The 55,627-nt window shown below is 49.6% G+C and overlaps 1 protein-coding gene and 1 non-coding gene across 2 annotated transcripts; both read right to left on the bottom strand.

The window, feature by feature from the left end:
* Positions 1-6,645: 6,645 nt before the first annotated feature.
* On the bottom strand, positions 6,646-38,438 carry KIF18B (kinesin family member 18B). The gene is given in 15 exon segments (XM_038754613.1): positions 6,646-6,711; positions 6,853-6,908; positions 6,911-6,979; positions 10,110-10,601; positions 14,394-14,620; positions 20,031-20,137; positions 22,720-22,930; positions 25,461-25,546; positions 25,837-25,911; positions 26,014-26,190; positions 27,526-27,723; positions 27,812-27,922; positions 28,011-28,115; positions 37,794-37,951; positions 38,036-38,438. Coding segments are annotated over 15 exon segments (2,448 nt in total). The 5' UTR covers positions 38,346-38,438.
* Positions 20,744-20,846, bottom strand: LOC119935455. Its single transcript, XR_005453337.1, has one exon. It is a non-coding gene; the product is annotated as a U6 spliceosomal RNA (small nuclear RNA).
* Positions 38,439-55,627: the final 17,189 nt, after the last annotated feature.

Raw genomic sequence — 55,627 nt, 5'->3', positions numbered from 1 at the left:
CTCTGCACACAGTAAGCGCTCAATAAATACGATTGATTGACTGGTTGACTTGTACTTCCCAAGTGCTTAGTACAGTGCTCTGCACACAGTAAGCGCTCAATAAATATGATTGAATGAATGAATGAATAATAATATTTGTTCAACAGTAAATGTTCAGTACGTACCATTGCTTCCAAGCTTCCCCCTCCTTCTTCTCCCCCTCCCCATCCCCCCCACCTTACCTCCTTCCCCTCCCCACAGCACCTGTATAGATGTATATATGTTTATACGGATTTATTACTCTATTTTACTTGTACATATTTATTCTATTTATTTTATTGTGTTAATATGTTTTGTTTTGTTGTCTGTCTCCCCCTTCTAGACTGTGAGCCCGCTGTTGGGTAGGGACCGTCTCTAGATGTTGCCGACTTGGACTTCCCAAGCGCTTAGTACAGTGCTCTGCACACAGTAAGCGCTCCATAAATACGATTGAATGAATGAATGAATAATAATATTTGTTCAACAGTAAACATTCAGTACGTACCACTGCTTCCAAGCTTCCCCCTCCTTATCCCCGCCGCCTTACCTCCTTCCCCCCCCCCGCCACAGCACCTGTATATATGTATATATGTTTGTACGGATTTATTACTCTAATTTGTACATATTTATTCCATTTATTTGATTTTGTTAATATGTTTTGTTCTGTTGTCTGTCTCCCCCTTCTAGACAGTGAGCCTGCTGTTGGGTAGGGACCGTCTCTCTATGTTGCCGACTTGGACTTCCCAAGCGCTTAGTCCAGTGCTCTGCACACAGTAAGCGCTCCATAAATACAATTGAATGAATGAATGAATAATAATATTTGTTCGACAGTAAACGTTCAGTACGTAGCACTGCTTCCAAGCTTCCCCCTCCTTATCCCCCCTGCCTTACCTCCTTCCCCTCCCCACAGCACCTGTATATATGTATATATGTTTGTACGGATTTATTACTCTAATTTGTACATATTTATTCATTTTATTTTGTTAATATGTTTTGTTCTGTTCTCTGTCTCCCCCTTCTAGACCGTGAGCCCGCTGTTGGGTAGGGACCGTCTCTAGATGTTGCCGACTTGGACTTCCCAAGCGCTTAGTCCAGTGCTCTGCACACTGTAAGCGCTCAATAAATACAATTGAATGAATGAACCTGATTTGCTGGTACCCTCCCCAGCTCTTAGTAGAGTGCCTGGCATATAGTAAGTGCTTAACAAATACTAACATTATTATTATTCACCCCCAGCCCACGTCCTCCCCCTGGCCCGGAATTCCCTCCCTCCGCACATCCGCCAAGCTCGCTCTCTTCCTCCCTTCAAGTCCCTACTGAGAGCTCACCTCCTCCGGGAAGCCTTCCCACGCTGAGCCCCCTTTTCCCTCTCCTCCTCCCCCTCCCCACAGCACCTGTATAAATGTATATATGTTTGTACAGATTTATTACTCTATTTGTGCATTTTATTCTAATCATTTTATTTTGTTAATATGTTCTCTTTTGTGAGCCCACTTGAGACAGTTGGGTAGGGACTGTCTCTATATGTTGCCAATTTGTACTTCCCAAGCGCTTAGTACAGTGCTCTGCACATAGTAAGTGCTCAATAAATACAATTGATGATGATGATGATATGTATGTATGTTTGTACATATTTATTACTGTATCTTGTACATATCTATTCTATTTATTTTATTTTGTTAGTATGTTTGGTTTTGTCCTGTCCCCCCCTTCTAGACTGTGAGCCCACTGTTGGGTAGGGACTGTCTCTATATGTTGCCAGCTTGTACTTCCCAAGCGCTTAGTCCAGTGCTCTGCACACAGTAAGTGCTCAATAAATACGATTGATTGATTGATTTTGTTCTCTGTCTCCCCCGTCTAGCCTGTGAGCCCGCTGTTGGGTAGGGACCGTCTCTATACGTTGCCAACTTGGACTTCCCAAGCGCTTCGTCCAGTGCTCTGCACACAGTAAGCGCTCGATAAATACGACTGAATGAATGAATGATTCTCTCTAGGACTTTGGAGATCACTAAGGGATCTCCAAGCACCTGTCCCTATTCATTCAGCCGTATTTATTGAGCGCTTACTGTCTGCAGAGCAGTGTACTCAGCGCTTATCAAGGGGCGATGGCAGCTTTTTGTGGTCCATTCCCTACCGGGCCTCTGATCCCAATCCTTCCTCTTCTGAACTCTGGGAAGCCTGGGGCTACCATCCCTGACTAGCCCAAGGCCAGGGGTTCCCATGCTGGTTCCCAGCATGAGAACCAGGAATGCAGCATGGCTCAATGGAAAGAGCCCGGGCTTTGGAGTCAGTGGTCACGGGTTCAAATCCCGGCTCCGCCAATTTTTTTTTTAAATGGCATTTATTACGCTATTCATTTATTTTACTTGTACATATCTATTCTATTTATTTTATTCTGTTAGTATGTTTGGTTTTGTTCTGTGTCTCCCCCTTTAAGACTGTGAGCCCACTGTTGGGTAGGGACTGTCTCTATATGTTGCCAATTTGTACTTCCCAAGTGCTTAGTCCAGTGCCCTGCACACTGTAAGCGCTCAATAAATACAATTGAATGAATGAACCTGATTTGCTGGTACCCTCCCCAGCGCTTAGTAGAGTGCCTGGCGTATAGTAAGTGCTCAACAAATACTAACATTATTATTATTCACCCCCGGCCCATGGTACATAGTAAGCGCTCAATAAATACGATTGATGATGATTACGCGCTTACTATGTAAGCACTGTTCTAAGCGCTGGGGAAGTTACCAGGCGATCAGGTTGTCCCACAGGGGGCTCACAGTCAATCCCCATTTTCCAGATGAGGGAACTGAGGCCCATAGAAGTGAAGTGACTAGCCCAAAGCCACCCAGCTGACAATTGGCGGAGCCAGGATTTGAACCCATGACCTCTGACTCCAAAGCCCGGGCTCTTTCCACTGAGCCATGCCAATTGTCAGCTGGGCGACTTTGAGGAAGTCACTTCACTTCTCTGGGCCTCAGTTATCTCATCTGTAAAATGGGGATGAAGTCTGTGAGCCCCCCATGGGACCACCTGATCACCTTGTAACCTCCGCGGCGCTTAGAACAGCGCTTTGCACATAGTAAGCGTTTAATAAATGCCATTATTATTATTATTATTATTATTGTTAAGCAGCGTGGCCTAATGAATAGAGTAAGAACCTGGGAATCAGAAGGACATGGGTTCTAATCCCGGCTCCGCCACGTGTCTGCTGTGTGACCTTGGGCATGTCACTTCACTTCTCTGAGCCTCGGTTCCCTCGTCCGTAAAATGGGGATTAAGCGCGTGAGCCCCACGGGGGACAGGGACCGCATCCAACCTGATTAACTTGGATCTACCCCAGAGCTTAGAACGGTGCTTGGTGCATTTATTATCATTATTATTATTATTATATTACAATCTTCTAGACTGTGAGCCCGCTGTTGGGTAGGGACCGTCTCTATATCATCATCATCATCATCATCATCATCAATCGTATTTATTGAGCGCTTACTGTGTGCAGAGCACTGGACTAAGCGCTTGGGAAGTACAATTTGGCAACATATAGAGACAGTCCCTACCCAACAGTGGGCTCACAGTCTAAAAGGGGACTCTATATGTTGCCAACGTGGACTTCCCAAGCGATTAATACAGTGCTCTGCACACAGTAAGCGCTCAATAAATACGATTGAATGATTATTATTGTGAGCAGGGCGGAAGCGGTGAGGGTTGGGGGAGCCGGGAAGGAGGCCGCCGGCAAATACCCCGGGGCGGGGGCATCCCTCAATGGGGCGAAAACCTCCGTCACCCGCTCTTTCATTCATATTTATTGAGCGCTTACCGTGTGCGGAGCACTGTACTAAGCTCTTAACGAGGATGGCCGGAGGCCAGCCTGGAGGCAGAGTGGGGGCAGATAACAATAATAATAACAATGGCATTTGTTAAGCGCTTACTATGTGCAAAGCACTGTTCTATGCGCCGGGGGGATACAAGGTGATCAGGTTGTCCCACGGGGGGCTCACAGTCTTAATCCCCATTTTACAGATGAGGGAACTGAGGCTCTGAGAAGTGAAGTGACTTGCCTCCGGCCCCCACCCCGCGTCCAGCATCATCAATCGTATTTATTGAGCGCCTACTAGGTGCAGGGCACTGGACTAAGCGCTTGGGAAGTACAAATTGGCAACATAGAGAGACGGTCCCTACCCAGCAGGGAGACGGAGCCAGGCCGTTAAACGGGGGGCCTTTTACTCCCGTCCCCGTCTCCCCCACGGCCCCCGCTCACACCATAGCCACCCGACGGGGCCGCGTTTTTCCGTCTCGTCGGCTGCTTTATTCCGGGGATGCAGGGACGAGCGGGAACTGGGCAGCGGGGTTGGTGGAGGAAAAATCCGGAGTTGGTGAGAGGGAGTCGGAGTTAGCAGGGAGGGGGACGGCGGAAAAAGAAGGGAGAGGGGAGAGGGGAGAGGGATTTCAGGTGGGAGAAGAGCAGGGCGGGTCAGGAGAGGACGGGGTGGGCCGGGCTGGATCGGCGGCCGGCGACGGGTTCGAGCCCCTTGCCCGTCTGCGGTGGCCAGCTGGACGCAGCAGCATTTTCTGGGCAAGGAAGAAGAGGGAGACGAAGGTGAGCGAGCCCTCGGCCAGCTCTTGGGGCGAAGGGGAAGCTCTCCCCTCCCCGACACCCCCCTGGTCGCCCACCTTCCCAGGTGGGCACTCAGACAGCGGCTCAGTGGGAAGAGCCAGGGCTTCGGAGTCCGAGGGCATGGGTTCACATCCCAGCTCTGCCAATTCATCAATCATCAGTCGTATTGAGCGCTTACTGTGTGCAGGGCACCGGACTAAGCGCTTGGGAAGTCCAAGTTGGCAACGTAGAGAGACAGTCCCTACCCACCAGTGGGCTCACAGTCTTCTCATTCATTCATTCAATCATATTTATTGAGCGCTTCCTGTGTGCAGAGCACTGGACTAAGCGCTTGGGAAGTCCAAGTTGGCAACGTAGAGAGACGGTCCCTACCCACCAGTGGGCTCACAGTCTTCTCAGTCATTCATTCAATCGTATTTATTGAGCGCTTCCTGTGTGCAGAGCACTGGACTAAGCGCTTGGGAAGTCCAAGTTGGCAACGTAGAGAGACGGTCCCTACCCACCAGCGGGCTCACAGTCTTATCATTCATTCATTCAATCATATTTATTGAGCGCTTCCTGTGTGCAGAGCACTGGACTAAGCGCTTGGGAAGTCCAAGTTGGCAACGTAGAGAGACGGTCCCTACCCACCCGTGGGCTCACAGTCTTATCATTCATTCATTCAATCGTATTTATTGAGCGCTTCCTGTGTGCAGAGCACTGGACTAAGCGCTTGGGAAGTCCAAATTGGCAACGTAGAGAGACGGTCCCTACCCACCAGTGGGCTCACAGTCTTCTCATTCATTCATTCAATCGTATTTATTGAGCGCTTCCTGTGTGCAGAGCACTGGACTAAGCGCTTGGGAAGTCCAAGTTGGCAACGTAGAGAGACGGTCCCTACCCACCCGTGGGCTCACAGTCTTATCGTTCATTCATTCAATCGTATTTATTGAGCGCTTCCTGTGTGCAGAGCACTGGACTAAGCGCTTGGGAAGTCCAAATTGGCAACGTAGAGAGACGGTCCCTACCCACCAGTGGGCTCACAGTCTTCTCATTCATTCATTCAATCGTATTTATTGAGCGCTTCCTGTGTGCAGAGCACTGGACTAAGCGCTTGGGAAGTCCAAGTTGGCAACGTAGAGAGACGGTCCCTACCCACCAGTGGGCTCACAGTCTTATCGTTCATTCATTCAATCACATTTATTGATCGCTTCCTGTGTGTAGAGCACTGGACTAAGCGCTTGGGAAGTCCAAGTTGGCAACGTAGAGAGACGGTCCCTACCCACCAGTGGGCTCACAGTCTTATCATTCATTCATTCAATCGTATTTATTGAGCGCTTCCTGTGTGCAGAGCACTGGACTAAGCGCTTGGGAAGTCCAAGTTGGCAACATAGAGAGACGGTCCCTACCCAACAGTGGGCTCACAGTCTAAGCTGCCAGTTGTCAGCTGGGTGACTTTGGGCAAGTCCCTTCACTTCCCTGGGCCTCAGTTCCCTCATCTGGAAAATGGGGATGAAGACTGTGAGCCCCACGTGGGACAAGTTGATCACCTGGTAACCTCCCCAGCGCTTAGAACAGTGCTTTGTTCTTTTCGACTGTGAGCCCACTGTTGGGTAGGGACTGTATATGTTGCCAATATGTACTTCCCAAGCGCTTAGTACAGTGCTCTGCACATAGTAAGCGCTCAATAAATACGATTGATGATGATGATGCTTTGCACATATATGTTGCCAATTTGTACTTCCCAAGCACTTAGTACAGCGCTCTGCTCATAGTAAGCGCTCAATAAATACGATTGATGATGATGATGCTTTGCACATAGTAAGTGCTTAATAAATGCCATTAAAAATATAAAACACCCACCCCCCAGCCCTGGCCGGCTGGAAGTCCCACCCTACGGCTAGCCACCACTGCCTCATCCTTCTGGCCCCCGGGGGCTGCTCGACTTGGAGAGCGGAAGCGGGGCCCCCCCCGAGGTCCCCGCCGCCCGCTGTCTTCGCCTCAGTTTACCTTGAATGGGCGGGGGTCGGCCTGGCTTAGCGGTGCCGGCGGGCGGGCGGGCGAGTCGGCTCTGGGCGCCGGGGCGGCGAGAGGCGGACACGCTGGAAAGGAGGATGGGGTGGGAGTTGAGTGGGGAGGTGGTCCGGGGGGGAATGGGGATGGTGGGGGGCCGCAGCCCTGGTTTGGGCACCGGCAGGCACGGGTTGATCCGGAGCAAAGACCCCCCCATAAGCCCGCTCAACTCGCACTCTCACCTGACCGAGCGTCTCTTCCTCCGAGCGGCAGCGCTGGCGAGGGCCGGGCCGGGTCTTGGGGGGCGTCCTGGGGGCACCGGGGGGCCCTTGGTGGTGAACACGGCCGCGGGCCCCCCTGGCAGAACAGCAGGAGAACCATCAACCCAGTGGCTCCCAATCAATCTGCGCATCAGGCAGAAACTCCTCCCCCTGGGCTTCCAGGCTGGCCATCCATCCATCCCCTGGCCCCCTCCTACCTCACCTCCCTTCTCTCCTTCTCCATCGCAGCCCGCACCCTCCGCTCCTCCGCCGCTAATCTCCTCCCCGTACCTCGTTCTTGCCCGTCCCACCATCGACCCCCGACCCACGTCCTCCCCCGGGCCTGGAATGCCCCCAATCCCTCTGCCCATCTGCCCAGCTAGCTCTCTTCCTCCCTTCAAGGCCCTGCTGACTCTCACCTCCTCCAGGAGGCCTTCCCACACTCAGCCCCTTCCCTCCTCTCCCCCTCGCCCCCCTCCCCATCCCCCCATCTTACCTCCTTCCCTTCCCCACAGCACCTGTATATATGTTTGTGCATATTTATTACTCTATTTATGTATTTTACTTGTACATATCTATTCTATTTATTTTATTTTGTTAGTATGTTTGGTTTTGTTCTCTGTCTCCCCCTTTTAGACTGTGAGCCCACTGTTGGGTAGGGACTGTCTCTATATGTTGCCAATTTGTACTTCCCAAGCACTTAGTACTGTGCTCTGCACATAGTAAGCGCTCAATAGATATGATTGATTGATTGATTGATCAACCCGCCGGGAACGACACGGGCACACGCAAACTGATCCTTCCTCAAACCCCTCTTCCCCGCCAGCCATTCCGACAGGCCATTCGGCCATTTATTGACCGGCCAGGCTCAATCATCATCATCATCATCAATCGTATTTATTGAGCGCTTACCATGTGCAGAGCACTGGACTAAGCGCTTGGGAAGTACAAATTGGCAACATATAGAGACAGTCCCTACCCAACAGTGGGCTCACAGTCTAAAAGAAATACAGTTGAATGAATGAATGAATGATTATTATTACTATTACAATTCGGCAACAAATATAGTCCCTACCCAAGCAGCGTGGCTCAGTGGAAAGAGCCCGGGCTTTGGAGTCAGAGGTCATGGGTTCAAATCCCAGCTCTGCCATTTGTCAGCTGGGTGACTTTGGGCAAGTCACTTCTCTGGGCCTCAGTTCCCTCGTCTGGAAAATGGGGATTAAGACTGTGAGCCCCACATGGGACAACCTGATCACCTTGTATCCTCCCCAGCGCTTAGAACAGTGCTTTGCACATAGTAAGCGCTTAATAAATGCCATTATTATATTATTTTTATTTTGTTAGTATGTTTGGTTTTGTTCTCTGTCTCCCCCTTTTAGACTGTTAGCCCACTGTTGGGTAGGGACTGTCTCTATATGTTGCCAACGTGTACTTCCCAAGCGCTTAGTACAGTGCTCTGCACACAGTAAGTGCTCAATAAATACGATTGATTGATTGATTATTATTATTGGGCCGCCGGGACCCTGCGGCTCGAGATAATAATGATAAATACTAACCGTGGCTCGAGATAATAATAATAAATACTAACCATGGTATTCGCCAAGCTAGCTCTCTTCCACCCTTCAAGGCCCTACTGAGAGCTCACCTCCTCCAGGAGGCCTTCCCACACTCAGCCCCCTCCTTCCTCTCCCCCTCCTCCCCCTCGCCTTACCTCCTTCCCCTCCCCACAGCACCTGTATATATGTATATATGTATTTATTACTCTATTTTATTTGTATATATTTATTCTATTTATTTTATTTTGTTAATATGTTTGGTTTTGTTCTCTGTCTCCCCCTTCTAGACTGTGAGCCCACAGTTGGGTAGGGACCATCTCTATATGTTGCCAACTTGGACTTCCCAGGCGCTTAGTCCAGTGCTCTGCACACAGTAAGCGCTCAGTAAATACAATTGAGTGAATGAATGATTGTACAGATTTATTACTCTACTTTACTTGTACATATTTACTATTCTATTTTATTTTGTTAATATGTTTTGTTTTGATCTCTGTCTCCCCCTTCTAGACTGTGAGCCCACTGTGGGGTAGGGACCGTCTCTAGATGTTGCCAATTTTGTTAATATGTTTTGTTCTCTGTCTCCCCCTTCTAGACTGTGAGCCCACTGTTGCGTAGGGACCGTCTCTATATGTTGCCAACTTGGACTTCCCAAGCGCTTAGTCCAGTGCTCTGCACACAGTAAGCGCTCAGTAAATACAATTGAGTGAATGAATGATTGTACAGATTTATTACTCTACTTTACTTGTACATATTTACTATTCTATTTTATTTTGTTAATATGTTTTGTTTTGTTCTCTGTCTCCCCCTTCTAGACTGTGAGCCCACTGTGGGGTAGGGACCGTCTCTATATGTTGCCAATTTTGTTAATATGTTTTGTTTTGTTCTCTGTCTCCCCCTTCTAGACTGTGAGCCCACTGTAGGGTAGGGACCATCTCTATATGTTGCCAACTTGGACTTCCCAAGCGCTTAGTCCAGTGCTCTGCACACAGTAAGCGCTCAGTAAATACAATTGAGTGAATGAATGATTGTACAGATTTATTACTCTACTTTACTGGTACATATTTACTATTCTATTTTATTTTGTTAATATGTTTTGTTTTGTTCTCTGTCTCCCCCTTCTAGACTGTGCGCCCGCTGTTGGGTAGGGACCGTCTCTATACGTTGCCAACTTGTACTTCCCAAGCGCTTAGTCCAGTGCTCTGCACACAGTAAGCGCTCAGTAAATACAACTGAGTGAATGAATGATTGTACAGATTTATTACTCTACTTTACTTGTACATATTTACTATTCTATTTTATTTTGTTAATATGTTTTCTTTTGTTCTCTGTCTCCCCCTTCTAGACTGTGAGCCCGCTGTGGGGTAGGGACCGTCTCTATATGTTGCCAATTTTGTTAATATGTTTTGTTTTGTTCTCTGTCTCCTTCTAGACTGTGAGCCCACTGTGGGGTAGGGACCGTCTCTAGATGTTGCCAATTTTGTTAATATGTTTTGTTCTCTGTCTCCCCCTTCTAGACTGTGAGCCCACTGTTGGGTAGGGACCATCTCTATATGTTGCCAACTTGGACTTCCCAAGCGCTTAGTCCAGTGCTCCGCACACAGTAAGCGCTCAATAAATACGATTGATTGATTGATTGACCTGGAGTTTGGGGGCCGCGGGGAGGGGCATACCTGGGGATGAAGGGACCGGCCAGCCGGTCCTGGTTTCGGGGCACGTTCTCCCAGCCGGGGAACTCGCGGGCGCACGGCTGGCAGGTGGAGGCCGGGGCGGGCGCGCGGCCGCCGTCCGGGAGGTCGAAGGTGGCGTTGAGGTCTTGGCAGGGCGGGACCCAGGAGACGGAGCGGTTTTGGGCGGCGGAGGGTCCCAGGGGCTGCCGGGGCTTGGTGACGGTGGCGGGGCTGGCGCCGAAGGGGCAGTGGGGTGGGTCACCCTTGCCCACGGGGGTGCTGGTAGCCAGGCATTGCTCCGCCGCGGGCACCGGGCGCGGCGGCGGCCCCCGCCCCAGGCAGGGCAGGAAGGACTGGCGTTGCCGTTTGGCCTGGCGCGTGGGCACCGGGGCTCTCGTCCGCTCCGGGGGGCTCGGCTCCGACTGCCACCTCCTCTTCTTGCCGGGCGATCCGGAGACGGCGGGCTTCTCCTCCGGGGAAGGGGCCGGCTGCGGGTCTGGGCGAGAAGGGGGGCACAGGTCGGGGCAGCCAAGGGAGGGACATTTCGGGGGCGCACGGCTCGCGGGTAGACCCCTTTTAGACCGTGAGCCCACCGTTGGGTAGGGACCGTCTCTATCTGTTGCCAACTTGGACTTCCCAAGCGCTTAGTCCAGTGCTTTGTAATAATAATGACGGCATTTATTAAGCGCTTACTATGTGCAAAGCACCGTTCTAAGCGCTGGGGGGGGGGATACGAGGTGATCGGGTTGTCCCACGGGGGGCTCACGGTCTTAATCCTCATTTTACAGATGAGGGAACTGAGGCCCAGAGAAGCGAGGTGACTTGCCCGAGGTCACACAGCTGACAATTGGCGGAGTCAATTGTACACAGTACAGCCTTTGTACACGGTAAGTGCTCAATAAATACGATCATCATCAATCGTATTTATTGAGCGCTTACTATGTGCAGAGCACTGTACTAAGCGCTTGGGAAGTACAAATTGGCAACATATAGAGACAGTCCCTACCCAACAGTGGGCTCACAGTCTAAAAGGGGGAGACAGAGAACAAAACCAAACATACTAACAAAATAAAATAAATAGAATAGATATGTATAAATAAAATAGATAAATAAATAAATAGAGTAATAAATATGTACAAACATATATACATATATACGATTGATTGATTGAGCGGGCACACGGCCGTCCTCGGGGAGGTCCGAGGGGCCACTGGGGTCTTGGCAGGGCCCAGGGCGTGGAGCAGTTTTGGGTGGCAGAGGGGGAGGACGGGGACCCAGGGAGACCCCGGGCCACGTGGTGGGCCCAGGGTCCGAGGTGGGACATGGCGGGGGGTCGGGGGCAGGACTGGTAATAATAATTCTAATAATTATGACATTTGTTAAGCACTTACTATGTGCCAAGCACTGTTCTAAGCACCGGGGAAGACTGTGAGCCTGTTGCTGGGTAATAATCATAATAATAGTGGCATTTATTAAGCACTTACTATGTGCCAAGCACTGTTCTAAGCACTGGGGAAGACTGTGAGCCCATTGCTGGGTAATAATAATAATAATTATAATAATGATGGCATTTATTAAGCACTTACTATGTGCCAAGCACCGTTCTAAGCACTGGGGAAGACTGTGAGCCCGTTGCTGGGTAATAATAATAATAATTATAATAATGATGGCATTTATTAAGCACTTACTATGTGCCAAGCACCGTTCTAAGCACTGGGGAAGACTGTGAGCCCGTTGCTGGATAATAATAATAATAATAATAATGATAATGGCATTTATTAAGCGCTTACTATGTGCCAAGCACTGTTCTAAGCACCGGGGAAGACTGTGAGCCCAGTGTTGGGTAATAATCATAATAATAATGGCATTTATTAAGCGCTTACTATGTGCCAAGCACTGTTCTAAGCACTGGGGAAGACTGTGAGCCCGTTGCTGGGTAATAATAATAATAATTATAATAATGATGGCATTTATTAAGCACTTACTATGTGCCAAGCACCGTTCTAAGCACTGGGGAAGACTGTGAGCCCGTTGCTGGATAATAATAATGATAATAATAATAATAATAATAATAATGGCATTTATTAAGCGCTTACTATGTGCCAAGCACTGTTCTAAGCACCGGGGAAGACTGTGAGCCCAGTGTTGGGTAATAATCATAATAATAATGGCATTTATTAAGCACTTACTATGTGCCAAGCACTGTTCTAAGCACTGGGGAAGACTGTGAGCCCGTTGTTGGGTAATAATCATAATAATAATGGCATTTATTAAGCGCTTACTATGTGCCAAGCACCGTTCTAAGCACCGGGGAAGACTGTGAGCCCGTTGTTGGGTAATAATAATAATAATAATGGCATTTATTAAGCGCTTACTATGTGTCAAGCACTGTTCTAAGCACCAGGGAAGACTGTGAGCCCGTTGCTGGGTAATAATAATAGTAATAATGGCATTTATTAAGCGCTTACTATGTGCCAAGCACTGTTCTAAGCACTGGGGAAGACTGTGAGCCCGTTGCTGGGTAATAATAATAGTAATAATGGCATTTATTAAGCGCTTACTATGTGCCAAGCACTGTTCTAAGCGCTGGGGAGGTTACAAGGTGATCAGGCTGTCCCACGGGGGGCTCACAGTCTTCATCCCCATTTTACAGTTGAGGGAACTGAGGCCCAGAGAAGTGAAGTGACTTGCCCGAAGTCACCCAGCTGACAATTGGCAGAGCCGGGATTTGAACCCATGACCTCTGACTCCAAAGCCCGGGCTCTTTTCCACTGAGCCACGCTGCTTGGGTAGGGACTGTCTCTATTTGTTGCCGAATTGTAATAATAATAACTCATTCATTCATTCAATTGTATTTATTGAGCGCTTACTGTGTGCAGAGCACTGACTTTGGGCAAGTCACTTCACTATGTTGCCAACTTGTACTTCCCAAGCGCTTAGTGCACTGCGTGCTTAACGCACACAGTAAGCGCTCAATAAATGCGATTGATTGATTGATTCTCTGGGCCTCAGTTCCCTCCTCTGTAAAACGGGGATAAAGACTGTGAGCCCCGCGGGGGGCAACCCGATCACCTTGTAACCCCCCCAGCGCTTAGAACAGTGCTTCAGTCATTCGTTCATTCATTCTGTCGTATTTATCTGATTACCTTGTATCTACCCCAGCGCTTAGAACAGTGCTTTGCACATAGTAAGCGCTTAACAAATACCAACATTATTATTATTATTATTATTATTTATCGAGCGCTTACTGTGCGCAGAGCACTGGACTGAGCGCTTGGGAAGTAGGGAAGCAAGCGCGGCTCAGCGGAAAGAGCCCGGGCTTTGAAGTCAGAGGTCGTCGGTTCAAATCCCGGCTCTGCCACTGGTCAGCCGTGTGACTTTGGGCAAGTCCCTTCACTTCTCTGGGCCTCGGTTACCTCCTCTGTAAAATGGGGATGAAGACTGTGAGCCCCTCGTGGGACAGCCCGATCACCTTGTAAATTCCCCAGCGCTTAGAACAGTGCTTTGCACATAGTAAGCGCTTAATAAATGCCATCATTATTATTATTACGCTTCTCTGGGCCTCGGTTACCTCCTCTGTAAAATGGGGATGAAGACTGTGAGCCCCCTGTGGGACAGCCCGATCACCTTGTAAATTCCCCAGCGCTTAGAACAGTGCTTTGCACGTAGTAAGCGCTTAATAAATGCCATCATCATTATTATCATTAATATTATTATTATTATATATAACATATAATATAATATACATTGTATTACATATAATATATTATAATATATTATAATAATATTATACATAATATATAATATACATTACATTATATACAATATATTATATTATAATAATATTATACATAATATATAATATACATTATATTATATATAATATATTATAATACATTATATTACATATACTATATTATAATATATTATATTATAATAATATTATACATAATATATAATATACATTGTATTATATATAATATATTATATTATAATAATATTATGCATAATATATAATATACATTATATTACACATGATATATTATAATACATTATATTATAATAATATTATAATATTATTAATGATATAATATTATTATTATGTTGCCAATTTGTACTTCCCAAGCGCTTAGCACAGTGCTCTGCACATAGTAAGCGCTCAATAAATACGATTGATGATGATGATGATTATTTGAACCCACGACCTCCGACTCCAAAGCCCGGGCTCTTTCCACTGCGCCACGCTGTGGGAATCTGGCAGGGACACTGTTTGGACCGGGATGCTTACCCTCTCCAATTCCCGGGAGTCCCTCCGGGGACGGATCAGCGTCGCCGCCGTGGTCCTCCTCCTCCTCCTCCTCCCGGTCGCCGTCCTCCGCCCACGGCACGCTCTTCTCTTCCCACACCAGCCTCCTCAGGGCCGCAAACTCGGAGATCACGTCAGGGGTCAGAAGATCGGCCGCCTTCAGGAGGGCGTACTGCCGCCGGGCCAGGCCCAGCACCGTCTCGGCCAGCCTGGGAGACCCGGGAGCCGGGACGAGAATTAATCACGGTCCTTGGGAAGCGCTTACTATGTGTCAAGCACTGTGCTAACAGCTGGGGAAACTCCTCACCCTGGGCTTCCAGGCTGTCCATCCCCTCGCCCCCTCCTACCTCACCTCCCTTCTCTCCTTCTCCAGCGCAGCCCGCACCCTCCGCTCCTCCACTGCTGATCTTACCTCCTTCCCTTCCCCACAGCACCTGTATAGATGTATATATGGTTGTACATATTTATTACTCTATTTATTTATTTATTTTACTTGTACATTTCTATCCTATTTATTTTATGTTGTTGGTATGTTTGGTTCTGTTCTCTGTCTCCCCCTTTTAGACTGTGAGCCCACTGTTGGGTAGGGACTGTCTCTATGTGTTGCCAATCTGTACTTCCCAAGCGCTTAGTACAGTGCTCTGCACATAGTAAGCGCTCAATAAATACGATTGATTGATTGATTGATTGATTGATCTCCTCCCCGTACCTCGCTCTCGCCCGTCCCGTCATCCCCCGGGCCTGGAATGCCCTCCCTCTGCCCATCCGCCGAGCTCGCTTGAAGGGCCTCCCTTCAAGGCCCTGCTGAGAGCTCACCTCCTCCAGGAGGCCTTCCCAGACTGAGCCCCTTCCTTCCTCTCCCCCTCGTCCCCCTCTCCATCCCCCCATCTTACCTCCCTCCCTTCCCCACAGCACCTGTATATATGGATATATGTTTGTACATATTTTTTTACTCTATTTATTTATTTAATTTATTTGTACATATCTATTTTATTTTGTTAGTATGTTTGGTTTTGTTCTCTGTCTCCCCCTTTTAGACTGTGAGCCCACTGTTGGGTAGGGACTGTCTCTATATGTTGCCAATTTGTACTTCCCAAGCGCTTAGTCCAGTGCTCTGCACATAGTAAGCGCTCAATAAATACGATTGATGATGATGATGGGGTATTCATTCATTCATTCAACAGATGTATGTGTCGAGCACTGTTCTAAGAGCTGGGGTATTTATTCATTCAATCGGATAACGGTCCCTACCCGACAGCGGGCTCACAGGCTAGAAGGGGAAACGGACCATTAAACCAAACAGATTAACAAAAGAAAATGAATAGAATATTCATTCATTCATTCAATCGTATTGATTGAGCGCTTACTGTGTGCAGAGCACTGGATTAAGCGCTTGGGAAGTCCAAGTTGGCGACGTATAGAGACGGTCCCTACCCGACAGCGGGCTCACAGGCTAGAAGGGGGAGACGGACCACAAAACAAAACATATTAACAAATGAAAATAAACAGAATATTCATTCATTCAATCGTATTGAGCGCTTACTGTGTGCAGAGCACTGGACTAAGCGCTTGGGAAGGCCAAGTTGGCAACATTTAGAGATAGTCCCTACCCGACAGCGGGCTCACAGTCTGGAAGGGGGAGACAGAGAACAAAATATATTAACAAAAGAAAATAAATAGAATATTCATTCATTCATTCGTAATTATTCATTCATTCATTCATATTTATTGAGCGCTTACTGTGGACAGAGCACTGGACTAAGCGCTTGGGAAGTACGAGTTGGCAACATATAGTGACGGTCCCTACCCAACAGTGGGCTCACAGTCTGGAAAGGGGAGACAGAGAACAACACAAAACATATTAACAAAAGAAAATAAATAGAACATTCATTCATTCAATCATATTTATTGACCGCTTACTGTGTGCAGAGCACTGTAGTAAGCACTTGGGAAGTACACGTTGGCAACACCTAGAGATAGTCCCTACCCAACAGTGGGCTCACAGGCTAGAAGGGGGAGATAGACAACAAAACAAAACATATTAACAAAAGAAAATAAATAGAATATTCATTCATTCATTCATTCAATCGTATTTATTCATTCATTCAATCGTATTTATTGAGCGCTGACTGTGTGCAGAGCACTGGACTAAGTGCTTGGGAAGGCCAAGTTGGCAACATCTAGAGACGGTCCCTACCCAACAGTGAGCTCACAGTCTAGAAGGGGGAGACAGACAACAAAACATATTAACAAAATAAATAGAATAAATATGTACAAATAAAATAAATAGAGTAATAAATACATACAAACATATATACATATATACAGGTGCTATGGGGAGGGGAAGGAGGTAAGGCGGGGGGGATGGGGAGGAGGGGGAGAGGAAGGGGGGTAGATACAAGTTAATAATAATAATAATAATGGTGGCATTTATTAAGCACTTACTATGTGCCAAGCCCTGTTCTAAGTGCTGGGGAGGTTACAAGGTGATCAGGTTGTCCCACGGGGGGCTCCCAGTCTTCATCCCCATTTTCCAGATGAGGTCACTGAGGCCCAGAGAAGTGAAGTGACTTGCCCACAGTCACTCACACAGCTGACAATTGGCGGAGCCGGGATTTGAACCCATGACCTCTGACTCCAAAGCCCGGGCTCTTTCCACTGAGCCACGCTGCTTCTTTAATGAGGTTGGACGCAGTCCCTGTCCCACGTGAGGATCGCGCTCTTAATCCCCATTTTACGGATGAGGTAACTGAGGCCCGGAGAAGTGAAGCGACTTGCCCGAGGTGATGATGATGTTGATGATGGCGTTTATTAAGCGCTTACTATGTTCTAAGGTCACACAGCAGCCATGTGGCGGAGCCGGGATTAGAACCCAGGTCCTTCTGATTCCCAGGCCCGTGCAGAAGCAGCGTGGTTCAGTGGAAAGAGCCCGGGCTTTGGAGTCAGAGGTCATGGGTTCAAATCCCAGCTCCGCCACTTGTCAGCTGGGTGACCTTGGGCAAGTCACTTCACTTCTCTGTGCCTCAGTTCCCTCATCTGGAAAATAGGGATTAAGACTGTGAGCCTCTCCATGGGACAACCTGATCACCTTGTATCCCCCCAGCGCTTAGAACAGTGCTTTGCACATAGTAAACGCTTAATAAATGCCAGCATTATCATCATCACTAAACCATGTTGCTTTGTAGTCCAGTGCTCTGCACACAGTAAGCGCTCAATAAATACGACTGAATGAATGAATGATGAAGGATCAGTTGCGCCCGATCCAAATAGGTAAGCTACCCCTAGGAGAAGCAGCATGGCTCAGTGGAAAGAGCTCGGGCTTTGGAGTCAGAGGTCATGGGTTCAAATCCCGGCTCCGCCAATTGCCAGCTGTGTGACCTTGGGCCAGTCACTTAACTTCTCTGGGCCTCAGTTCCCTCATCTGTAAAACGGGGATTGACTGTGAGCCCCCTGTGGGGCAACCTGATCACCTTGTATCCCCCCAGCACTTAGAACAGTGCTTTGCACATAGTAAGCGCTTAATAAATGCCATTATTATTATTTGGAGTCAGAGGTCATGGGTTCGAATGCTGGCTCCGCCACTTGTCAGCTGGGTGACTTTGGGCGAGTCACTTCACTTCTCTGGGCCTCAGTTCCCTCATCTGGAAAATGGGGATGAAGACCGTGAGCCCCCCGTGGGACCACCTGATCACCTTGTAACCTCCCCAGCGCTTAGTACAGTGCTTGGCACCTAGTATATATGTATACTAGTATATATGTATAGTATATACATATATGTATATACTATATGTATAGTATATACCTGTGTATATGTATATGTGTTTGTACATATTTTTTACTCTATTTATTTATTTATTTTATTTGTACATATTTATTCTATTTATTTTATTTTGTTAGTATGTTTGGTTTTGTTCTCCGTCTCCCCCTTTTAGACTGTGAGCCCACTGTTGGGCAGGGACTGTCTCTATATGTTGCCAATTTGTACTTCCCAAGCGCTTAGTACAGTGCTCTGCACATAGTAAGCGCTCAATAAATATGATTGATGATGATGATGATGATAGTAAGCACTTAATAAATGCCATGATTAAAAAAAGTGGGTCCCACAGCTTCCACTCCCAATCCATAGCAGGCCCCAGGGGAGAGAGTGGCCCTCTTCTCTGAGCCTCAGTTTCCCACCTTGGAAGGTTCAAGCCCATTCCTGGGGAGGGGGAGAAATCGGGGCGAGGTTGCGGGTTCGGGGCAGTGCCGGGCAGACCCCCGCTACCCCGAGCCCCAGCGGGCGGCTAATAAGCTGCTGAGTGTTCAGGCCAGCGTCTCCACTGAGTCCGGAACAGACGGGCCCCGGCAGGGAAGAAGAGTCGGCAGCCTCTTGGAAGTGGAAGGGATCCAGGGAGGAACCCGGGACGGGCAAGGCCAGAGAAGCGGCGTGGCTCAGTGGAAAGAGCCCGGGCTTTGGAGTCAGAGGTCATGGGTTCAAATCCCGGCCCTGCCAATTGTCAGCTGGGTGACTTTGGGCAAGTCACCTCACTTCTCTGGGCCTCAGTTCCCTCATCTGGAAAATGGGGATGAAGACTGGGAGCCCCCCGCGGGGCAACCTGATCACCTTGTAGCCTCCCCAGCGCTTAGAACAATGCTTTGCACATAGTAAGCGCTTAACAAATACCATTATTATTATTATTACTATTGTCAGCTGTGGGACAAATCCTTTGTGCCTCAGTGACCTCATCTGTAAATTGGGGATGAAGACTGGGAGCCCCCTGTGGGACCACCTGATCACCTTGCAGCCTCCCCAGCGCTTAGAACAGTGCTTTGCACATAGTAAGCGCTTAACAAATACCATTATTATTATTATTACTATTGCCAGCGGCACAAATTCTCTCTGCCTCAGTTCCCTCATCTGTAAAACGGGGATGAAGACTGGGAGCCCCCCACGGGACAACCTGATCACCTTGCAGCCTCCCCAGCGCTTAGAACAGTGCTTTGCACATAGTAAGCGCTTAATAAATGCCATCATTATTATTATTACTATTGTCAGCTGTGGGACAAATCCTCTGTGCCTCAGTGACCTCATCTGTAAAACGGGGATGAAGACTGGGAGCCCCCCGCGGGGCAACCCAATCACCTTGCAGCCTCCCCAGCGCTTAGAACAGTGCTTGGCACATAGTAAGCGCTTAATAAATGCCATCAATCAATCAATCGTATTTATTGAGCGCTTACTGTGTGCAGAGCACTGTACTAAGCGCTTGGGAAGTACAAGTTGGCAACATATAGAGACAGTCCTTACCCAACAGTGGGCTCACAGTCTAAAAGGGGGAGACAGAGAACCAAACGAAACATACTAACAAAATAAAATAAATAGAATAGATATGTACAGGTAAAATAAATAGAGTAATAAATATGTACAAACATATATACATCATTATTATTAGTCTCGTCAGCTGTGTGAAATTCTCTGTGCCTCAGTGACCTCATCTGTAAAATGGGGATGAAGACTGGGAGCCCCCCGTGGGACAACCTGATCACCTTGTAGCCTCCCCAGCGCTTAGAACAGTGCTTGGCACATAGTAAGCGCTTACTAAATGCCGTTAAAATAAAAAAAAAAGAGGCGTGGACGCTCACCTCCTGGTTCGGTCGGCACCAGAGGGCCGCAGGGACACGGAGTTTCCTGTCGCTGTTTCTTGAGGCCTGGTCAGTGGCGAGACGGGGCTGGGCCCTGGTGTCCGGTCCTGATGATAATTGTGGTATTTGTTAAGCGCTCACTGTGTGCCAGGCACTGTACTAAGCGCTGGAACGGATGCAAGGTGATCAGGTTGTCCCACGGGGGGCTCCCAGTCTTAATCCCCATTTCCCAGATGGGGCAACTGAGGCACAGCGAAGTGACTTGCCAAGGTCACACAGAGGAGCAGCGTGGCTCAGTGGAAAGAGCCCGGGCTTTGGAGTCGGAGGTCCTGGGTTCCAATCCCGGCTCCGCCACTTGTCAGCTGGGTGACTTTGGGCAAACCACTTCACTTCTCTGGGCCTCAGTTCCCTCATTTGGAAAATGGGGATGAAGACCGTGAGCCTCCCGTGGGACAACCGGATCACCTTGTAACCTCCCCAGCGCTTAGAAGAGTGCACCTAGTAAACGCTTAATAAATGCCATTATTAATTAATTAATTAATTAATTAAGTGGCCCTACAGAGGAAGGAGGTGTTGGAGCACATGAGGGGTGCTCTGTCCCTGGGCAAGAGAGCACAGCCCACTTATTCATTCAATCGTATTCATTCATTCATTCATTCAATTGTATTTATTGAGCGCTTACTGTGTGCAGGGCACTGGACTAAGAGCTTGAAAAAAATACGGAACGCTTCACGGATTCGCGCGTCATCCTTGCGCAGGGACCTTGCTAATCTTCTCTGTATCGTTCCAGTTTTGGTATACGTGCTGCCGAAGCGCTTACTGTGTGCAGAGCACTGTACTAAGCGCTTGGGAAGTCCAAGTTGGTGCACTCAGTCTTAAGCCCTGCTCCAGCCCCCTCGGCCCCACTGCAGCCCCCTCAACCAGTCCTACAGATTCTCCCCCTTCTAGACCGTGAGCCCGTTGTTGGGTAGGGACCATCTCTAGATGTTGCCAACTTGGACTTCCCAAGCGCTTAGTACAGTGCTCTGCACACAGTAAGCGCTCAATAAATACGATTGATTGATTGATTGTTGGGTAGGGACTGTCTCTGTCTCTCTCCCCCTCCATCCCCCCCGCCTTACCTCCTTCCCCTCCCCACAGCACCTGGATATATGTATAGATGTTTGCACATATTTATTACTCTATTTTATTTGTACATATTTATTCTCTTTATTTTATTTTGTTAATATGTTTTGTTTTGTTTTCTGTCTCCCCCTTCTAGCCTGTGAGTCCGCTGTTGGGTGGGGACCGTCTCCAGATGTTGCCGACTTGGACTTCCCAAGCGCTTAGTCCAGTGCTCTGCACACAGTAAGCGCTCAATAAATACGATTGAATGGATGAATGAATGAATGTATATATGTTTGTATGTACTTATTACTCTATTTATTGATTTATTTTATTTGTGCAAATTTATTCTCTTTATTTTATTTTGTTAATATGTTTTGTTTTGTCATCCGTTCTCCCCCTTCTAGACTGTGAGCCCGCTGGTGGGTGGGGACTGTCTCTATCTGTTGCCAACTTGGACTTCCCAAGCGCTTAGTCCAGTGCTCTGCACACAGTAAGTGCTTAATAAATACGATTGAATGGATGAATGAATGAATGCATATATGTTCGTATGTATTTATTACTCTATTTATTGATTTATTTATTTGTACATATTTATTCTATTTATTTTATTTTGTTAATATGTTTTGTTTTGTTGTCTGTCTCCCCCTTCTAGACTGTGAGCCCACTGTTGGGTGGGGACCGTCTCTAGATGTTGCTGACTTGGACTTCCCAAGCGCTTAGTCCAGTGCTCTGCACACAGTAAGCGCTCAATAAATACGATTGAATGGATGAATGAATGAATGTATATATGTTTGTATGTATTTATTACTCGATTTATTTTATTTGTACATATTTATTCTCTTTATTTTATTTTGTTAATATGTTTTGTTTTGTTCTCTGTCTCCCCCTTCTAGCCTGTGAGCCCGCTGTTGGGTAGGGACCGCCTCTAGATGTTGCCAACTTGGACTTCCCAAGCGCTTAGTCCAGTGCTTACTGCACACAGTAAGCGCTCAATAAATACAACAATGGATGAATGAATGTATATATGTTTGTATGTATTTATTACTCTATTGATTTATTTTATTTGTACAAATTTACTCTCTTTATTTTATTTTGTTAATATGTTTTGTTTTGTTCTCTGTCTCCCCCTTCTAGCCTGTGAGCCCGCCGTTGGGTAGGGACCGTCTCTAGATGTTGCCGACTTGGCCTTCCCAAGCGCTGAGTCCAGTGCTCTGCACACAGTAAGCGCTCAATAAATACAATTGAATGAATGAATGATACCAGTTTGTCCTTCCCAAGCGCTTAGTCCAGTGCTCTGCACACAGTAAGCGCTCAATAAATACGATTGAATGAATTCTGCTTTGCTCCCTGGGTCAGGAGAGCTCTACCTGGGAATGTGAGCTCCCCGCGGGACAACCTGATCACCTTGTAACCTTCCCAGCGCTTAGAACAGTGCTTTGCACATAGTAAGCGCTTAATAAATGCCATTATTATTATGATTATTATTATTATTACCACAGGACTTCCCAGCACCCTCAAGGACGATGCCACTCTTCACCTCCATTCCAGCCCCCCTGCTTTTCCTGGGCTCGGCTCGCCCCACCTGCTCTCCGGCGTCTTCATCCTCCATTTCGCCCGAGGCCTGGGGCCCCGAGGGACCGGTCCCCTCTGCGTCTCCCTCCGGCTGGGGCTCCGTCTCCCCCTCCTCCTCCTCCTCCTCCTGGGGGGCTGCGGGGTTGGGCTGGGGATGCTGAGAAGAGTCGGGGGGCTCGGGACCGGCCGGAACGGGGGACGGTGAGGAGGAGGCCGGGAGGCTGTCCGGGAGGGAGAAGCGGATACGTTCGTTCAGTCGTATTTATCGAGCGCTTACTGTGTGCAGAGCGCTTGGGAAGTCCAAGCCGGCGACGCAGAGGGGCGGTCCCGACCCGACAACGGGCTCACGGTCTAGAAGGGGGGGACGGACGGGAGCCGGAAGCAGGGAGGAGATGGAAAAGGGGCCAGGGAAACCAGAAATCCCAGTTTAGGCCCAGGACAATCACTCTAACCATGAAGGGTCCCCGGAGGTGGTTCTTCACGGGGGCCAGGGAAACCAGAAATCCCAGCTTAGGCCCAGGACAATCACTTTAACCATGAAGGGTCCCCGGAGGTGGTCCTTCATGGGGGCCAGGGAAACCAGAAATCCCAGCTTAGGCCCAGGACAATCACTCTAACCATTAAGGGTCCCCGGAGGTGGTCTTTCACGGGGGCCAGGGAAACCAGAAATCCCAGTTTAGGCCCAGGACAATCACTATAACCATTAAGGGTCCCCGGAGGTGGTCCTTCACGGGGGCCAGGGAAACCAGAAATCCCAGTTTAGGCCCAGGACAATCACTCTAACCATGAAGGGTCCCCGGAGGTGGTCCTTCACGGGGGCCAGGGAATCCAGAAACCCCAGTTTAGGCCCAGGACAATCACTCTAACCATTAAGGGTCCCCGGATGTGGTTCTTCACGGGGCCCAGGGAAACCAGAAATCCCAGCTTAGGCCCAGGACAATCACTTTAACCATGAAGGGTCCCTGGAGGTGGTCCTTCACGGGGGCCAGGGAAACCAGAAATCCCAGCTTAGGCCCAGGACAATCACTCTAACCATGAAGGGTCCCCGGAGGTGGTTCTTCACGGGGGCCAGGGAAACCAGAAATCCCAGTTTAGGCCCAGGACAATTACTCTTACCATGAAGGGTCCCCGGAGGTGGTCCTTCACGGGGGCCAGGGAAACCAGAAATCCCAGCTTAGGCCCAGGACAGTCACTCTAACCATGAAGGGTCCCTGGAGGTGGTCCTTCACGGGGGCCAGGGAAACCAGAAATCCCAGTTTAGGCCCAGGACAATCACTCTAACCATTAAGGGTCCCCAGAGGTGGTCCTTCACGGGGGCCAGGGAAACCAGAAATCCCAGTTTAGGCCCAGGACAATCACTCTAACCATTAAGGGTCCCCGGAGGTGGTCCTTCACGGGGGCCAGGGAAACCAGAAATCCCAGTTTAGGCCCAGGACAATCACTCTAACCATTAAGGGTCCCCCGGAGGTGGTTCTTCATGGGGGCCAGGGAAACCAGAAATCCCAGTTTAGGCCCAGGACAATCACTCTAACCATTAAGGGTCCCCGGAGGTGGTCCTTCACGGGGGCCAGGGAAACCAGAAATCCCAGTTTAGGCCCAGGACAATCACTCTAACCATTAAGGGTCCCCGGAGGTGGTTCTTCATGGGGGCCAGGGAAACCAGAAATCCCAGTTTAGGCCCAGGACAATCACTCTAACCATTAAGGGTCCCCGGAGGTGGTTCTTCACGGGGGCCAGGGAAACCAGAAATCCCAGCTTAGGCCCAGGACAATCACTCTAACCATGAAGGGTCCCCGGAGGTGGTCCTTCACGGGGGCCAGGGAATCCAGAAATCCCAGTTTAGGCCCAGGACAATCACTCTAACCATGAAGGGTCCCCAGAGGTGGTTCTTCACGGGGGCCAGGGAAACCAGAAATCCCAGTTTAGGCCCGGGACAATCACTCTAACCATGAAGACTCCCCGGAGGTGGTTCTTCACGGGGGCCAGGGAAACCAGAAATCCCAGTTTAGGCCCGGGACAATCACTCTAACCATTAAGGGTCCCCGGAGGTGGTTCTTCACGGGGGCCAGGGAAACCAGAAATCCCAGCTTAGGCCCAGGACAATCACTCTAACCATGAAGGGTCCCCGGAGGTGGTCCTTCACGGGGGCCAGGGAACGAGAAATCCCAGTTTAGGCCCAGGACAATCACTCTAACCATGAAGGGTCCCCAGAGGTGGTTCTTCACGGGGGCCAGGGAAACCAGAAATCCCAGTTTAGGCCCGGGACAATCACTCTAACCATGAAGACTCCCCGGAGGTGGTTCTTCACGGGGGCCAGGGAAACCAGAAATCCCAGTTTAGGCCCGGGACAATCACTCTAACCATTAAGGGTCCCCGGAGGTGGTTCTTCACGGGGGCCAGGGAAACCAGAAATCCCAGCTTAGGCCCAGGACAATCACTCTAACCATGAAGGGTCCCCGGAGGTGGTCCTTCACGGGGGCCAGGGAACGAGAAATCCCAGTTTAGGCCCAGGACAATCACTCTAACCACGAAGGGTCCCCCGGGCGCCAGCGGACACTTGCCGACGGAATTCGCGGGCCTTCTCGACGCTGGAGGTGGCAGAGCCGGGGAGTGGAGGGTCGAAGAACCACCGGGGCCTAAGCGGAGGGGACTTTTCCACATCGCCAGGCGAATGGTTCGGTGGGGGGAGTCCTCACCAGAGCTGCCCAGGGTGGAGGGGGGCTGCAGGGGACGTTGCGGGGAAGTTCTCACCAGAGCCGCGTGGAATCGGCAGAGAGGCAGGAAGCCGGAGCTGGGATACCCTCATAAGCCCGGAGCTTCTCCCTTAGGGCGGCCACCTGAAATGGCAACACCTGGCCCATCAGCTGGCCAAATCCCGGCTCCGCCAATTGTCAGCTGGGTGACTTTGGGCGAGTCACTTCACTTGTCTGGGCCTTAGTTCCCTCGTCTGTATAATGGGGATTAAGACTGTGAGCCCCCCTGTGGGACAACCTGATCTCCTTGTAACCTCCTCAGCGCTTAGAACAGTGCTTTGCACATAGTAAGCGCTTAATAAATGCCATTATTATTATTATCATCAGAGGCCACCACAGTAGCCCCCATCCCGTCGCGGGGCCCGGCCGCTCACCTCGGCCTTCAGCTGCTCGCAGGCGGCGGCGTACTGGCCCGCGGGACCATCCAGGCCGACGACGTTGCTCTTCAGCTGGGAGCAAAAGGGGGGGATCCCCAGAGTTAGGGCGGGAGGGCGGCCGCCCCCTCTCCCCGCGGGCCGCCCGGCCCCGCCCTCCCCGCCGCGGGCACCCACCGAGAACTTGATCTCCTTGGCGCGGTCGGCGTACTTGAGGGTGTTGTAAGTGTCGTCGTAGGCCAGGCCCGAGGGGCTGACGGCGGCGATCATGACGGTGCGGCAGTTCCCGCCGATGGAGTCCTTCAGCAGGCGGGTCAGCTTGCTGTCCCGGTAGGGCACGTGGGCCTTGCGACCCTGGGGGCGGGGAGGAGATCATCGACATTGCCAAGATCCGCCCTTTCAATCAATCAATCAATCGTATTTATTGAGCGCTTACTGTGTGCAGAGCACTGGACTAAGCACTTGGGAAGTACAAGTTGGCAACATATAGAGACGGTCCCTACCCAACAGCGGGCTCACAGTCTAGAAGGGGGAGACAGAGAACAAAACCAAACATATTAACAAAATAAAATAAATAGAATAGATATGTACAAGTAAATAAATAAATAGAGTAATAAATATGTACAAACACATATACATATATACAGGTGCTGTGGGGAAGGGAAGGAGGTAAGATGGGGGGGATGGAGAGGGGGACGAGGGGGAGAGGAAGAAGGGGGCTCTGTGTGGGAAGGCCTCCTGGAGGAGGTGAGCTCTCAGTAGGGCCTTGAAGGGAGGAAGAGAGCTAGCTTGGCGGATGTGGGGAGGGATTGGGGGCATTCCAGGCCAGGGGGATGACGTGGGTCCTCTCCATCCAAACCGCTACCCTGCTCGTTCGAGCTCTCATCCTATCCCGTCTGGATTACTGTATCAGCCTCCTCTCCGATCTCCCATCCTCTTGTCTCTCCCCACTTCAATCCATACTTGACACCGCTGCCCGGATTTTCTTTGTCCAGAAATGCTCTGGGCATGTTACTCCCCTCCTCAAAAATCTCCAGTGGCTACCGATCAACCTACGCATCAGGCAGAAACTCCTCCCCCTGGGCTTCCAGGCTGTCCATCCATCCATCCCCTCGCCCCCTCCTACCTCACCTCCCTTCTCTCCTTCTCCAGCCCACCCCACACCCTCCACTCCTCTGCAGCTAATCTCACCGGGCCTTGTTCTCGCCCGTCCCGCCATCGACCCCCAGCCCACGTCCTCCCCCGGGCCTGGAATGCCCCCAATCCCTCTGCCCATCCGCCAAGCTAGCTCTCTTCCTCCCTTCAAGGCCCTACTGAGAGCTCACCTCCTCCAGGAGGCCTTCCCACACTGAGCCCCCTCCATTCCCCCCGCCTTACCTCCTTCCCTTCCCCACAGCACCTGTATATATGCATATATATTTGTTCGTATTTATTACTCTATGTACTTTACTTGTACATATCTATTCTATTTATTTTGTTAATATGTTTTGTTTTGCCTGTCTCCCCCTTCTAGACTGTGAGCCCGCTGTTGGGTAGGGACCGTCTCTATATGTTGCCAACTTGGACTTCCCAAGCGCTTAGTCCAGTGCTCTGCACGGACTAAGTGCTCAATAAATACGATTGATTGACTGACGGGACGCAGGAGTCACCTCCCCACCCGGGGCGGAGGAGCCCCGGGGAGAGGCCGACCTTGGAATCAGCCAGGGCGTTGAGGACGTTGATGAGGGCCAGCAGCGAGCGGTTGATGTTGGCACCCTCGCGCAGCCGCTGCCCCCTGGCACGGGTGTGGGATGCCCGCTCCGACCCGGCCAGGTCAATCAGGCTCATCTTGGCCAGCTGCAGGGCCTGGCCCCCGCCCGCCCCTCGGGCCTGCTGCCTCATGTAGATCTGTGTCGGGGAGGGAGACGGGGGGGACTCAGAGGCGCGGGGCTCGGCCGTGCCCGCTCACCGCGCCCACCCTGGCACCCCTGAGGACCTGGAAGACGGCGTGAGAGCGGGACGAGGTGGCGTTGGCGTCGGTCGGGTGCTGGGTGCGTTGACGGTTGCCGCGGGCCAACATGTCCAGGAGCTGTTCGGCCGAGGCCGGCTGTGGTGGGGGGGCAAGCTCTGGTCCTCCTGCCACTCACGACCCGCCGCGGTCTCCCCCTCCGCCCCCTCCTAAGCGGGGGTCTCACCTGGTGGTAGGACAGACCCTGGACCACCACTCCCTTGTCGGGGTCCTCGCGGATGGCCAGGGGCCCCTTGGGCTCCAGGAGGTCATGGATCTGCTCGTTGTACACCTGCAAGGAGATGAACACGCGGACCCTGGCGGGGTCGCTCCGCTCTAATCTCCCAGCCCCTCGTCCGGACGGCGGATGGGGAGACTGAGGCCCGGAGAGGTTAGGTGACCCGTCCGGGGTCACGCGGCAAACCAGTGGCGGAAGCAGCGTGGCTCGGTGGAAAGAGCCCGGGCTTTGGAGTCACAGGTTCAAATCCCGGCTCCGCCGCTTGTCACCTCATCCATCCCAGCGCTTAGAACAGTGCTCGGCACATAGTAAGCGCTTAACAAATACCATTATTATTATTATTATCCCAGCACTTAGTACGGTGTAAAACGGGGATTAAGACTGTGAGCCCCACGTGGGACAACCTGATTACCTTGTATCCATCCCAGTGCTTAGAACAGTGCTCGGCACATAGTAAGCGCTTAACAAATACCATTATTATTATTATTATCCCAGTGCTTAGTACGGTATAAAATGGGGATTAAGACTGTGAGCCCCACGTGGGACAACCTGATTACCTTGTATCCATCCCATCGCTTAGAACAGTGCTTGGAACATAGTAAGCACTTAATACCATTATTATTATTATTACTATCCCAGCGCTTAGTACGGTGTAGAACGGGGATTAAGACTGTGAGCCCCACGTGGGACAACCTGATTACCTTGTATCCATCCCAGCGCTTAGAACAGTGCTCGGCACATAGTAAGCGCTTAACAAATACCATTATTATTATTATTATCCCAGCGCTTAGTACAGTGTAAAACGGGGATTAAGACTGTGAGCCCCACGTGGGACAACCTGATTACCTTGCATCCATCCCAGTGCTTAGAACAGTGCTCGGCATATAGTAAAGCGCTTAACAAATACCATTATTATTATTATTATCCCAGCGCTTAGTACAGTATAAAATGGGGATGAAGACTGTGAGCCCCACGTGGGACAACCTGATTACCTTGCATCCATCCCAGTGCTTAGAACAGTGCTCGGCACATAGTAAAGCGCTTAACAAATACCATTATTATTATTATTGTTATCCCAGCGCTTAGTACGGTGTAAAACAGGGATTAAGACTGTGAGCCCCGCGTGGGACAACCTGATTACCTTGTATCCATCCCAGCGCTTAGAACAGTGCTCGGCACATAGTAAGCACTTAACAAATACCATTATTATTATCATTATTATTACTATCCCAGCGCTTAGTACGGTGTAGAACGGGGATTAAGACTGTAAGCCCCACGTGGGACAACCTGATTACCTTGCATCCATCCCAGCGCTTAGAACAGTGCTTGGCACATAGTAAGCGCTTAACAAATACCATTATTATTATTATTATTATCCCAGCGCTTAGTACGGTATAAAATGGGGATGAAGACTGTGAGCCCCACGTGGGACAACCTGATTACCTTACATCTGTCCCACGTTTAGAACAGTGCTTGGCACATAGTAAGCGCTTAACAAATACCATTATTATTATTATTATTATCCCAGCACTTAGTACGGTGTAAAATGGGGATTAAGACTGTGAGCCCCACGTGGGACAACCTGATTACCTTGCATCCATCCCAGTGCTTAGAACAGTGCTCAGCATATAGTAAGCGCTTAACAAATACCATTATTATTATTATCCCAGCGCTTAGTACAGTATAAAATGGGGATGAAGACTGTGAGCCCCACGTGGGACAACCTGATATTACCTTATATCTATTCCTCATTTAGAACAGTGCTTGGCACATAGTAAGCGCTTAGCAAATACCCTTATTATCATTCTTATTATCCCAGTGCTTAGAACGGTGCTTGGCACATAGCAAGCACTTAAATATAATAATAATAATGTTGGTATTTGTTAAGTGCTTACTATGTGCAAAGCTAAGCGCTGGGGTAGGTACAAGGTAATCAGGTTGTCCCACGAGGGGCTCACAGTCTTCATCCCCATTTTACAGATGAGGGAACTGAGGACCACAGAAGTGAAGTGACTTGCCCAACGTCACACAGCTGACAAGTGGCGGAGCCGGGATTTGAACCCACAATCTCTGACTCCAAAGCCCGGGCTCTTTCCACTGAGCCATGCTGCTTCCCCTAAATTAAATAATTAAATAAGGTAATTAAATACCATAATTATTAATAAGATCAATGATTGACTGTTTTTCTCCGAGAGGCCTTCCCTGACTAAACCCTCCCGTCTACATCACCTAGGCATCTATGTTTTGTTTTGTTGTCTGTCTCCCCCTTCTAGCCTGTGAGCCCTTTGTTGGGTAGGGAGTGTCTCTATCTGTTGCCGACTTGGACTTCCCAAGCGCTTAGCACAGTGCTCTGCACACAGTAAGCGCTCAATAAATACGATTAAATGAATGAATGAAGATGCACTTGGGTCTGTGGCCCTTAAGCATTTGGATATTCACTCCTCCCCATCCCCAAAGCGCTTGTGCGCAATCCATCTGTAACTGAGTTTATTGTCTCTCTCCCCCCTAGCTTGTAAGCTCCACGTGGACAGAGATCAAACGGTTGTATTGTACTCTCCCAAGTGCTTAGTACAGTGCTCTGCACACAGTAAGCGCTCAATAAATATGACTAAATGAATGAATGAATATGCACTTGGGTCTGTGGCCCTTAAGCATTTGGATATTCACTCGTCCCCATCCCCAAAGCGCCTGTGCGCAATCCATCTGTAACTGAGTTTATTGTCTCTCTCCCCCCTGGCTTGTAAGCTCCATGTGGACAGAGATCGAACTGTTGTACTCTCCCAAGTGCTTAGTACAGTGCTCTGCACACAGTAAGCGCTCAATAAATACGACTAAATGAATGAATGAAGATGCACTTGGGTCTGTGGCCCTTAAGCATTTGGATATTCACTCCTCCCCAACCCCAAAGCGCCTGTGCGCAATCCATCTGTAACTGAGTTTATTGTCTCTCTCCCCTCTAGCTTGTAAGCTTCATGTGGACAGAGATCGAACTGTTGTACTCTCCCAAGTGCTTAGTACAGTGCTCTGCACACAGTAAGCGGTCAATAAATACGACTAAATGAATGAATGAAGATGCACTTGGGTCTGTGGCCCTTAAGCATTTGGATATTCACTCCTCCCCATCCCCAAAGCGCTTGTGCGCAATCCATCTGTAATTGAGTTTATTGTCTTTCTCCCCCCTAAGCTTGGAAGCTCCATGTGGACAGAGATCTGTTGTATTGTACTCTCCCAAGTGCTTAGTACAGTGCTCTGCACACAGTAAGCGCTCAATAAATACAATTAAATGAATGAATGAATATGCACTTGGGTCTGTGGCCCTTAAGCATTTGGATATTCACTCCTCCCCATCCCCAAAGCGCCTGTGCGCAATCCATCTGTAACTGAGTTTATTGTCTCTCTCCCCCCTAGCTTGTAAGCTCCACGTGGACAGAGATCAAACGGTTGTATTGTACTCTCCCAAGTGCTTAGTACAGTGCTCTGCACACAGTAAGCGCTCAATAAATATGACTAAATGAATGAATGAATATGCACTTGGGTCTGTGGCCCTTAAGCATTTGGATATTCACTCGTCCCCATCCCCAAAGCGCCTGTGCGCAATCCATCTGTAACTGAGTTTATTGTCTCTCTCCCCCCTAGCTTGTAAGCTCCATGTGGACAGAGATCGAACTGTTGTACTCTCCCAAGTGCTTAGTACAGTGCTCTGCACACAGTAAGCGCTCAATAAATACGACTAAATGAATGAATGAATATGCACTTGGGTCTGTGGCCCTTAAGCATTTGGATATTCACTCCTCCCCATCCCCAAAGCGCTTGTGCGCAATCCATCTGTAACTGAGTTTATTGTCTTTCTCCCCCCTAAGCTTGTAAGCTCCATGTGGACAGAGATCGAACTGTTGTATTGTACTCTCCCAAGTGCTTAGTACAGTGCTCAGCACACAGTGAGCGCTCAATAAATACGACTAAATGAATGAATGAATATGCACTTGGGTCTGTGGCCCTTAAGCATTTGGATATTCACTCGTCCCCATCCCCAAAGCGCCTGTGCGCAATCCATCTGAGTTTATTGTCTCTCTCCCCCCTAGCTTGTAAGCTCCATGTGGACAGAGATCGAACTGTTGTACTCTCCCAAGTGCTTAGTACAGTGCTCTGCACACAGTAAGCGCTCAATAAATATGACTAAATGAATGAATGAAGATGCACTTGGGTCTGTGGCCCTTAAGCATTTGGATATTCACTCCTCCCCATCCCCAAAGCGCTTGCGCGCAATTCATCTGTAACTGAGTTTATTGTCTCTCTCCCCCCTAGCTTGTAAGCTCCACGTGGACAGAGATCAAACGGTTGTATTGTACTCTCCCAAGTGCTTAGTACAGTGCTCTGCACACAGTAAGTGCTCAATAAATACGACTAAATGAATAAATGAATATGCACTTGGGTCTGTGGCCCTTAAGCATTTGGATATTCACTCCTCCCCATCCCCAAAGCGCTTGTGCGCAATCCATCTGTAATTGAGTTTGTCTCTCTCCCCCCTAGCTTGTAAGCTCCACGTGGACAGAGATCGAACTGTTGTATTGTACTCTCCCAAGTGCTTAGTACAGTGCTCTGCACACAGTAGGCGCTCAATAAATACGACTAAATGAATAAATGAATATGCACTTGGGTCTGTGGCCCTTAAGCATTTGGATATTCACTCCTCCCCATCCCCAAAGCGCTTGTGCGCAATCCATCTGTAACTGAGTTTATTGTCTTTCTCCCCCCTAAGCTTGTAAGCTCCACGTGGACAGAGATCGAACTGTTGTATTGTACTCTCCCAAGTGCTTAGTACAGTGCTCAGCACACAGTAAGCGCTCAATAAATACGACTAAATGAATGAATGAATATGCACTTGGGTCTGTGGCCCTTAAGCATTTGGATATTCACTCCTCCCCATCCCCAAAGCGCTTGTGCGCAATCCATCTGTAACTGAGTTTATTGTCTTTCTCCCCGCTAGCTTGTAAGCTCCACGTGGACAGAGATCAAACGGTTGTATTGTACTCTCCCAAGTGCTTAGTACAGTGCTCTGCACACAGTAAGCGCTCAATAAATATGACTAAATGAATGAATGAATATGCACTTGGGTCTGTGGCCCTTAAGCATTTGGATATTCACTCCTCCCCATCCCCAAAGCGCTTGTGCGCAATCCATCTGTAACTGAGTTTATTGTCTCTCTCCCCCCTAGCTTGTAAGCTCCACGTGGACAGAGATCAAACGGTTGTATTGTACTCTCCCAAGTGCTTAGTACAGTGCTCTGCACACAGTAAGCGCTCAATAAATATGACTAAATGAATGAATGAATATGCACTTGGGTCTGTGGCCCTTAAGCATTTGGATATTCACTCGTCCCCATCCCCAAAGCGCCTGTGCGCAATCCATCTGTAACTGAGTTTATTGTCTCTCTCCCCCCCTGGCTTGTAAGCTCCATGTGGACAGAGATCGAACTGTTGTACTCTCCCAAGTGCTTAGTACAGTGCTCTGCACACAGTAAGCGCTCAATAAATACGACTAAATGAATGAATGAAGATGCACTTGGGTCTGTGGCCCTTAAGCATTTGGATATTCACTCCTCCCCAACCCCAAAGCGCCTGTGCGCAATCCATCTGTAACTGAGTTTATTGTCTCTCTCCCCTCTAGCTTGTAAGCTTCATGTGGACAGAGATCGAACTGTTGTACTCTCCCAAGTGCTTAGTACAGTGCTCTGCACACAGTAAGCGGTCAATAAATACGACTAAATGAATGAATGAAGATGCACTTGGGTCTGTGGCCCTTAAGCATTTGGATATTCACTCCTCCCCATCCCAAAGCGCTTGTGTGCAATCCATCAGTAATTGAGTTTATTGTCTTTCTCCCCCCTAAGCTTATAAGCTCCACGTGGACAGAGATCGAACGGTTGTATTGTACTCTCCCAAGTGCTTAGTACAGTGCTCTGCACACAGTAAGCGCTCAATAAATACGACTAAATGAATGAATGAAGATGCACTTGGGTCTGTGGCCCTTAAGCATTTGGATATTCACTCCTCCCCATCCCCAAAGCACTTGTGCGCAATCCATCTGTAATTGAGTTTATTGTCTTTCTCCCCCCTAAGCTTATAAGCTCCACGTGGACAGAGATCGAATGGTTGTATTGTACTCTCCCAAGTGCTTAGTACAGTGCTCTGCACACAGTAAGCGCCCAATAGTCAGTCAATTGTATTTATTGAGTGCTTCCTCTGTGCAGAGCACTGTAGTACAGCGCTTGGGAGAGTACAATATTATAATAATGATAATTGCATTTGTTGCAATTATTGCAAATCATAGTAAGCATTTGGTAAGTGCTTACTATGTGCCAGGCACTGTACTAAGCGTTGGGATGGGCACAAGCAAACTGGGTGGGACACAGTCCCTGGCCCACCTGGGGCTCACAGTCTCGAGCCCCATTTTGCAGATGAGGTCACTGGGGCCCAGAGAAGTGAAGAGACTAGCCCAAGGTCACACAGCTGACAAGTGGCGGAGCCGGGACTATAATATAAAAAAAATAATAATAATAATGGCATTTGTTAAGCGCTTACTATGTGCAAAGCACTGTTCTAAGCGCTGGGGAGGTTACAAGGTGATCAGAAGCAGCGTGGCTCAGTGGAAAGAGCCCGGGCTTTGGACTCAGAAGTCACGGGTTCAAATCCCAGCTCCGCCAATAGTCAGCTGTGTGACTTTGGGCAAGTCACTTCACTTCTCTGTGCCTCATCTGTAAAATGGGGATGAAGACTGTGAGCCCCCCGTGGGACCACCTGATCACCTTGTAACCTCCCCAGCGCTTAGAACAGTGCTTTGCACATAGTAAGCGCTTAATAAATGCCATTATTATTATTATTATTATCAGGTTGTCCTACGGGGGGGGGGCTCACATTATTAAACCCCATTTTCCAGATGAGGTAACTGAGGCCCAGAGAAGTGAAGTCAAATAAATGCCATCATCAAGCCCACTGTTGGGTAGGGACTGTCTCTATATGTTGCCAAATTGTACTTCCCAAGCGCTTAGTCCAGTGCTCTGCACACAGTAAGCGCTCAATAAATACGATTGATGATGATCACCATCATCCTCATGGATACAACGATTTGAGACGGTCATGTAGATTCCCAAGGACCTTTTTCCAGCGCTTAGAACAGTGCTTTGCACATAGTAATAATAACAATAATAATGGTAGCATTTATTAAGCGCTTACTCTGTGCAAAGCACCGTTCTAAGCGCTGGGGACGTTACAAGGTGATCAGGTTGTCCCACGGGGGGCTCCCAGCCTTCACCCCCATTTTCCAGATGAGGTCACCGAGGCCCAGAGAAGTGAAGTGACTTGCCCAAAGTCACACAGCTGACAATTTGAACCCACGACCTCTGACTCCAAAGCCCGTTGCTCTTTCCACCGAGCCACGCTGCGCTTACTAAACGCTATCATGATTATTCCCTGCCCATCGATGGATCCAGACACGGGGCCCAGGGGGTTCAGCCCACTAGGATCGTGGAGATAGAGAAGCAGCGTGGCTCAGTGGAAAGAGCCCGGGCTTTGGAGTCAGAGGTCACGGGTTCGAATCCCCGCTCCGCCAACTGTCAGCTGTGTGACTTTGGGCGAGTCACTTCACTTCTCTGGGCCTCAGTTCCCTCATCTGTCAAATGGGGATGAAGACTGTGAGCCCCCCGTGGGACAACCCGATCACCTTGTAACCTCCCCAGTGCTTAGAACGGTGCTTTGCACATAGTAAGCACTTAATAAATTATCGTGGGGGGTTCAGCCCAGGAGTTCCCTAGGATGGTGAAGATGGAGAAGCTACTGTGGCTCAGTGGAAAGAGCCTGGGCTTTGGAGTCAGAGGTCATGGGTTCAAATCCCAGCTCTGCCAACTGTCAGCTGTGTGACTTTGGGCAAGTCACTTCACTTCTCTGTGCCTCAGTTACCTCATCTGGAAAATGGGGATTAAAATTGTGAGCCCCCGGTGGGACAACCTGATCACCTTGTGGCCTCCCCAGCGCTTAGAACGGTGCTTTGCACATAGTAAGCGCTTAACAAATACCGACATTATCATTAGAGAAGCAGCGTGGCTCAGTGGAAAGAGCCCAGGGTCATGGGTTCGAATCCGGCTCCGCCAACTGTCAGCTGTGTGACTTTGGACGAGTCACTTCACTTCTCTGGGCCTCAGTTCCCTCATCTGTCAAATGGGGATGAAGACTGTGAGCCCCCTGTGGGACAACCCGATCACCTTGTAACCTCCCCAGTGCGCAGAACGGTGCTTTGCACATAGTAAGCGCTTAATAAATTATCGTGGGGGGTTCAGCCCAGGGGTTCCCTAGGATCGTGAAGATGGAGAAGCAGCGTGGCTCAGTGGAAAGAGCCCGGGGTCATGGGTTCGAATCCGGCTCCGCCAACTGTCAGCTGTGTGACTTTGGGCGAGTCACTTCACTTCTCTGGGCCTCAGTTCCCTCATCTGTCAAATGGGGATGAAGGCTGTGAGCCCCCCGTGGGACAACCCGATCACCTTGTAACCTCCCCAGTGCTTAGAACGGTGCTTTGCACAGAGTAAGCGCTTAATAAATTATTGTGGGGGGTTCAGCCCAGGGGTTCCCTAGGATCGTGAAGATGGAGAGCTAGCTCTCTTCCTCCCTTCAAGGCCCTGATGAGAGCCCACCTCCTCCAGGAGGCCTTCCCAGACTGAGCCCCTTTCCTTCCTCTCCCCCTCGTCCCCCTCTCCATCCCCCCATCTTACCTCCTTCCCTTCCCCACAGCACCTGTATATATGGATATGTTTGTACATATTTATTACTCTATTTATTTATTTATTTTATTTGTACATATCTATTCTATTCATTTTATTTTGTTGGTATGTTTGGTTCTGTTCTCTGTCTCCCCCTTTTAGACTGTGAGCCCACTGTTGGGTAGGGACTGTATGTGTTGCCAATTTGTACTTCCCAAGCACTTAGTACAGTGCTCTGCACATAGTAAGCGCTCAATAAATACGATTGATTGATTGATTGATTGGAGAAGCAGCGTGGCTCAGTGGAAAGAGCCCAGGGTCATGGGTTCGAATCCGGCTCCGCCAACTGTCAGCTGCGTGACTTTGGGCGAGTCACTTCACTTCTCTGCGCCTCTGTTACCTCATCTGTCAAATGGGGATGAAGACTGTGAGCCCCCCGTGGGACAACCCGATCACCTTGTAACCTCCCCAGTGCTTAGAACGGTGCTTTGCACATAGTGACGGTATTTGTTAAGCGCTTACTATGTGCAAAGCACCGTTCTAAGTGCTGGGGGGGATACAAAGGTGATCAGGTTGTCCCACGTAGGGCTCCCCGTCTTTTCCAGATGAGGGAACTGAGGCCCAGAGAAGTGAAGTGACTTGCCCAAAGTCACCCAGCTGACAAGCGGCGGAGCCGGGATTTGAACCCATGACGTCTGACTCCAAAGCCCGGGCTCTTTCCACTGAGCGACGCTGCTTCGCGCTTAATAAATGCCATCATCATTATTATTATTATTATCATCTTTTAGACTGTGAGCCCACTGTTGGGTAGGGACTGTCTCTATGTGTTGCCAATCTGTACTTCCCAAGCGCTTAGTACAGTGCTCTGCACATAGTAAGCGCTCAATAAATACGATTGATTGATTGATTGATCATCGTGGGGGGTCGCGCTAGGGGATGGGGCTCGTCCCCCGCTCCCGCCCCTGCCCGGGGCGAGGCCGAACCTCCTGGTAGCTGACGAGCAGCCGGCTGGGCTGCTCCTCCCCGCCGTCGTCGAGGCGCCGGTAAAGCTCCCTCATGGTCAGGTACATGATGCCCGGGTCGGCTTCGCTGCCCAGCATGGTGTGCGTCTTCCCCGCTCCCGTGGCGCCGTAGGCGAACACTGCCCGGGGGGAGAGGGCAAGGTGAGTGTCGGCCGGCCCGCTCGGGTCACCCCGGCCCGCCCCGGCCCTCCCACCGGACCGACCCGAGCAGTTGTGCCCGCGGAGGACCCCGTCCAGGATGTCGCGGGTGGCGTGGCGGAACACCTCCTGCTGCGTGGCCGCCTCCCCGAAGACCCGGTCGAAGACGAACCTCCGCTCCTTGCCCTTCTTCCGGGGGCCGTCCCGGCTGCCCGTCCCCCGCGGGCCAGGGCCCCCGGCCTCGGGGTCCAACACGAGCACCCGCTCGCCCACCACCTGCACCACGGGCCGCCGCTGGCCCTCCAGCTCCCGCGGGGTGGGGGGCCGCACACGGACCACCACCGTCACCGTGCCCTCCTCCTCGGCCGTCTCCATGGCGACGGGATGCCGCGGACCTTCGATCCCCACCGGCGGATGAGGGGGTTCTTGGGGGGGGAGCCAGGGAGAGACGTCCGGAAGGCCAGAGGGAATCCGAGTCTGCGGAAAAGGAAAGAAATCCGGGCTGGAAACTCATTCATTCGCGGCTCAGGGGAAAGAACGGGGACTTTGGAGTCAGGGGTCATGGGTTCAAATCCCTGTTGGGTGACTTTGGGCAAGTCACTTCACTTCTCTGGGCCTCAGTTCCCTCATCTGTAAGACCGTAAGCCCCCCGTGGGACAACCTGATCACCTTGCAACCTCCCCGGCACTTAGAACAGTGCTTTGCAATCAATCAATCAATCAATCGTATTTATTGAGCGCTTACTGTGTGCAGAGCACTGTACTAAGCGCTTGGGAAGTACAAGTTGGCACATAGTAAGTGCTTAATAAATGCCATTATTATTATTCATTCAATCGTATTTACTGAGTGCTTACTGTGCGCAAAGCACTGTACTAAGTGCTTGGGAGAGGACAGAATAACAACACACACATTCCCTGTCGTATTTACTGAGCATTTACTGTGCACAAAGCACCGTAAGAAGCAGCGTGGCTCAGTGGAAAGAGCCCGGGCTTTGGAGTCGGAGGTCACGGATTCAAATCCCGGCTCCGCCGCTTGTCAGCTGTGTGACTTTGGGCAAGTCACTTCACTTCTCTGTGCCTCAGTTACCTCATCTGGAAAATGGGGATTAAGACTGTGAGCCCCAGGTGGGACAACCTGATCACCTTGTAACCTCCCCAGCGCTTTGAACAGTGCTTTGCACATAGTAAGCATTTAACAAATGCCGCCATCATCATCATCATCATCACTGTACTAAGTGCTTGGGACAGGACATTATAACAACACACGCATTCTCTGTCGTATTTACTGAGCGCTTACTGTGCGCCAAGCACTGTACTAAGTGCTTGGGAGAGGACAATATAACAACACACACATTCCCTGTCATATTTACTGAGCGCTTACTGTGCGCCAAGCACTGTACTAAGTGCTTGGGAGAGGGCAATATAACAACACACGCATTCTCTGTCGTATTTACTGAGCGCTTACTGTGCGCCAAGCACTGTACTAAGTGCTTGGGAGAGGGCAATATAACAACACACACATTCTCTGTCGTATTTACTGAGCGCTTACTGTGTGCAAAGCACTGTACTAAGTGCTGGGGAGAGGGCAATATAACAACACACACATTCTCTGTCATATTTACTGAGCGCTTACTGTGTGCAAAGCACTGTACTAAGTGCTGGGGAGAGGGCAATATAACAACACACGCATTCTCTGTCATATTTACTGAGCGCTTACTGTGTGCAAAGCACTGTACTAAGTGCTTGGGAGAGGACAATATAACACAGACATTAATAATAGTAATAATAATAATGGCATTTATTAAGTGCTTACTATGTGCAAAGCACTGTTCTAAATGCTGGGAAGGTTACAAGGTGATCAGGTTGTCCCACGTGGGGCTCACCATCCTCATCCTCCTTTGACAGATGAGGGAACTGAGGCCCAGAGAAGTGAAGTGACTGGCCCAAAGTCACCCAGCTGGCAATTGGCAGAGCCAGGATTTGAACCCCGGACCTCAGACTCCAAAGCCCGGGCTCTTTCCACTGAGCCACGCTGCTTAGAGACTGAGGAGTAGACTGTGAGCCCACTGTTGGGTAGGGACCGTCTCTAGATGTTGCCAACTTGGACTTCCCAAGCGCTTAGTCCAGTGCTCTGCACACAGTAAGCGCTCAATAAATACTATTGATTGATTGAGTAGCTAGAGAGGTAGGAGGAGAACCAGCAGAGTCAAATACTGTGGAATTCAGAATGAAGCCCAAGGGTAGACGATATTTCCAGGAGAAGGGTGGGGGCCGCAGTGTCAAAAGGAAGAGGATTAGGTGGGATGAGAGGTGATACTTCTAGGCTGTGAGCCCACTGTTGGGTAGGGACCGTCTCTATATGTTGCCAACTTGGACTTCCCAAGCGCTTAGTACAGTGCTCTGCGCACAGTAAGCGCTCAATAAATACGATTGAATGAATGAATGACCCGAGCGCTGGTAGAGAAGTTTACAGTCTAGAGGAAAGTATCGGCCCGTTCTGTGGGCCAGAGGCTCCCCTTCCCTGCTCCACTCAACGGACCCTCATCTTTCTTACGACTCCTTGCCCACATCCCGCCCCTGGAATTCCTGGCCTGGAATTCCCGCCCCCTGAATATCCACCTGACATTATTTAATAATGTTGGTATTTGTTAAGCGCTTACTATGTGCAAAGCACTGTTCTAAGCGCTGGAGCACTGTTCTAAGTGCATTATTTGCTATTTGTTACCCACTCTCCCCGTTCTGTCGTCTGTCCTAGTCTCCCTCCGTCCCCCAAGGCCTGGGGAATCAATCAATCAATCATATTTATTGAGTGCTTGCTGTGTGCAGAGCACTGGACTAAGCGCTTGGGAAGTACAAGTTGGCAACATCTAGAGACAGTCCCTACCCAACAGTGGGCTCACAGTCTAAAATGGGGAGACAAAGAAGAAAACCAAATATACTAACAAAATAAAATAAATAGAATAGATATGTACAAGTAAATAAATAGAGTAATAAATCTGTACAAACATATATACATATATACAGGTGCTGTGGGAAGGGAAGGGGGTAAGGTGGGGGGAATGGAGAGGGGAACGAGGGGGAGAGGAAGGAAGGGGCTCAGTCTGGGAAGGCCTCCTGGAGGAGGTGAGCTCTCAGTAGGGCCGCTCTCCCCGTTCTGTTGTCTGTCCTAGTCCCCCTCCGTCCCCCAAGGCCTGGGGAATCAATCAATCATATTTATTGAGAGCTTACTGTGTGCAGAGCACTGTACTAAGCGCTTGGGAAGTCCAAGTTGGCAACATGTAGAGACAGTCCCTACCCAACAGTGGGCTCACAGTCTAAAAGGGGGAGACAGAGAACAAAACCAAACATACTAACAAAATAAAATAAATAGAATAGATATGTACAAGTAAAATAACTGGGGAAACTGGGCTTGAATACTCTCTAGTCCACTGCCTTGTTGCCGGCCCAAACAGGACATTGATGCAGCTTGGGTACAAACTGTCAGTACCTTTTCATTCATTCAATCGTATTTATTGAGCACTTACTGTGTGCAGAGCACTGGACTAAGCGCTTGGGAAGTCCAAGTTGGTGACATATAGAGACGGTCCCTACCCAACAGCGGGCTCACAGTCTAGAAGACACAGGGCTCATCGTGGGTGGGGACTGTGTCCGTTTATTGTTCTGTTGGACTCTACCGAGCGCTTAGTCCAGTCATTCATTCATTCAATCGTATTTATTGAGCGCTTACTGTGTGCAGAGCACTGGACTAAGCGCTTGGGAAGTACAAGTTGGCGACATATAGAGACGGTCCCTACCCAACAGCGGGCTCACAGGCTAGAAGACACAGAGCTCATCGCGGGTGGGGACTGTATCCGTTTATTGTTCTGTTGTACTCTCCCGAGCGCTTAGTACAGTCATTCATTCATTCAATCGTACTTATTGAGCACTTACTGTGTGCAGAGCACTGGACTAAGCGCTTGGGAAGTCCAAGTTGGTGACATATAGAGACGGTCCCTACCCAACAGCGGGCTCACAGTCTAGAAGACACAGGGCTCATTGCGGGCGGGGACTGTGTCCATTTATTGTTCTGTTGGACTCTCCCAAGAGCTTAGTCCAGTCATTCATTCATTCAATCGTATTTATTGAGCGCTTACTGCGTGCAGAGCACTGGACTAAGCGCTTGGGAAGTCCAAGTTGGCAACATATAGAGACGGTCCCTACCAAACAGCGGGCTCACGGTCTAGAAGACACAGGGCTCATCGTGGGTGGGGACTGTGTCCGTTTATTGTTCTGTTGGACTCTCCCGAGCGCTTAGTCCAGTCATTCATTCATCGATCGTATTTATTGAGCGCTTACTGTGTGCAGAGCACTGGACTAAGCGCTTGGGAAGTCCAAGTTGGGAACATCTAGAGACGGTCCCTACCCAACAGCGGGCTCACAGTCTAGAAGGGGGGGACAGACAACAAAACAAATTAACAAGATAAAATAAATAGAATAGCAAATTCATCCATTCCATCCATTCAATCGTATTTATTGAGCGCTTACTGTGTGCAGAGCACTGTATCTCTGCGGGGGGTGGTCTCCACTGAGCTGCCTTTGGGTCCGGGACGCTCAGGATCCTCAAGGGCAGGAGAGGAGAGGGGTGGGGACACCCCAGGGGGGTCCATACTGACACTCACAGGGGATCTTTCAAGCAAAAACGCCTCACTCTTGGCTTCAAGGCTCTCCATCCCCTCCTACCTCATTCATTCATTCATTCAATCGTATTTATTGAGCGCTTACTGTGTGCAGAGCACTGGACTAAGCACTTGGGAAGTACAAGTTGGCATCTCCTGTCCCCCCCGCCCGCCCCTGAGATGTGGGAGAAAGGGTCCCCTTCCCTTCATTTTCAGAAATGCTTGGGAGGGTCCCAGTGTCCCCCCCCATGAGATGTGGGGGCAGGGTCATTCCTTCATTCTATTGTATTTATTGAGCGCTTACTGTGTGCTGAACACTGGACTAAGCGCTTGGGAACAGCAAATCGGCAACATATAGAGACGGTCCCTACCCCCCAATGGGCTCACAGTCTAGAAGGGGGAAACAGACAGCAAAACACAACATGGAGACAGGTGTCAAAATCGTCAGAACAAATAGAATTACAGCTCGATGCACATCACTAACAAAATAAATAGAATAGTAAATACGTACAAGTGAAACAGAGTAATAAATCTGTACGAATATATACAAGTGCTGTGGGGAGGGGAAGGAGGTAGGGCAGGGAGGATGGGGAGGAGAGGAAAAAGGGGGCTGAGTGTGGGAAGGCCTCCTGGAGGAGGTGAGCTCTCAGTAGGGCTTTGAAGGGAGGAAGAGAGCTAGTTTGGCGGATGGGCGGAGGGAGGGAATTCCGGGCCAGGGGGAGGACATGGGCTGGGGGTCGACGGCGGGATGGGCGAGAACGAGGCCCATTCATTCATTCATTCAATCATATGTATTGAGCGCTTACTGTGTGCAGAGCACTGTACTAAGCACTTGGGAAGTTCAAGTCGGCAACGGATAGAGACGGTTGCTACCCAACAACGGGCTCATGGTCTAGAAGGGGGAGACAGGCAACAAAACAAAACATGGAGACAGGTGTCAAAATCGTCAGAACACATAGAATTAAAGCTCGATGCACATCATTAACAAAATAAATAGACTAGTAAATGTGTACAAGTAAAATAAATAGAGTAATAAATCTGTACAAGCATATATACAGGTGCTGTGGGGAGGGGAAGGAGGTAGGGTGGGGAGGATGGGGAGGAGGAGAGGAAAATGGGGGCTGAGTGTGGGAAGGCCTCCTGGAGGAGGTGAGCTCTCAGTAGGGCTTTGAAGGGAGGAAGAGAGCTAGCTTGGCGGGTGGGCAGAGGGAGGGCATTCCGGGCCAGGGGCAGGACGTGGGCTGGGGGGTCGATGGCGGGACAGGCGAGAAGGAGGCCCAGTGAGGAGGTGAGCGGCGGCAGAGGAGCAGAGGGTGCGGGATGCGATGGACAAGGAGAGAAGGGAGCTGAGGTAGGAGGGGGCGAGGGGATGGACAGCCTGGAAGCCCAGGGTGAGGAGTTTTTGCTTGATTCATAGGTTGACAGGCAGCCACTGAAGATTTTTGAGGAAGGGAGTAACATGCCCAGAGCGTTTCTGCACAAAGATGATCCAGGCAGCAGAGTAAAGTATAACCTGAAGTGGGGAGAGACAGGAGGATGGGAGGTCCGAGAGGAGGCTGATGCAGTAATCCAGTCGGGATAGGATTTTCTGGATTTGTAGGTTGACAGGCAGCCACTGGAGATTTTTGAGGAGGGGACTGACCTGCCCAGAGTGTTGCTGGACAAAGATAATGGGGGAAACAGAGTGAAGTATAGAGTGAAGATGGGAGGTCAGAGAGGAGGCTGATGCAGTAATCCAGTCAGGATAGGATTTTCTTGATTTGTAGGTTGACAGGCAGCCACTGGAGATATTTAAGAAAGGGAGTGACCTGCCAAGACCGTTTCTGCACAGAGATAATGGGAGAAGCAGGGTGAAGTATAGACTGAAGTGGGGAGAGACAGGAGGATGGGAGGTCAGAGAGGAGGCTGATGCAGTAATCAAGTCGGGAGAAGATTTTTTTGATTTGTAGGTTGACAGGCAGCCACTGGAGATATTTGAGGAGGGGACTAACCTGCCCAGAGCGTTTTTGCACAGAGATAATGGGAGAAGCAGGGTGAAGTATAGACTGAAGTGGGGAGAGACAGGAGGATGGCTGATGCAGTAATCAAATCGGGATAGGATTTTCTTGATTTGTAGGTTGACAGGCAGCCACTGGAGATATTTAAGAAAGGGAGTGACCTGCTCAGAGCGTTTCTGCACGAAGATAATGGGGGAAACAGAGTGAAGTATAGAGTGAAGATGGGAGGTCAGAGAGGAGGCTGATGCAGTAATCAAGTCGGGAGAGGATCTTCTTGATTTGTAGGTTGACAGGCAGCCACTGGAAATATTTAAGAAGGGGAGTGACCTGCCCAGAGAGTTTTTGCACAAAGATAATGGGGGAAACAGAGTGAAGTATAGAGTGAATTGGGGAGAGACAGGAGGATGGGAGATGAAAATAGAGGCCTCACCTGAGCCCGCGCAGGCGCACTCCGTCCGACGGCCCGCGCGCTCTACCCTGCCTCCCGCCGGGCCCGCGCGGCCGCTCATTCAAACCTGAAGGGCCACGCCCCCCTCTCCGCTCATTGGTCGGCAAGAGAGCGCTGATTGGCTGATCCCGGGGAGGGGCCCCCCTCGCCGCTCATTGGTCGGTCGGAGAGCGCTGATTGGCTGCTCCTGGGGAGGGGCCCCTCGCCGCTCATTGGTCGGTCGGAGAGCGCTGATTGGCTGCTCCCAGGGAGGGGGCCCCCTCGCCGCTCATTGATCGGCCTAAGAGCGCTGATTGGCTGCTCCCAGGGAGGGTGGCCCCCTCGCCGCTCATTGGTCGGCCTAAGAGCGCTGATTGGCTGGTCCCGGAGAGGGGCGTGGCCCGGAAAAATCGCTCTCTGGGATTTGTAGTCTGTGTTATTCATTCACTATAATCATAATAGTGATGGCATTTATTAAGCTCTTACTATGTGCAAAGCACTGTTCTAAGCGCTGGGGAGGTTAGAAGGTGATCAGGTTGTCCCACGGGGGGCTCACAGTCTTCACCCCCATTTTACAGATGAGGGAACTGAGGCCCAGAGAATAATAATGATAATAATACTAATGATGGTATTTGTTAAGCGCAGTGCTCTGCACACAGTAAGCGCTCAATAAATACGATTGATTGATTAAGCGCTTACTATGCGCAAAGCTCTGTTCTAAGCGCTGGGGAGGTTACCAGGTGATCAGGTTGTCCCACGGGGGGCTCCCAGTCTTCATTCCCATTTTACAGATGAGGGAACTGAGGCCCAGAGAATAATAATAATAATGATGGTATTTGTTCATTCATTCATTCATTCAATCATATTTATTGAGCGCTTACTGTGTGCAGAGCACTGTACTAAGTGCTTGAGAAGTCCAAGTTGGCAACACCTAGAGACGGTCCCTACCCAACAGTGGGCTCACAGTCTAGAAGGGGGAGACAGACGAAGAAACAAAACATATTAACAAAATAAAATAAATAGAATAAATATGTACAAGTAAAATAGAGTAATAAATATGTACAAGCATATATACATATTCATTATTTGTTAAGCACTTACCAAGTGTAAGCACTTAGTAAGCGCTTAATAAATGCCATTATTATTATTATTATCATTAAATACCATCATTATTGTTATTATTATTACCCTCACCGTTCTGAATTTCTTCTACCAGACCACAGCCTCCTCACTTGATTTTTCCCATACACATATCCCAAGCCAATCTGTCCTGTTCCCCAAGGAGATCTCGGTTCTTTTGAAGCCCCCCTCCTTTTTTCTCCTTTTTTCCCTCACTAAGCCCCCCTTTTCCTCTTCTCCCACTCCCTTCTGCGTCACCCCGACTTGCTCCCTTTATTCATCCTCCTTCCCAGCCACACAGTACTTACGCCCATATCTTTCATTCATTTATTTATATTCATATCTGCCTCATTCATTCATATTTATTGAGCGCTTACTGTGTGCAGAGCACTGTACCAAGCGCTTGGGAAGTACAAGGAAGTACAAGATTTACACTTCTAAATCTATCTCATATAATAATAATAATAATGGCAATTATTAAGCGCTTACTATGTGCAAAACACTGTTCTAAGCGCTGGAGAGATTACAAGGTGATCAGGTTGTCCCACGGGGGGCTCACAGTCTTCATCCCCATTTTCCAGATGAGGTCACTGAGGCCCAGAGAAGTGAAGTGACTTGCCCAAAGTCACACAGCTGACAGTTGGCGGAGCCGGGATTTGAACCCATGACCTCTGACTCCGAAGCCTGGGCTCTATCCACTAAGCCATGCTGCTTCTCCTCATATCAAGCAGCGGTAATTATTGAGCACTTCATCAATCGTATTTATTGAGCACTTACTATGTGCAGAGCACTGTACTAAGCGCTTATTATGTGCAGAGCATTAAGTGCTTATATGAACACACCATGTTCCCAGACCACTCCCGGGGACTGTACGCTCACTGTGGGCAGGGAATGGGTCTGTTTATTGTTGTATTGCACTCTCCCAAGCGCTTAGCACAGTGTTGTGGACACAGTAAGCGCTCAATAAATAGGATTAAATGAATGAATGAATCCTACCCCATTTGGTCTCCGTAGAAGCATCATGGCATAGTGGCTAGAGAACGGACCTGGGAATAAGAAGGACCTGGGTTCTATAATCCACTTGTCCGCTGTGTGACCTTGGGGAAGTCACTTCACTTCTCTGGGCCTCAGTGACCTCATAAAAATAATAATGGCATTTGTTAAGCGCTTACTATGTGCAAAGCACTGTTCTAAGCGCCGGGGAGGATACAAGGTGAGCAGGTTGTCCCACGTGGGGCTCACAGTCTTAATCCCTATTTTTCAGATGAGGGAACTGAGGCCCAGAGAAGTGAAGTGACTTGCCCAAAGTCATACAGCTGACAAGCGGCGGAGCCGGGATTAGAACCCATGACCTCTGACTCCCAAACCCAGGCTCTTTTCAGTGAGCCACTCTGCTTCCCCTCATCTGTAAAATGGGGACAGGGACTGTGTCCAACCCAATTTCTTGTATCCATCCCAGCGCTTAGTACAGTCCCTAATGGGAATAAAGTCTGCGAGCCCCACGTGCGACAACCTGATCACCTTAGAGAAGCTGCGTGGCTCAGTGGAAAGAGCCCGGGCTTTGGAGTCAGAGGTCATGGGTTCAAATCCCGACTCCCCCCTTGTCAGCTGTGTGACCTTGGGCAAGTCACTTCACTTCTCTGGGCCTCAGTTCCCTCATCTGGAAAATATGTTACCAACCTGTTATATGTTACCAACCTGTATATATGTTTGTACGTATTTATTACTCTATGTATTTATTTATTTTACTTGTTCATACCTATTCTATTTATTTTATTTTGTTAATATGTTTTGTTTTGTTGTCTGTCTCCCCCTTCTAGACTGTGAGCCCACTGTTGGGTAGGGACCGTCTCTATATGTTGCCAACTTGGACTTCCCAAGCGCTTGGTCCAGTGCTCTGCACACAGTAAGCGCTCAATAAATACGATTGATTGAAAATGGGGATGAAGACTGTGAGCCCCCCTGTGGGCCAACCTGATCGCTTTGTAACCTCCCCGGCGCTTAGAACAGTGCTTTGCACATAGTAAGCGCTCGTGAGCCCGCTATTGGGTTGGAACTGTCTCTATATGTTACCAACCTGCGCTTCCCAAGCGCTTAGTCCAGTGCTCTGCACACAGTGAGCGCTCAATAAATACGATTGAATGAATGAACGAATGAATGCCTGGCACATAGTAAGTGCTTAACAAATACCACAATTATTATTACTTTCTCTTGACGGGCAAATCGACCCCCTCAACTCCACCCTCTCCATTGGACTCAATCCCCTTCCCCTCTGTCCCTCTGCCGATCTCATAACCTGTGATCTCATTGACCGATCTCATAGACTGTGAGCCCGCTGTCGGGTAGGGACCGTCTCTCTATGTTGCCAACTTGGACTTCCCAAGCGCTTAGTCCAGTGCTCTGCACACAGGAAGCGCTCAATAAATACGATTGAATGAATGAATGAATGAATAACCACTAACCGGCAACCTGGGTCCGCTGACCCGAGCTGCGGTTAATCCGGACTGGCGGAAATCCAGGTTTCTCCCTGTCCTTGTCCATCTTCAGTTCATTCTTACCTGCTTCCCAAATGCTTCAGACAGCGGTCTGCACACAGTAAGCGCTCAATAAATACCACTGATTGATCCGCTCTCAAACTGACAACTTCCTAAGGGTGAGGACTGTATATATGTATATATGTTTGTACATATTTATTACTCTATTTATTTATTTATTTATTTTACTTGCTCATATCTATTCTATTTTATTTTGTTAGTATGTTTGGTTTTGTCCTCTGTCTCCCTCTTTTAGACTGTGAGCCCACTGTTGGGTAGGGACTGTCTCTAGATGTTGCCAACTTGTACTTCCCAAGCGCTTAGTACAGTGCTCTGCACACAGTAAGCACTCAATAAATACGATTGATTGATTGATTGATTGATTGTTTGAGGACTGTGTCCCCTCCTCTCTCCGTCTCTCCTCCAGTGCCCAGGTTCAGTGTGTGCGTGTGTCTATATGTACGTGTGCATGAGACTGAGACTGACTGAGCCCCCTTTTTCCTCTCCTCATTCATTCATTCAATTCATTCAGTCGTATTTATTGAGCGCTGACTGTGTGCAGAGCACTGTACTAAGCGCTTGGGAAGTACAAGTTGGCAACATATAGAGACGGTCCCTACCCAACAGTGGGCTCACAGTCTAGAAGTCTAGTCTCCTCCTCCCCATCCCCCCCGCCCTACCTCCTTCCCCTCCCCACGGCACCTGTATATATGTTGGCATAGATTTATCGCTGTATTTATTGTATTTATACATATTTACTATTCTATTTAAGTTGTTAATGATGTGCATCTAGCTTTAATTCCATTTGTTCTGACGACTTGACACCTGTCCACATGTTTTCTTTTGTTGTCTGTCTCCCCCTTCTAATAAAAATAATAATAATAATGGCATTTATTAAGTGCTTGTTACGTGCAAAGTACTGTTCTAAGTGCTGGGGAGATTACAAGGTGATCAGGTTGTCCCATGGGGGGCTCACAGTCTTCATTCCCATTTTACAGATGAGGGAACTGAGGCCCAGAGAAGTGAAGTGACTTGCCCAAAGTCACACAGCTGACAAGTGGCAGAGCTGGGATTCAAAGGCATGACCTCTGACTCATCATCATCATCATCATCAATCGTACTTATTGAGCGCTTACTGTGTGCAGAGCACTATACTAAGCGCTTGGGAAGTCCAAGTTGGCAACATATAGAGACAGTCCCTACCCAACAGTGGGCTCACAGTCTAAAAGGGGGAGACAGAGAACAAAACCAAACATACTAACAAAATAAAATAAATAATAATAAATAAATAAACTCCAAAGCCCGGGCTCTTTCCACTGAGCCACGATGCTTCTAGGCCGTGAGCCCACTGTTGGGTAGGGACCGTCTCTATATGTTGCCGACTTGGACTTCCCAAGCGCTTAGTACAGTGTTCTGCACGCAGTAAGCGCTCATTAAATACGATTGAATGAATGAATGCGTGCGCACATGTCCGTGTATCCTGTCTGTCCCCTCGTCCCATTGACTTAGTGGCTACAGCCCGGGCCTGGGAATCAGAATGACCTGGGTTCTAATTCGGGCTCCGCCGCAAGTCTGCTGTGTGACCTCAGGCAAGTCACTTTACTTCTCCGTGCCTCAGTGACCTCATTTGTAAAATGGGGGTAAGACTGTGAGCCCCATGTGGGACAGGGATCGGGTCCAACCTGATTACCTTGTATCTATCCCGGCGCTTAGAACGGTCCTTGGCACATAGTAAGCGCGTAACAAAGACCATCATTATTGCTATTATTATCAGCTTGAGAATCCTCCTCCTTCTGCCCCTCCCCTAGTCAATCAATCAATCAATCGTATTTATTGAGCGCTTACAGTGTGCAGAGCACTGTACTAAGCGCTTGGGAAGTACAAGTTGGCAACATAGAGAGATGGTTCTGGCTTAGGGTGTGGGATGGAGGAGGGCAGACCTACGGTTTCCTAGACTCCCCCAGTCCCCATCCCACCCCCCGAAGCCCCCCACCACCACCTGGCCCTCCATACACACACGCACAACGGCCCCCTTGGCCTCCTTCCCAATCTCCTCATTAGAGCCTCGTTTGTCGCATTCTGAAGCTGGGAACCTGTCACACCCCAACTCCCATTTTCCAAATAGACTTTCCTGGCCCGGAAAAGAACCGAGTCAGCAGCTTCCAGCCTGGCAGCTGGCAGAGGATCCAGGATCCATGGAGACAGACGGGGGAAGGAAGGAAGGAGGGAGGAAAGTCGGTCACGGGGCTGGGATCGGGAGGCGGAGGACTGGACGGGCCCAACTGCAGCAAGTCCCTGGGAACTCCAGCACCGGGAAGGACCAGTGCGGAGAACGGGACACCCCGCTATGGCCAGGACGTAACTCTTGGTGGGGCCCGACCACCTCTGAGCCTCAGTTTCCCTGCCAATGGTAAGGGTCCAGGAGCCCAACTCGGCAGAAACCAGTGGTCAGCGGTCCAAGTGGGTGGGTGGGTGGTCAGAGCCATGTTAGGTGGGCCATGGTGGGCATTCCCCTCGTCCCCCTCTCCATCCCCCCATCTTACCTCCTTCCCTTCCCCACAGCACCTGTATATATGTTTGTACATCTTTATTACTCTATTTATTTATTTATTTTACTTGTACCTATCTATTCTATTTATTTTATTTTGTTAGTATGTTTGGTTTTGTTCTCTGTCTCCCCCTTCTAGACTGTGAGCCCACTGTTGGGTAGGGACTGTCTCTATATGTTGCCAGCTTGTACTTCCCGAGCGCTTAGTACAGTGCTCTGCACACAGTAAGCGCTCAATAAATACGATTGATTGATTGATTGATTGATTGATTGACCTGGGGCCCATGGTAGGAATTGCCCCTCTGAGGCAGAGGGTTAGGCGCTCTCCCCTCCTTTGTACCCTTATTGAGGACCCATCGTGGCTCAGTGGAAAGAGCACGGGCTTTGGAGTCAGAGGTCATGGGTTCGAATCCTGGCTCCGCCACATGTCTGCTGTGTGACCTTGGGCAAGTCACTTAACTTCTCTGAGCCTCAGTTACCTCATCTGTAAAATGGGGATTAAGACTGGGAGCCCCAACGTGGGACAACTTGATCACCTTGTATTCCCCCCCAGTGCTTAGAACAGTGCTCTGCACATAGTAAGCTCTTAATAAATGCCATTATTATTATTATTATTATCTCCTCCAAGAGGCCTTCCCTCCTTAAGCCCCCCTCTCCTCTTCTGCCTCTTCTTTCTGGTTCGCCCTGACTTGCTCCCTTGATTCATCCCCCCCTCCCATCCCAGCAGCGCTTCTGACCATATCCATGGGCTTGGGAGTCAGAGGTCATGGGTTCTAATCCCGGCTCTGCTGCTAGTCAGCTGTGTGATTTTGGGCAAGTCACTTCACTACTCTGGGCCTCAGTTCCCTCATCTGTAAAATGGGGATTAAGACTGGGAGCCTCACGTGGGACAACCTTGATTACATTGTATCCCCTCCCAGCGCTTAGAACAGTGCTTGGCACATAGTAGGCACTTATCAAATACCAACATTATTATTATCATATCTGCCATTTCTTTATTTCTATTAATGTCTGTCCCCCCCTTTGAGACTGTAAACTCACTATGAGCAGGGAATGTGTCTGTTATATTGTTATAGTGTACTCTCCCAAGTGCTTAGTACAGTGCTCTGCACGCAGTAAGCGTTTAATAAATCCAATTGACTGGCCGACCGAAGGAGATACAATTAATCTGTGGGAACATAATTAGGGGAGAGAGGCCGGGGTGGGGGGAGATGGAACCCGGGAATGTCATTGCCTCAGTTACCTCATCTGGAAAATGGGGATGAAGACTGTGAGCCCCCCGTGGGACAACCTGATCACCTTGTAACCTCCCCAGCGCTTAGAACACTGCTTTGCACATAGTAAGCGCTTAATAAATGCCATCATCATCATCATTGCAGAATGGGGGGGGGCGTGCCCTTCAAGCCTCCCTCACCTCCCCAGAGGGGGAAACTGAGTCTTGGAGAAGGGTTTCGCCCCAGGTGTCTGGGGAGAGAGTCGAGGGCGTAGACTCAAGTTGGCTGCGTGGAAGAAGGCAATGGTAAATAATAATAATAATAATAATAATAATAATGGCATTTGTTAAGCGCTTACTGTGTGCAAAGCACTGTTCTAAGCGCTGGGGAGGGATACAATGTGATCAAGTTGTCCCACGTAGGGCTCACAGTCTTAATCCCCATTTTTACAGATGAGGTAACTGAGGCTCAGAGAAGTTAAGTGACTTGCCCAAGGTCACACAGCAGACTTGTGGCGGAGCCGGGATTCGAACGCACGACTTCTGACTCCAAAGCCCGGGCTCTTTCCACTGAGCCACGCTGCTTCCCCGTATCTTTCCCGTATCTTCCGTATTTTTACCGAGAAAACTCTCTGGATCCATTACCAGAACGATTGCAGGTGGAGAGCGGGGCGGTCTGGGAGACATGCGTCCATGGAGTCGCTATGGGTCGGAGCCGACTCAACGGCAGAAGACAAGACGAGCCCGGGGAGCGGGGACCAAACCCCGGAGTCCCAACTTCCAGTTCAATGCTCTCTCTGTCTCTTCCTCCTTCTGATTTTCCTTGAGTTTTCCTGGCTGAAGGGGTGAAGGGGAGGGAAGGAGGGCTAAGGTTGGCTTGCTTTGATTTTCCCTCCGCAGCCCCGCCAAGAAAGGCCTGGATTGCCGCTCACCTCCTCACCGTACCTCGTTCTCGCCCATCCCGCCGTCGACCCCCGGCCCACGTCCTTCCCATGGCCCGGAATTCCCTCCCTCCGCGCATCCGCCAAACTAGCTCTCTTCCTCCCTTCAAAGCCCTACTGAGAGCTCACCTCCTCCAAGAGGCCTTCCCACCCTGAGCCCCCTTTTTCCTCTCCTCCTCCCCATCCTCCCCGCCCTTCCCCTCCCCACAGCACCTGTTTTGTACAGATTTATTACTCTATTTATTGTACTCGTACATATTTACTATTCTATTTATTTTGTTAATGATGTGCATCTAGCTTTAATTCTATTTGTTCTGACGACTTGACACCTGTCCACGTGTTTGGTTTTGTTGTCTGTCTCCCTGTTCTAGACTGTGAGCCCATTGTTGGGTAGGGACCGTCTCTGTTGCCGACTTGTACTTCCCAAGCGCTTAGTCCAGTGCTCTGCACACAGTAAGCGCTCAATAAATACGATCGAACGAACGAATTGGCTGGGATACGTGAGGGCAGATTTGACTCTGCAGGGTTTAGGTGTGGGCATGGGCTGGGCCTGGGGGAATTTCTGGGACTGCAATCAATCAATCAGTCATATTTATTGAGCGCTTACTGTGTGCAGAGCACTGTACTAGGCGCTTGGGAAGTACAAGTTGGCAACATATAGAGACGGTCCCTACCCAACAGTGGGCTCACAGTCTAGAAGACTGTCTAGAAGACCAGAAGACAGTGGCCCCTGGAAGCAACCACCTGGTCTTTAAGGGAGAAAGATGGAGCCCCTTTGGCCAGCCCGGGCTCCACCAAGCAAGGGAATGTCATTCCCGCTCAGCTGGCCCCGAGTGGGAATGACACACGAAGCACCATTCCCATTCCCTCACCCTCACCCGGGCAGTCCCGAGGCATCGGAGGGAGGCCACCAAGTAGAGCGGGATCTGGGGTCTGTCCGGTCTGGCCTCTTCCCGGTCCGGGAAGGCTCTTGGTCGGGGGCCGGGTGGGAACCTCCCCTCCTTTTTTATGGCATTTAAGCGCTGGACTAAGCACTGGGATGGATAGATACAAGCTAATGAGGTAGGACCCAGTTGGTGTCCCAAATGGGGTTCACACTCTCAATCCCCATTTTACAGATGAGGGAACCGAGGCTCAGAGAAGTGAAGTGATTTGCCCAAGGGTCACACAGCAGACAAGTGGAGGAGTGGGATTAGAACTCAGGTCCTTCTGATTCTCAGGCTTGGGCTCTCACGTAGCTCCTTCCTGAACCGAAGGGTCTTTTCCTTCCATCTCTTCGGGCACAGGAGCTGGGCTCTGGGTGGGCAGTTGGTGACGGCCTGGGATGACATTCCCTTCCCCCTCGGCTTTCCTTCTTCCTTCCTCCTCCTCCTCCTTCCATCATCATCAATCGTATTTACTGAGCGCTTACTGTGTGCAGAGCACTGTACTAAGCACTTCCATCTTCCTTTCCTCTCCACCTTCCTTCTTTCCTCCTCCATTTTCCTTCTTCCTCCACCTTCCTTCTTCTTCCGCCTTCCTTCTTCCCCCTCCACCCTTCTCCTTTCTCCTTTCGTTAAGTGCTTAGTATGTGCCCGGTACTGTTCTAAGCGCTGGGGTGGATACAAGCTAATCAGGTAGGACACAGTTCATATCTCACAGTCTTAATCCCCATTTTACAGGTGAGGGAACTGAGGCCCAGAGAAGTACGGTGACTTGCCCAAGGTTGCACATTGGGCAAATGACCTAACCTCTCTTCCTCATCTGTGAAATGGGATAAAATGCCTATTCTCCCTCCCCCTTAGATAATAATAATAATAATAATGGCATTTATTAAGCGCTTACTATGTGCAAAGCACTGTTCTAAGCGCTGAACTCTGGTGAACTCTGTGTGGGACTCTGTCAAATAAAATTGTATTGTATCAGCCCCGTCATTTGGCAAATAGTAAGCACTTGGGCAAATCTCAGCTCTGGCACTTGTCTGCTGTATAGCCTTGGGCAAGTCACTTTACTTCTCTGGGCCTTAGTTGCCTCATCAGTAAAATGGGGATTACAACTGTGAGCCACGTGCGGGACATGAGCTTTGTCCACCCTGATGATTAGTTTGTATTTAGAGAAGCAGCGTGGCCCAGTGGAAAGAGCCTGAGGTTTGGAGTCAGAGGTTATGGGTTCAAATCTCGGCTCCGCCCATTGTCAGCTGGGGGACTTTGGGCAAGTCACTTCACTTCCTCTGTGCCTTAGTTAC

Source organism: Tachyglossus aculeatus, chromosome 11 (assembly GCF_015852505.1).
Source record: "Tachyglossus aculeatus isolate mTacAcu1 chromosome 11, mTacAcu1.pri, whole genome shotgun sequence".
Lineage (NCBI taxonomy): Eukaryota > Metazoa > Chordata > Mammalia > Monotremata > Tachyglossidae > Tachyglossus > Tachyglossus aculeatus.
The sequence above is the reverse complement of the archived record's forward strand: the minus strand, read 5'-3'. Positions and strand labels throughout refer to the sequence as shown.